This window comes from Loxodonta africana, chromosome 17, assembly GCF_030014295.1.
Source record: "Loxodonta africana isolate mLoxAfr1 chromosome 17, mLoxAfr1.hap2, whole genome shotgun sequence".
NCBI classification, from domain to species: Eukaryota; Metazoa; Chordata; class Mammalia; order Proboscidea; family Elephantidae; genus Loxodonta; species Loxodonta africana.
Genome location: NC_087358.1, coordinates 72,762,127 through 72,834,041, shown reverse-complemented (window position 1 = coordinate 72,834,041; position 71,915 = coordinate 72,762,127). Strand labels below are relative to the sequence as shown.

Genomic DNA, 71,915 nt, shown 5'->3' with positions numbered 1-71,915 from the left:
CAACTAATCATAGGGCCGGCACAGGACCAGGCAGCATTTTGTTCCATCGTACAGAAGTCGCCATGAGTCAGAGCTGACTTGACTGCAGCTAACAACAACAACACGGTTGATTACAATGTGATAATACATTATTGTCATGCCTCCTCTACATATGCTCCCCAGACCACCTGGTTTTCTTATTTGCAGCTTTTCCTTGAAATAATATGGAAGTCACAGTGGCTAAGAGCTCAGCTGCTTAACTAAAGTTTGGTAGTTGGAATCCACCAGCCACTCCTTGAAAACTCTATGGAGCAATTCCACTCTGTCCTATAGGGTAGCTGGGAGTCGGAATCACGTCGATGGCGATGAGGGTTTTTTTAATATATATATATAGATTAGATTAAGGAGCCCTGGTGCTGCAAGCAGTTTTTAATCCACTATTAACCCAAAGGTTGGCAGTTCAAACCCACAGTGGCACTGCAGAAGAAAGGCCTGGCGACTTGCTCCTGTAAAGATTGTTGTTGTTGTGTGCCATCAAGCGGATTCTGACTCATAGCAACCCAATAGGACAGAGTAGAACTGTCCCATAGGGTTTCCTAGGCTGAAATCTTTATGGGTGCAGATCACCCGCTCTTTTCTCCCAAGGAGCTGCTAGTGGGTTCGGACCACTGATCTTCCAGTTGGCAGCTGAGTGCTTAACCATTGTGCCACCAGGAAAACCCTATGGGGAAGTTCTACTCTATAACACATGGGGTCGCCATGGGTAGCGGGCCACCTTAAAGGCAGCTAACAACAAGAACAACGTATTAGCGTAGATCAGAACATTGTTGGATGTGGTCTCAAATGAGCCTTTCACAGCAGCGTCTCAGCGTTGCTCGACTTCTTATCTCCAACCTTGCCTGTTTTCTGTATATAATGTATTATTCCCCTTCCAGTCCCTGGAGAGCACCCAAAGCTCCTTTTAGTCCGAGGGGAACGGCCACTCGGGGCAGATGAAGGACCTTTTTGTGGTTAATTTAAACCTAGGACGCCGGAACCAGAGGTTAGGACTCGGATCCAAGTCCACTCCTCTAAGCCACGTCCCACCACCAGGTCAGGATTTGCGGGCATTGAAATCCGCGTACGGTGGCCTCGCTTCTGGCGAAGGAATTAATTACACAGATGCCTGTTGCCATGTGGCGCTCTGGCCACACGGTGGCGCTTCATGCCTAACAATTCCTCTGTTCCTTTTTTCAGGTGTCAAGATTTGAAATTCAAACTTTAAGGGAAATGGCTGTGCCCTCTCTTTCTTCTCAGGCTGACACAGATACCCTGGCCAGCGAGCATGATGGGGCTGCCCAGGATGCTTGGTTCTTTTTGCTGGTTTCCTCAGTTTTAAGGAAAGGCTATGATTTGATTTCCGCAGCCAGAGCCCATTTTGCAGGGTTTTTCACGTCACACCCAATTCCGGGTGCAAAGCAAAATGACATCCACCAATGCGGGAGGCCACAGAACGCGGGCCCGCGTGTGTCAGAGTTCTGACTTTTCTGTAAAAGGGGACTTTTCTGAAGCTATCACCTGAATCCAATACAGGCTTCAGTTTCTTCCAGAAGAAAAAGGGGGTTAATATCAACCTTTTATTCTTTTCTTGCCACCTGTGAAATGAGTAAAGGTGAACTCTTTTTTGTCCCTTTTCCGCGTTGTCCAGGCCTCTTGCTGTCTCGTACAGAGCCAGCCTCTCAGAGAGCACTGCAGTCCACGGGCTGGTACTGAAGCTTATGTCTCAGACTCTCTGGTGCGCATTCATCAAAGCTCATCAGTCCTGTGTACCTCTCTGCAAGCCTAGTCAATGTTAGTTGGTTTGATTAGCCAGAAGGAGTAGATAGTATTTTCATTTTGTCAGTAGCTTTCAAAGCCTTAGTCCAAAGGAATGAGGCCCTCAGACCCTGGCAGGCCCACGTGTGGAGTACTTTTGAGCAGAAGGGTCTTTGGGAACCCAGCAGTTCGGCCATTTCTCGCTTTGTGGCCTTGGGGCCAGCCCAAGTCAGAGGCAATGCGGCACCTTCCTCTGCTGCTGTGGGCCCTGGCAGGAGGTCACTGGTGTGCAAATGGTTAAAGGTTAATGCGCTCAGCTGCTACCTGCAAGGCTGGAGGTTTGAGTCCACCCAGAGGCACCTTGAGTGGACTCGAAAACTCTATGGAGCACAGTTCTACACTTACATACAAGGGGATGCCATGAGTTGGAATCGACGCAAAGGCAACTGGTACGAAGTCATCGGCCAGCTCTGAAGCCAGGAAGCCTGAGGTAGATGGGAAGCGACCCAGTGACTCTACGAGGAAAAAAAAAAAAAAAAAAAGGAGCTCCCACCAAAACCCAGGCAGCTGCATTCCTAGAAATACAGAAACAAACACACAAAACCAGGGAATGTCTTCCCTGATACTCTTCTCTTGCGTTCTTTGTTTACTGTCATTATTATTATTTTGGTATTTTTGGTGAAAGTATACACACTCCCTTGCATCCTTGATCTCATTTCTTTCTGAAACTATAGAAATTTACTCTAGCAAAGTCCGTGTACGGTATCTCACCCTTCCCCTTGTCTGTGAAACATAGGCTCGTGTGTCTCAGTGCACACTATACGCAGACAACAGGAGAGTTGCTGTTCTCTGTGGTGTCATCACACATCACAGAACGCGCAGCGAACGAGGCTGTGTGTTTACTACAGATGTCTTGGGGAATGATGTCTGAACTCTTCAGTTCACTGAACGTGGGTTCAAAGTTAAGAAGGCAGACACAAAAAATAACATACAGTGTGATTCAGCCTCTACGAAGTTCAATCTATAGTGACAGTATTCAGAGCAGTGGTTGTTGGGGAGGTTGGCTGAAAGGGGCATGAGAGCTTTCTGTGGAGATGGAAATGCTCGACGTCTTTATTAGCCTCTGGGTTACACGGTGTTTACATCTGTCAAAACTCATGGAACTGTGCACTGAAGATCAAAAAAGCAGCAGTGAAAAATGCCTCTGACAACAACGGTCACAGTCTCGGCAGGAAGCCCGCTATGTAATGGATGAGGGAAGGGAATTTCCAAGTACCGAAAGTTCCTCACCAGGCGTCTATGCAATCGAAAAATATATAAAACGTCAGCCAATTTTCCAGACAGTTTTAAAATTCAGGGACTTTTTTTTCTTCACGCATGCACTGCCTATGTCTTTTCAAATGTTTACAGTGTATTTACAAAAAGTAGTCAGCGGGGTGGCGGCTGTAATTAGGAAAACTGGCAGTGAAAATTAACACATAGCATAGAAGAGGGGTAATTGCCCGCTGCCATATACAACATCATTATCAAATGGCACTCGCCAAGGAGCCCAATTGGTTCTCATGAGCTCAACATCGTTGTTATGGAAAAAAGCCCGCCTTCCTTGTTCTCCTGGGTATGAAGTTTCAGGAAGGATCCGCCATATGGTACTTAACACCAGACTCAAAATGAGCCTGTGTTTTTTGTATGAGATACTGAATTTTATTAGAAAATCAGAAAGCCTAATTTCCACCAAGTTCCAGAGACCTGCCATCTGCTGCATGAAAAAGAAAATGGAGTTTTTTTTTTTTTTTTTTTAACCATTTGCTTATTGTGAACTGTGAGGGCTGGTATCTGTGTTGAAGAAAGCAGGCCTGGAGGAGGGGTGGGCGGAAGAGCGCGCAGAGCAAGCCCACTTGGCAGGGAGACAGGAGGGTGTCAGCAGGATGGTCGCAAAGGCTTTGGAAGCATAATTATGGAAATCACCTCTTCCAGGGCCCTTTTTTTCCTCTTCCCAACCACATGTCCGTTCCACATGGGAATAGCATGTAGAGAATCCAGCTTTGGGGAATAAACCAAGTGCCCATTTCAGACAGAATAGCGGGCTTAAACAAGTGCTAGGTCTTTCCATGGAGGGGGTGGTGCAAATAAGGCAAAGCAGGAGCCGAGAATGGTTTAGTGAGGGGAGGGGCAAGAAAAGCTTTCTTAGGGGAGCTGCAAGTTGGGAGAGAGCTGAGTGGGGCCAGAGGGAAGAGTAACAAGGAGAAAGTCCCCCAACAAAGGATCTGGAATTTACTCCAGGCATTGGGAACGCAAAGGTGAAGACACTGAGATATTTTCAGGCGGGTTTGTTAGATATCTGCGAGTCCCTGGGCGGTGCAAATGGCTAAGCGCTCCACTACCAACCAAAGGGCTGTCAGTCTTACCCACCCAGAGGAACCTTGGAAGAAAGGCCTGGCCATCTGCTCCTGAAGGTCACAGCCTTGAAAACCCTGTGGAGCAGTTCTACTCTGCACACGTGAGGTCGCCAGGAGTCAGAATCTGCTCACTGGCAGCTGGTTTAGTTTGGCTGTTGTGGGACACCTAGCGTTGATTTCGGCGCCACGCCAGCCTCTGGCACGGTTAGCTTCAAGGGATGCTGCCTTACCCGGGAGTTACATCTATACAGGTCAGCTGCCCTGTACCTCTGCAGGGTGCAGCAGCCGGGACAACTTACCCAATCCTTTGATTTCATTGTATTGTACTTATTTTAGTGTTAAAAATGTCACTTTGAGGACTAAGGTGTGCCTGACTCAAGCTGTGGTATTTTCAACCACCTCATGTGCGTGCGAAAGCTGGACAATGAATAAGGAAGACCGAAGAAGAATTGACACCATTGAATTATAGTGTTGACAAACAATATTGAATATACCATGGACTTCCAGAAGAACCAAAAAATTTGTCTTGGAAGAAGTACAGCCAGACTGCTCCTTAGAAGCAAGGATGGGGAGACTTCATCTCATGTACTTTGGACATGTCATCAGGAGGGACCAGTCCCTGAAGGACATCATGCTTTGTAAAGCAGAGGGCCACTGAAAGAGAGGAAGACCCTCAGTGAGATCGACTGACACAGCGGCTGCAACAATGGGCTCAAACATGGCAACAGTTGTGAGGATGGTGCAGGACCAAGCAGTGTTTCATTCTATTGTACACAGGGTCGCTGCTGTGACTCAACGGCACCTAACGATAATAATTCACTTTTACTTTTTCTTTAAAACACACACACACACACAAAAACCCTCTTTTCTCTTTTCTTTTGTTTTTACTCTTTTATTGTGTTTATTTATGTTTACTCCAAAACTAGCATGACTTCTGGAACTGCTGTAGGCAGCTTTCTTTGGGCCTGGCCAGTGGCTGGATTTCTCGCCCCTGACCACAAGCAATATTCAGGAAATAAACAGACCTGTGAGAAGCAGACTAACAGAGCCTGAAATGCAGCGGTGATGGGGATGAGGGCTTTATGGCCCCAGGGAACTTCACATTATAACTTGATAGGGTCAAATTCCAGTCACACGGACCATTCTTGGACCACATTCAAGGAGGTTTAATTAGAGAACTAAAAAGACCTCTCAATAGGTGATCTCATCTACAAAGCTCTCTTCCCGCAGAAGCCTAGGGACGTGCCCCAAGTCAAGTTCAGGGCTCTGGGAATGCCCTGGGGCCAAGAGCTCTCTAACCTGGTGACCTGGTGGGACCATGCCCCAGCCTCTGCCTTCCCCACAGGCCCATCAAGGGGACGCCACATGCGCTAGGTGGCCAATAGCAATCTGTGGAATGAAAGAATGAAGGGGTGTGCAAAGCCTGTCAGGTTCCAGGAAGCCTGGCCAGCAATTGAAACCAGTCTAGGAGAGAATGCTTCCCAGAGAATCAGATTCCAACATCTCTGATGAAGTATTGAGTGGGAGAGGGAACTTCTGAATTTGTAGCCAGATAAAGTGGGAATAAAGACATTACCAAAGAGAGACTATAAGCCCCAGGGTCCAGCACGACCAGGAAGTGATCCTGGTGCTTAATGAGGAAAGGCTGGTGTTGTGTTAGGGCAGCTCAACCCTGAGGTGGCAACGCAACAGCTCCGCCATCCCCCCCAGCCAGACTCCCCCTGGTGGCTGGAGCCCCCAGAGACCATCAAAGCACCGGTTGGCGGAGGGGGTAAGAGGAGGGGTCGCCTAGCTGGGGCGGTGATGCTGCTGTTGTGTAGCCACCTCAAGAGGAGAAACCTCAGGTTCGGGCTGAACTGAGAGTTTAGGGTCCCAGATGTGCACCCCTGGGCACCAGGTGGCAGGTCCCCTGCGCTCACCGGCACAGGCAGCCTTACTTTCACTCCCTGGGTGACTAACAGTTTGCTGCTTGCTTGGAGTCCACGCTCAGTCCCTAATTTCCCTGTGGAGTGCACAGGCCTCTAAAAGACTGGCTCCTGGAGATGCTGCAGATTCTCCTGGGTGCCTGGGGGCTGACGGGAGGGTCGGAAGCACAGGAGATCCAAGGCCGAGGCAGACTGCTCCGGATCGAGGACCAGCCTCAGCGGCAACATGGTAAGCACCCTCAATATCCTCGGCCCTGACTTCTCAGCTTCCATGTATTGAGCGCCTATTTCTCTAAATGCATGTTATCTAAGACGCCTATCGTTTCCTGAGCACTTACTATGTACCAAGTGGCACATGGTGCCTATTGGGGAATACCTATGATCTCATTTAATCTCTACCGTGAGCCTATGAGGGAGGGGTCATTCTTTTCCCCATTTTCCAGATGAGGCAACTGAAGATGCATGAGGTTTGGTGAGTGGCCAGGGTCACACAGCTAGGAAGACCTGAGGCCAGAGTCAACCCAGGCCGTCTGACTCTAGAACCATTACTCCAAAACCCCAACAACAGTCCTTCAGAGTCAGCACTGGGATTTTCAGTTTAACTCATGAGCAGATTGGGCTCAGAGAAGTTAGGTAACTTACCCAAAGCAGCACAGCTATAAGGCACAGAGACAGAAACGTGTCAGCTCCAAAGGCCAAGCTCTTTCCTCTACACCAAAACCCCTGTCTGGACCCATCGATGCTGTATTCCACAATAGAGTCTCATTCCTCAGGCAAGAGATAGCCCGCACAGCGAATAGGATTGCTGTGGAATGAGGACAGCTGTTCTTTTTAGGAGAAAGATTTAGCTACACTTTGAAATATTCGAACTAAAAAAAATAAATACAAACTGTTTCTCAGGGGTGCCTTCTGGATGGTGTTAATCACATCCACTGCCCAAGTGGCCCCTGAAAGAGTTGGGATCACCAGTCCCCTGAGAGTCCCCACCTGCTTGGTGACTGAACTAGTTGAACAGTGACAGTTGCAGAGTATTAGAGAATTGAGTGCTGGTTTGTAATTCTCACCATTTCAATGTACAAGGAGTGTGTCTCTTACTGAAAACGCCTTGTGACCTGGTATGTGAGAAGCAAACACAATAGGCCTCCAGCATAAGCTGGACAAATTCTGTGGGGCCAGCCTGTACTTTTGCCTCTTTGTGCTCCCTCCAGAGGCAGAGAAAATCCCCTGCTTTGAGACGCAGAAGAAGGGCTACAGGAGGGCTAAGGTGCATTACAGTCAGTAGAGGTAGGAGGCCTTTCTCTGACCTATGCACTCGGGGCCCCCAAACGTATTAGCTGTGCCACCAGTTTTAGGGATCCTTGATGCTCAAGACCAAGTGCTGGACTGTGTGTCTCATTGGCCCTAAATTCATCAAACTGGGGTACATTAGCCCAGTGTGTTATATCCCAGAAAGGGAGACCAGCAAACTGTGAGGTGCCCCTATGCCTCAGTTTCTTCTGCCACAAACTAGGAGGGTGTCGTCGTGCGGCCTTTCCAAAGTGGATGTGAGGCTCCATTGGAGCCGGCGCTGTTTTGCCAAGATTACTTGGATAAACAATTGATATCTTTGTTAACATCGGACTGAATATTAAATACCTGGTGGTTTTTAAAGATTTTCTTGAGTTCAGACTTCAGGCTTCAATTCAGTACTTATTTATTCAAAAAGTGTTTGTTAAATACCTACTATGTACCAGGCATTGTCTTAAAACTTTAGCTAATATATAGATAAATTATACCTCCTTCCTGACACAGAGGAGCTTGTAATTTAGCAAAAGCAAGGGAAATCTATAAGGACAAGTATATTCATATGTATGGATACATATGTGTATATGCACAGACTCACAACCATACGTGTGCGCATGTGTGTGTATAGATAGGAAGATAGATGGTTGTTAATTGCGATGAGTAGATTCTAACTCATAGCAACCCCATGTGTGCAGACGGGAACTGCTCCCAGGGGTTTTCAAGACTGTGACCTTACAGAAGCAGATTACCAGGCCTGTCTTCTGAGGCAGGCACCTCTGGGTGAGTTCCAACCGCAGACCTTCAGCTAGTATTCGAGGGCTTAACTGTGTCCCCCAGAAACCCCGGAAAGATAGATAAAATATACATGTGTGCATGCAATATTTTTTAAAAAGCATCCCTGTGGTGGTGAGGGCCCAGAAGTCTACGAGTTCTGGGACATAAGGGAATACCAGCTGGCTCCTGGTTCAGGGGAGTGGAGGCAGTTCCACAAGCAAGGCAGCATTGAGCTGAGACTCGCTGTAGGCTAACTGGGTGGAATGGGAGGAAACGCTGTGGGAGAATAGGTCTGCGTCTGGGAAAGGTGGGCAGGCACTTTTAGTGAACATAAGGAAGTAAGAACAGGAAACAAATGTTTCCATGATGGAAACATCAATGAATACAATTCTAGAGGGTGCTTTGAGGACAGTTCCAGTCAGCCTAGGGCGCAGCCATAGAAACGGGTTACACAGTGGTAGAGAGGAAGGTAGCTAGGTAAAGATGGAGAAAGGAGAGAGGGCTGTGTGGGCAGAGCCGGAAGTGCAGCCATACATCCGGTTCCCAGGAAGGACCTGCCAGGATTTAGGCCAGTCAGCTTCCTCTCAGCGCTGGTGTCTGCCCGTTTAAGAAATCCTCGTAAATAAAGTGCAAACATGTAAGATGAACCTTGGGCCTGACATTTGCGGGACAGAAGGATTATTCACTCTATGAAGAAATTTCTTTTAAAACCGAGGTTCCTTTGCTTTCAAATAAACTTCAGTCACCTGCAAGCCCCTAGGAAGGAGCCCAGAGGTTGTGGAAAGTGGGGTGGCCTGCGTGGACGTACCCAATGATCAGGGAGCAGCGGCGTTTATGGGCTTCTCTTTTTCGTTTATTTCTTTTTTGATGGAGGAAGGAAGATCACAGATATGCAACAAACCCAGTAGAAAATTCTTTCTACTAGCCCGATGCTGTCTTTCTTTATTGTTGTTTTTTCCCCCCTTCCCCCCCCCATTCTTCCTGTCCTCCACCCACACACACCCAGACCTAGATTCATATTCACAAAGGGAAAAAGTTTGCCCTTTCGCTGCATTTCTGGAATTGACATGAGGTGGTGCCCTTCCGCACCCCCACCTCTAAACACCCGCCTTTGCTACTGTTGTGTTTTTGAACTTTTTGCTCTAACCAAGCCAATTTTGTTTCTGAGAAAATCACGATGAACACTAAACTTTTTCTTTAGCCACCTTTTATTATAATCTGATGTCAAATTTAGTTTACGTGTGTTCTCTATGGAAACAACACGAGTGGTGGGCTGCAAGGTTGGCAGACGCCAGGAAGGTGTGCAGCATTAAACGCATGGACTCATTGGAAACAAGGAAAAGGTGTACTTTGTCTCCCCAAGTCGGTGGCATCGCGCTTTTCCTAAAAGTGACCGTGAAGATGTCCTTGCGGGGATTCCGCACCCGATTATGCACAGTTTTCCTCTGTTTTGTGTTCTAATACGGATTCATCAATGCCTGTCTGCAGTCTCTTGTGATAGAGAAGTTTGGTGAAGAGATCTGGGAAAAACTGAAGTAAGTATATTAAAAGAAAAATGAAGCATCCCTGGTGCAACTGGTAAGCCTCCAGTTTTTTAGAGGTAACTGGTTTTCATTGACTGACCTTTTGCTTAAAGCAGTTAATTGAATGTTGTTAGCTGCAGACTCCTGGGGACACCATACAGTGGAATCAGACCATGGTGATCTGCAGGATTTTCACTGGCTGATTTTTGAAAATAAATCACCAGGCCTTTCTTCCTAGCCTGTCTTAGTCTGGAAGCTTCGCTGAAACCTGGCCAGCATTATAGCAACACACAAGCGTCCACTGACAGATGGGTGGTGGCTGTGCATGAGGGGTGCTGGCAAGGAACCCAACCCAGAATTCTACGCTGAACCACCAGTGCCCCTCTGTGAGCTGAATAGACCCATTATTGTATTGCGCTGGTATTCAAAGAGATTCAGTTACTAGGGAGATCAATTCAAGTGCCTTAAATATACCAACTAGATGCAGAAAAACCCTGTATTCCATCTCTGTAAGGAAGCTATCAGTCTCAGCTCCTAAAACCAGCTCTAAAGCAGGGTTCACCGTGTGTACCAATATGATCATACTTTTCATCCCATGAACATATTTGCATTTGCTCCTTTAATTGCAGAAGAGAAAGTAACTGAATTATTTTCATGGCACAAAGACGGAGCTGCTGGAATCCTACAGAAAAGGAGCCATCCCTTTTAAGTTTGGTCAGAATCACTCTTAGAGATACAATCTATTCTGGAGCCCTGGTGGTGCAGTGATTAAGAGCTCGGCTGCTAACTAAAACGTCAGCAGTTCGAATCTACCAGCTGCTCTTTGGAAACTTTATGGGGCAGTTCCACTTTGTCCTGTAGGGTCGCTATGAGTTGGAATCGACTCGACAGCAATGGGTTTTATATATGTTTATGTAGGAGCCCTAGTGGCACAATGGTTCAGCGCTCAGCTACCAACTGAAAGGTCAGCAGTTTGAACCTACCGAGCAGCTCCTCAGAAAAAAAGACCTGTCGAAAAGAATGTGCATCATCTCCCTGACACTTGGTGTGGCCCTGTCTAGCCCTGCCTTGAGGTAAGCATGAACACTAGTGACCAGCCCGTGAGAGGGAGGGGTTGATATTTGTTGATTGATTTTGTCTCATGAACCTCGTACCATCTGAACTCCTGGTAGGGCCTTCTCGTCAGCTCAGCTGGTGGCTCAAAAGATTCTGTTTCGCCTAGGAGAGAGGCCAGGGCTCTGGAAATAACCAGAAATAACCGGAGCACCCAGACATGAGTGGCAGTAAAACACCTGTCCTCCTGCACTATGACAGGCAGCTGAGATGTACAATTTAAAGAAGGCCTCTTGCCCTCCCATAAACTCCTGAGCAAATGTGCACCCAGCTACCTGCACCCTGAATGGATGCGGTAGTCAATACAGTTTTGCAAATCCAGGGAAAACCAGCTTTCCATGTCTGAGTAGACAGAAGAGGCCTGGTAGCTTTTGGATCGTGGCCGCGACCTCTCTGAAAGGGACGGCCTGCCTCCTCTTCCTTCCCATTCCTGGCAGCATTCCTGAGCAAGCAAGGGCCTTGGGAGCCACATGAGCCCCATGGTGACTGCGATAAGGACAAGTGACTGAGGGGTGGACACGAGGCGAGGGAGTCAGCATCTATGTCCAGGTGTAGAACCAAGGGGTCCATGTCCTGTCTGCGTCAGTGGGTTTTCTCTCTTTAATCTTGAAGCGCCAGTTCCCTGCTTACTTTAGTCTCAAAGGATACGTTCGTATCTGGAGCAGTAGATACCATGCCACTGCAGTGGTAATGCACCTTTAACCAAAGGCAAAGCTATCTAACAAGCCCAGCCAGCTGTGAAAATTGCATCACGCCGGAGCTCGTTAAAAAAAAAAAAAAAAGAGTGCAGAAAACTCAACTTATAATACTCACATTAAGGCAAGATTATTTGCTGTGCAAAAGGATTTGCTTCAGACTACATTTAAATAGCAGTTCCCGGGTGCTTTTAAAATAGAATTCTAGCTGAAAAAGAAAAATCTATCGGTCCCTACACAAATTTTAAGAAGAAACTATTAGGCAAAATGAAGTATGTCTCTGTACTTTAGGATATAATTTTTTTTTATATGAAATAATCAGGACCAGATGTTTCTCCTCCTTTGCCTGCATTATTTTCTTCCCATAGAGCCTAGACTTAGAGATTCTCATTATGGACCGCTCTTTTATAGCCTCCCGGCTACAACCTTTATCAGAACTTAACGATGAGAACCAATACACTGGGAAGAGAACAAACAGCCTTTGAGTCAGATACATTTGCTTGGATGACACTCTAGCTATTTGACTTGGGCAAGATGATTCATTCGACAAATACAAATCAGCTCCTGGTGTGTGCCAAGCAGAGTTCCGGGCCCTGGGGGTAGTTGTGAAGGGAACAGACAAGGGCTGTGTTCCCTGTGAGTGTATATTCCAATGTGAAGGGGCAGACAATAGCAAGTAAATAAATAAATAAAAACCTTTCAGATGGTGAAAAGGGCTATAAATACCCAAGGTGCTTGATAGTGACTGGGGAGAGAAGATGGCGGTCTCGCCCAGGTCATCAGAAAAGGCCTCTCTGCGAAGGTGATATGGGAACTGAAAGGAAGGAAGAAGCCAGCCAGTCAGGCGAAATATGCTTCAGGCAACAAGAACAGCAAGTGCCAATGTCCTGGGATGGGACTGAGCTTGGTGAACTTGAGCCCGAGGGGAAAGCTCAGTGTGACTGAAGTGTCAAGAACGAGAAGTCTGGCAGGAGACGAAAGTGGAAATGCTGTTGTTACTGCTGTAAGCTGCCGTCACGCGGGCTCTGACTCGTGGCAACCTTACGTGTAACAGTGAAACGCTGCCTGGTACTTACAGACATGGGGAGAGGGGCCATCGTGTTCACCAGAATCCTCAAGAGGTCTAGGCCCTAAAAAGCTCAAGGACCCTGCCTATGCATTCTTTGGATTTTGGTTCTCAATAACTAGGATATGCTCCTAACATGCTGATATCTTGAGGAAATTCCTTCAAATATGTTGAACAACTATTTGATCCAGAAAAAAAAAAACAATCGGAATGGCTTCATTTATCCCCCTTTCTGCCCTCTCGGGGCCCTGATGGCTACGTGGTTAAGCGTTTGGCTGCTAACCAAAAGACTGCCAATTCAAATCCACCGGCCACTCCTTGGAAACCCTATGGGGCAGTACTACTCTGTCCTGTAGGGTTGCTATGAGTCAGAATTGAGTCGAGAGCAAAGGGGTTTTGTTTGTTTGTTTGTTTTGCTCCCTTATTTTTACCCACCGAGTAAATTTGAAAGCACTCACCATGTTTGATACCTTTCCCATAAGTAGAGTACCAGCAAATTCTAATTCAAAAGTAGCTGAAAGCAGAGTTTTTTTTTCCTTCCTTTCTGTTGCTGTTGAGTCAATAGCTACCCAAAGTGTTGCAAAGTAGAACTGTACTCCATAGGTTTTTCAAAGCTGTGACTTTTCAAAAGCAGATTGCCAGGCCTTTCTTCTGAGGTGCTTTCTGGGTAGACTCAAACCTCCAACCTTTTGGTTTGCAGCAAAGTGTGTTAACCATTTGGGTCACCCAGGGACTTACTGAAAGCAGAGAGCTTTTATATTTTAACTTTTATCCAAGAATGCTGTCTGTCTCCCCAGTCCCACCCTCTTCCTGTCTATGACGGGGTTTGCAAGGCTGCCTAAAACCACAGATCATTAGAACCAGGGCCCTTAGCATCAGTGTGGTCAGGGTATCTGAATTAGGGGATTGACCCCCTCAACAGTCATATTACAATATTCAAGGGTTTAATAAATCTAAAAAGTATACTTAATATCATAATACTTATAAAGTAGAAATTATGTCTCTAATAAAAACCATAGAAAGTAAAGCTTGAGGAATATTTTTGTCTAATGGGAGTATATGAAAGATAAACTTAGCAGGACTCAAACCAAATATTATGAGGCCTGAAGCTTATCTTAATTTGGAGAACCTTCTTTTAAAAAGAATATGAAACTACAAATAAAAAGTTAGCTACAAAAGTGAGTTTATTTAGAATGACAAAATTATAATAAATTACATATTTTAAAAAGCTGACAGATAACAAAAACATCAAAAATCCAGAAAATAACATTTTGTTGTGAATTAACTACTTGATACCTAACCCAACTTTATGATATTTTTCCCCAGATGTTTGGTTGTATTTGGTTTGCCTCTTCATCTGATAAATAATCATTTTATAATACCATTTTCTATAAAAAGGAGAGAATCAATATTCCTGTAGCATGATTGGTTGAAATTGTTTTTATTATATTTTATTTTTGTTGATAGCTTAGAAAAATCTCTTTCCCTGGATGGCACAAACAGTTGAGCACTCTAGGACTGTTGGAAGGTTAGCGGTTTGAACCCACTCAGAGGTGCCTCAGAAGAAGGGCCTAGTGAGCTGCTTCTAAAAGGTTCCAGCCTTGAAGCCCTGTGGAGCGGTCCTACTCCGCACACATGGGGACCTCAGGAGTCAGAAGGGACCTGGTGGCAACTAACCTCAACAACGGTAACAGCACAGCGTTTGGCGCAGCTTCTGCTGAGGTAACCACGCTTTCTGCTGAGTGTGCTTCTTTCCTGGTGACAAGCCCTAGGACAACTCCAGCTCTCCATCTCCCTACATGCCCCCCTCCTTCCTGCCTGTTTTAGGGCCCGTCCTCTGGGGAGAAGTGGTATCAATCAGGAAATGCGCAGCCTCTTGTCCAGGTGCCTTTTGGGGGGTCACGTTAGGGTCTGGATGCTTGCTGAGTCCACCAGGGGCAGGTGGGCCTGGAGGCCATTTATGGAGATGGTGTTAGAGGCCTGCAGCCCCACCTGCAGCACCCAGGACCACCACCGGGGCATACAGGTGGCCCCCAGGCTCAGGGTGACTCCACACTGGAGGAGGCTGGGCAGGGCTGCTTCCTCCAGGTGCCGGAAGCCTCCATTTCCTTAGCTCCAAAAGCAAATCTGACTCACCATCGGTTTGAGTGTGCAGTGCGGTTCTCAAAATTTTGGTCTTAGGAAACCTTGTACTCTTAACAATGAATGAGGACTCCAAAGAGCTTTGGTTTATGTATTTGCATTTACTGTGTTAGAGATAAAACTGAGAAATTAAAAAAATAGCTATATATTCATCTAAAAACAACAATAAACATACTACGTGATAAATAACATATTTTCATGAAAAAATAACCTTAGATTAAAATTAAAAAAATAAATAACCTTAGATTAAAATTAAAAAATAAAAAAATTAGCCAAGTAAAAATCATTACTGACAGGAGTGGTGGTGTTTTGCGTCTCCGCAGCTCTCTTGAATGTTTGACTTCACAGTTCTAGCCCCTGCGTGCTCTGTCTGCTGTGATATATGGTTCGGGTTGAAATGTACGAAAAAAATCTGACCTTACATAGACATGTACATGTAGAAGGAAGAAGTGCTTTAATGCTCTTTAGATGATTGTGGACATTCTTCTTTTAAAGCTCACCAGACCTCACAAATGGTGGTTTCTTGAAGAGCACTTACCACCTTGAACAGGAAGCCCTACCGATGCCCCTTGTCATGTTCTGCTCCGTTAGTTAGAATCACTTGGTCTGTCTCACACATTGAAGTGAATCTTTTGCCATCGTTTTGTCCTGTCACGCGTCAGTCATGTGGACGGCATTCCCCCCGGAGGTAGGCGGCTCTCCCAGATGTTGACAGGTTTCACTGCACTGGATTGGAGCCTTGTTTGTCAGTATCCCTACAACCTCAGAAAAGCCTCTAAATATGGCAAAGTGAATGAGCTCATGGTGGCAGATGCAAGCTTCCCCCAATTCTAATTTTCGCTTTTAAGTTTGAATTTGATCACTGGCAACAAAGCCTGTCGTTATTTTCCTTGAAACGGCAGGCTCGCTTTGTTCCTTTTTAAAGAAAATGCCTGCTAGATACCCAAGTCTGAGGAACCATAGTCGGTCTGTCCGTGGCTCTTTTAAGTAGAAATGACGTTCCATGAGAAAAGGATTCAGCTCACAACTCAGACAGCCGCACGATGGATCGATGACCTTTGTGCCCTGCACAAGTGCCTTCCGCAGCTTCCTGTCTCATCACACAGAACATTCAAAGGCGAGCAGTGGGGTGGAGATTAGTAAAGCTGACCATTTTCACTGCTCGTTGAGGGTAATCTGAGGTGAAACTGGCATTTCTTTCTTGTAACTGCAAGCGTGTGACTGTGAAGAATGCAGCGGCTGCTAATAGTGCTGACGTAGCACTGATGGCACCCACCGTTGCTTTTGTATCATTAGCAAAATGTCAGCCAGCGGAAGTGGGAAATAACATCTCGGTTATTATTATTGACTTCTTGAACTCCTGCAGGTGTCTCAGGGACCCCTGGGGTTTATCACACTCAGAGGTGCTGGTTAAGTGCCCCAGGCATTCTCAGTGGATCAGAGGACCTGAATGGAAACATTGTTGGTGGCTTGGGGAGAGGAAGGGAGGGTGCCACATCAAAATCTCCATGGAAACATTGACCTAATCCAATGCTATCATTGTAAAAATAAAGAAACAGAGGCACAGTGAGATTGGTCCCGAGTCATGCAGCTAGACTGTGGTGGAGGCAGAATTGACTTCCAGGGCCTCTAACCCACATGCAGGATGTAAGCCTCTGCCAAGCTTCTTCCAGTTGCTGTCGAGTTAGTTCCGACTCCTGGCAACCCCATGTGTATCAGAGTGGAACTGGGCTCTTTTTTTTTTTTTTAATAAGATTTCATTGTGTTTTCAGTGAAGGTTTACACAGCAATTTAGGTTCCCATTCAACAATTTCTATGCACATTGTTCAGTGACGTTGGTTACATTCTTCACAATGTGTGAACATTCTCATTTTTTCCGTTCTGGTCATTCCATTTCCATTCATCTAGCTTCCCTGCCCCCTTACATTCTCATCTTTGTTTTAAAGTAATTGTTGACTGTTTGGTCTCATACAGGTGATTTTTTAAAGCAGCACAGCACTCCCAGGCTATATTCATTATTTTGTGAGTGAAATCCTTATTTAGCTACGAGGTGATCTCAGGGGTTAGTTTCTGTTCAAAGTGTAAAGAGTATCTCAGGGCTATAGTCTTGGGGAGTCCTCCAGCCTCAACCAGTTATGCAGGTCTGGTTTTTGCTTTCTTTTTAGGAATTTGAAGTTCTGTTCTACATTTTCTCCCTTTCTATCAGGGTCCATCAGTTGTGGCCCTGATTAGAATCTTCGGTAGTGATAGCCAAGTCCATGGGGTTTTCAGTGGCTGATTTTTCAGAAGTAGATCACCAGGCCTTTCTTCTGAGGTGCCTCTGGCTGGACTTGAGCCGCCAGCCTTTCAGTTAGCAACAGAGTGCATTAACTGTTTGCGCCACCTGGGGACTCCCTGTCTAGCTAGATATCTCATTTTTTCCTAAGTTCGTCTATACATATTTCAGGCTCTTGTTATGTGTGTAGGGGGTAAGAGCCTGGCTGCTAACCAAAAGGTTAGCAGTTTGAATCCACCAGCTGCTCCTTGGAAACCCTGTGGGGTTCTACTCTGTCCTACGGGGTCACTCTGAGTTGACGGCAATGGGTTTTGTCATGTGTAAGATATAAAATAAAATAATTTCCCTGCTGTTTGGGACTTTGTAGCCTGGGAAGCATGCAGACAAAGACACCTCCAGTGCTAGTGCTAAGAAATGGTAAGCTCTCACCTCAGGAGCTCAGAGGAAGGACAGCTGAATGTGAATGTGGCTCAGAAAGAACAGAGTCTGTGATTCCTAATCCGAGTGGGAAGGAGGGGTTAGCAGATGGGAGGAGCAAGGGCTTTCTGAGTGAGGGATCGCCCTTGGGAAGCTTGGAGGACTGGGATGGCGTGGCCCATTCCAGAACTAGAAGTAGCCAGAGGCTTGGGTAGAGGTAAGAGTGGGAGGTACAGGGGCCAGGTCGTGAAATTGTTGGCATGTCAACCCAAGAACTCTGGGCATTATCAGCAGTGGGGCCTCGGAGGACTCACTAGAATGGCAGGCAGGCTGCTTTTCTCAATTAGCAGATGGTCATGACCCTAGGAAAGCTCTTCAACTCTCTGGACCTCACTTTGCTCACTGTAACGAGAATCACCAGGTTGATGCGGGCTTGTGAGGTGAATTTCCAGCCTTCAGTAAGGGAGGTCTTGACTTCCCCTGGCTTAGAACTGATCCCATTTCTTGGCCTGAAACTTGCTACAAAAGTGCTATTTATTTTTCCTGGGGACTTTATGGCTTGCTCTGGGTTCTGAGGAACCATTACCTCAATTCAGTCGTGTTGAACGATGTAAGATCTATAATTTGTAATCTGTTGCCCTGCCAAATTGAATCCTAGAAAGTGTTTCTGAGCAGTGGTTTCCCAACCTGGAGCGTCATCTGAGACAAGTGGTTAAAAATAGAGAGTGCCAGACAGCGTGCGAGGGCCCAGAGTCTGCACGCTAATTTTACTCCCCAGGTTATTCCGGTACAGGCAGCCTGGCACTGGTCTCTTGCCCAGATATTTTGGCCATCCCTGGTTAGAACTAAGAGTCTCTGGGTGGTGCAGGCAGTTAAGTGCTCAGCTACTAACCAGAAGGTTGGGGCTTCGACTCTACCCAGAGGCACCTTGGAAAAATTTACTTCTGAAAAATCAGTCATTGAAAATTGTGTGGAGCACAGCTATAATCTGACACACATGGGGTCATCTTGAGTCAGAGTCGACTTGATGACAGCTGGTTAGCCGGAACCTGGCTGCTCCATTTAGGTTCCTGCACAGGTGCACATGTGACCATCTTGCGTGGTTGGCATTTTTTGTGTCCACGAAATGCACCCCTTACCGTATGAGCTGGAAGCAGCGAACGCTTACTGCAATGGCCACATTTGTTCCTTTCCCAAACCCCAATCTCTTCCAGACGTTTTCTAATAGCCATTTTTCTTTCCTCCTTCTTCTTGGCAGTTGTGCCGCCTCGTTAGAAAATATCACATTTATTTTTATTCTTGGTGAACATACGGTTTCACAGAGTGGTTTGAATGACTCTGGGGGAATAAAGAGTGCGCTGGCTCTGTGGGAAGTGTCACACGCACCAGCACAGGAACCAATAAACAAGGCCAAAAATCTGTGCAACCTGTCCAGACTGAGCGCGTCTGGCGTCATCTGTACAGACCCACATAAATCTCCTACACCAAAGTGTTATCAGTTCAGCCTCCAGAGAAGAAAAGTCTGCCAGGCCCAGACGGGAATGAACGGGTGGTCCCACCAGAGGACTGGGCTGCAGATGTTACATTCCCAGCTATCCTGGAGATGCGGTCTTCAGAACAAATTATGACCCCAGGTCAAGTTTAAGTATGGGGCTTGTCCATAAGGTTTCTGTTTTGCTCATAGGCACAGAAAAAGGGCACAGGTTTTCACACCGCCTGTGGGCCCGGGGCAGGCAGGTGGAGAGCAGATGGGAACATGGCAGAGAATAGCCCAGCACAGGGAGCGTGGTGGCCCCACATCCGGCTTCTCTGAACAGCTGCCTCCACCATACTGAAGCCACAGTACAGATGGTACAGATGCGGAGCAAGACGGGGGTTCTCACAGGTGGCAGGCAACTAGACAGCTTGTGGGCCAGAGATCCTCAACGGGGCAAAGGCTGCTGGGGCTGTTTGAGCATCCCAGTGCATGCGTGTGTGGGAGGGGCATGGGTTTTTCAAAAGACTGAGGAACACTGATCTTGGTGTCGTTAGCTGCCGATGAGTCAGCTCCAACTCACGGCTACTCTGTGCACAACAGGACAAAATATTCCTGGTCCTGTGCCATCATCACAGCTTTTGGTGTGCTGGAGCCCACTGTTGTAGCCACTGTGCATTTTGAGTGCCTTCCCACCAAGGGGATCATTTTCTAGCACTAACTATATTGGACAATGTTCTACTGTGATCTGTAGGGTTTTCGCTGACAGATTTTCAGAAGTAGATTGCCAGGCCTTTCTTCCTAATCTGTTTTAGTCTGGAAACTCCATTGAAACATGTCCACCACGGTTGACCCTGCTGGTATTTGAAATACCAGTGGCAAAGCATCCAAAACCATAGCCGCATGTAAGCCACCACAGTACGACAAACTGACAGGTGGTCCCTTGTCATTCACGTAAGAAAATGGAGGCCTGGAGAGGGGAAGTGATTTTCCCTCAGAGCAAATTTGTGTCAGGAAAAGGTCTGGAAGCAGGTCTCCTAACTCCTCAGCTCAGGTCCCCTGCCAGCACACAGTGCTGCCTCTGTCGTCATGATCACTGCAGCATCTCCTCAGATCTGTGTGGTGGTGGTGGTTTTCCCCAAGCTTGCTCCCTTCTGTGATCCTATTTTATCCAGTCAACATTCCTGTAAGGGGTGACAGATGTTATTACTCCATTGTACAACGAGAAAGAATGAATTCTAGAAAGATAAAAGGGTGTTTAGCCCAGAAAAATACAGATTTAGGAAAGAATTGGTGGTTGTTAGCCGCTGTTGAGTTAGCTTTGATTCATGGTGAGCCCATGCACAACAGATCATCCCGTTGCTTGGTCTTCTGCCACCTTCCCCATCGTTGGTGTGCTGGAGTCCACTGTTGAGGCCACTGTGTATTCTGAGTGCCATTGAATCTAAGGGGCTCCTCTTCTAGCACTACATTGGACAATATTCTGTTGGGATCCATAGGTTTTTTTTTTTTTTAATAATTTTTTTGTGTGTGTTTTTGGTGAAGGTTTACACAGCAGGTAACAGTGCTATGTAGACATTCAACAATGTATACACAAATTGTTCAGTGACATTGGTTACATCCTTCACAATTTGTGAACCTTCTCAATATTTCTGTTCCAGTTGTTCCATTTCCATTAATCTAGTTTCCCTGCCCCCTTGCCTTCTCATTTTTGTTTTAAAGTAATTGTTGACTGTTTGGTCTCATACAGATAATTTTTTAAAGGAATATAGTACTCACTGGTGACAGTCTTTATTTTCTGAGCCCATCAGTTATTTAGCTAAAAAATGACCTCGGGGGAGAGTTTGGTTCAAGGTTTAAAGAGTGTTTCAGGGCAATTGTCTTGGTGAGTTCTCTAACTGGTCCAGTAAGTCTAGTGGAATCCATAGGGTTTTAACTGACTAATTTTTCAGAAGAAGGTAGCCAGGTCTTTCTAGAGAACTCCAAATGTGAGAGGTTTCCCATCTGGAAGAGGGACCAGCCCAGTTTGCATTTCCCCGGAGGGTGGAGCTAGGACCAATGAACGAAAGCAGCAAGGTGCAGGAGGTCTATGGGCTTCGGAGTTTGACAGGCTTGGGGTCAGAGCCCAGATCCTTCCCTTGCCAACTGGGTGATCCTGGCAATATACTTACTTAGCCTCTCTGAGCATCGGCATTCTCAATAGTAAAACAGATAATCAGAAATAATTTGTCATCTCTTTGGCTAAAAGTAGATATTCATCAAATAGAAGGTATTATAGGCATACCCACCCCAAACCAAACCCGCTGCCGTCGAGTCAATTCCGACTCATAGCAACCCTATAGGACTGAGTAGAACAGCCCCATAGAGTTTCCAAGGAGCACCTGGCAGATTCAAACTGCCGACCTCTTGGTTAGCAGCTGTAGCATTTCGCCGCTACACCACTAGGGTTTCCATTATAGGCATACCTTAGAGATATTGCGGGTTCGGTTCCAGACCACTGCCATAAAGTGAATACTGCAATAAAGCAAGTCACATGAATTTTTTAGTTTCCCAGTGCACATAAAAGTTATGTTTACGCTATACTGTAGTATTAAGTGTGCAATAGCGTTATATCTAAAAAAAAAAAAGTACATACCTTAATTAAAAAATTGGTCCCATCATGTACTGAGCAGAGGAGAATGAAGAAAACGAAAAACTCAAGGAAAATATTAGTCCAAAGGACTAACGGTCCACACGAACCACGACCTCTACCTCCTGGGCCTGGATTCCATTACCTACCGCTCTGACAGGGATCATAATGTCAGAATGGGAGAAAAATATAGAACAAAATTCAAATTCACACACACAAAAAAGGCAAGACTTACTGGTCTGACAGAGAATGGAGAAATCCCCAGACTATGGTCCCTGGACACCCTGCTAACTCAGAACTGAAGCCACCCCCAAAGCCCACCTTTCAGCCAAAGATTAGACAGGCCTATAAAACAAACAGTAACACACGTGAGGGAAAATGCTTCTTAGTTCAACCAAATATACGAGATCAAATGGACAATACTTGCGTCAAGGCAAAGATGAGAAGGCAGGAAGGGACAGGAAAACTGGAGGAATGGACACAGGGAACCCAGGGTGGAAAAGGAAAGGGGCAGTGCTGACATATTGTGGGGATTGCAACCAATGTCACAAAACAATCTGTGTATAATTTTTTGAATGAGAAACCAATTTGCCCTGTAAACTTTTCACCTGCAGCACACACAGGAACATACACAAATAACACTATGACAATTGTAGGGTAATACTATTCAGCTGTATGCATCCCCTCCTAATAGAATCAGCTTTGCTCTTCCCCGAAGCATGCTGGGGATGAATTCGGGATGGACTTGGGCTAAGGTACGAGGCCGGGAGGGGCATGACTGGGCCAGCGACCAAGGCCAAGGAAGGCCTTAGCAACAAGAAGGAAAACATCTGGGCCTGGACCTGAAGTCCCTGGGGACACTGACTGCCCAAGGTCGTGGGAGAAAAACAATGAGCCTTGGTCCCAGCTGGAATGGTATATAAGCTTGTGTCCCTTGCTAGGTGGTTACGGAGCGCTATACTGGTCCAGCCGCCACCCTGGGCCACAGTCCTGTAAGTAAGCTTCCCAAAGAAACCATACATATGTCATGATCACTGGTTCTGGAGTCTTTCTTTGGTCTCTTGGAGATGGGGCTGACCTTGGGTTCAGGTGCCGCTGTGTTGTTACCCAACAACCATCTTCACGTGTAAGGCTTTACGGTTCAGCATTTGGGAACATGGTCTCTGGTGCCTGGCTGGCTGGGTTTGAATCTCCATTCTGCCCTCTGCCAGCTAAATAAGCTTGGGCAAGTCCCTTACCCGCTGTGCGCTGTGATTTCTTGGTCCGTGGAATAGGGATAACTATACTGCCTCCCTGAGCTAAGGTAAATGTTACATGAATTAAGGTTACTGTCTGGTAAATGATAAATACCACTTAAATATTTTTTAAAAATACTTCATTGCTAAAAAATGCTAGCCATCATCTGAACCTTCAGTGAGTTGTAATCGTTTTGCTGATGGAGGGTCTTGCCTTGATGTTGATGGCTGCTGACTGATCAGGGCGGTGATTGCTCAAAGTCGGAGTGGCTGTGGCAATAAGACAACAATGAAGTCTGCTGCATCAACTGACTCTTCCTTTCACAAAAGATTCCTCTGTAGCTTGTGATGCTGTTTGATAGCATTTTACCCACAGTAGAACTTCTTTCAGAATTGGAGTCAGTCTTCTCAAACCCTGCTGCTGCTTTATCAGCTAAGTTTATGTAACACTTTGCTGTCATTTCAGCAATGTTCACAGCATCTTCACCGGGAGTAGATTCCATTTCAACAAACCACTTTCTTTGCTCATTCATAAGAAGGAACTCCTCATCCATTAAAGTGTCATCATGAGATTGCAGCAATTCAGTCACATCTCGGGCTCCACTTCCAATTCTAGTTCTCTTGCTATTTCTACCACATCTGCAGTTAGTTCCTCCACTGAAGTCTTGAGCTCCTTAAAGGTATCCATGAAGGTTGGAGTCAATTTCTTCCAAACTCTCGAATGTTGATATTTTGACCCCCTCCCATGAATCATGAATGTTCTTAATAGCATCTAGAATTATAAATCCTTTGCTGAAGATTTTCAATTGACTTTGCCCATTACTATCTATGGGAGCTATAGCCTTACAAAATATGTTTCTTAAATACTAAGACTTGACAGTTGAAATTTCTCCTTGATCCATGGGCTACAGATCGCATGTTGGCTTAGTAGGCATGAAAACATTAATCTCCTTGTACATCAGAGCTCTTGGATGACCAGGTGCAATGTCAATAAGCAGTAATATTTTGAAAGGAATCTTTTTTTTTTCTGAGCAGTAGGTCTGAACAGGGGGCTTAAAATAGTCAGTAAACCATGTTGTAAACAGATATGGTGTCATCTGGGCTTTGTTGTTCCATTTATAGAGCACAGGCAGAGTAGGTTTAGCATAATTCTTAAGATTTTAGGCCTTAGGATTTTGGGAATGGTAAATGAGCATTGGCTTCAACTTTAAGTCACCAGCTGGATTAGCCCCCAGCAAGAGAGTCAGCCTGTCCTTTGAGGCTTTGAAGTCAGGCACTGACTTCTCTCTAGCTGTGAAAGTCCTAGATGGTGTCTGCTTCCAATAAAAGGCTGCTTTGTCTACACTGAAACTCTGTTGTTTAGTGTAGCCACCATCATCCGTTACCTTAGCTGGATCTTCTGGGTAACTTGGGGCAGCTTCTACATCACCACCTGCTGCTTCCCCTTGCACTTTTACGTTACGGAGTCGGCTTCCTTCCTTAAACCTCATGTACCAACCTCTGCTAACTTCAGACTTTTCTTCTGCAGCTTCCTCACCTCTCTCAGCCTTCATAGAATTGAGAGTGAGGGTCTTGCTCTGGATTAGACCTTGGCTTAAGGGAATGTCGGGGTTGGTTTGATCTTCTGCGCATACCACTAAAACTTTCTTTGTAACAGCAATAAAGCTGTTTGGCTTTCTTATCCTCCATGTGTTCACTGGAGTACTGCTTTTAATTTCCTTCAAGAACTTTTCCTTTGCATTCACAACTTGGCTGTTTGGCACAAGAGGCCTAGTTTTAGGCCTGTCTCAGCTTTGGACGTGCCTTCCTTGCTAAGCTAAATCATATCTAGCTTTTGATTTAATGTGAGAGACGCTTGACTTTTCCTTTCACTGGAACACTTAGAGGCCATTGCAGGGTTATTAAATTGGCCTAATTTAAATATTGTCCTGTCTCAGGGTATAGGGAGGCCCAAGGAGAGGGACAGGAATGGCTGGTCAGTGGGGCAGTCAGAACACACACAACATTTATTAAGTTCATCGTCTTATATGGGCTCAGTTTGTGGCACCCCAAAACAATTACAATAGTAATATCAAAGATCACTGATCACGGATCACCATAACAGATACAGTAATAATGAAAAAGTTAAAAAATTTGCAAAAATTACCGAAATGTGACACAGAGATATGAAGTGAGCACATGTTGGAAAAATGGTGCTGATAGACATGCTCGATGTAGGTTTGCCAGAAACCTTCAATTTGTAAAAAATGCAGTACTGCGAAGTGCAAAAAACGAGGTATGCTGGTACTAGGGCCCAGAAGTAGGTTTTGGTTCCACATGAGAAAGCATTTTTTATCAAAGACAGCAGTCTGTATATGGCATGTGATGCCTTGCAAAGGAGTGAGCTTCTTGTCACTAGGAGCATTTGAGCAGAAACTGGAAGACCAGCAATCAGAGAGAGTATAGGGTGGGAAATTGAACAATTAAGCAATTTCATACCTCTCCCAGTTCCCAGATTCTGTGATATGTTCTGGGATAAATTTAAATGTCTTCAAACATACTCTCTGCAACCCCAGAGCCTTTCAATACACCATTTCCTCACCCTCCTCACTCTTCAGTTAAACACCCCTTTCTCAGGGAAGCATTCCCTGACCACCTGACTCCCATTGGTTGACTGAATTGCTGACTAGTGGCACAAGGCCTCTGATTCCCAGCTTAAGTGTCTTCTCACCAGCTTTGGCTAGCTGCTTGCTGCAGGACCATGTGAAATGCTCAATCAGGTGTTCTCCCTGCTTCAGAGAATGAGACTCCATCACCCCTCAGTTCCAAGTTCACGATCATGTATTAAGTTCTCACCTTGTGCTAAGCACAGTGCTACTTGCTGGGGTCACGCGTCACAGATCAAAAGCAGTCACCGTGCCCGCCCTCAAGGAGCCCAGGCAGGGGTGAGGCCAACAATCTTAATGTAAGTTAGGGAAATGCATAGGCTACTGTGGGAGCTTGGAGAAGGGAGCTCTTGGCACAAAAGGGTCCAGAGGAGGCTTCTTGGAGGAGTTGACACCAGAACACTCCAAGGTCTAACATTCCTTACAATCCGGAGTCTTTTTACTATATCTTGCTGAGTCTATGGCTGTGTCCCCAGGGCTAAGCTCACAGTTGATGGGTTTTCATTGCCCCTTGATTTATCTTTCAGAGCTTCTGCAGAAGTACAAGAAGCCTTCATGACTTACACAGTGTATGATGATATTATCACCATTAAGCTTATCCAAGAGGCCCAGAAGGTTCTGGGTAAGTGTGGAAAGGGCTCATGGGTGGTCCTTTCCCTTGGCATAAGTCTTAGGCTTCTCGTAGACAAAAGCTGCCATGGGTATCACTCTGAGTATCATCATCTGCACCATCACCATCACAGTTGGCATTAACGTTGGCTTTGACAGGTATTGTAATATATTCAGAATGGGCTACCATGATTAACTCTGAGTGTCAGGAGGATTAAGCAGTGAGAGTTCCCTAATGGCAGCCAGGGTCCTGTTTGTCTGGACGTGGATGGTGTGCTCGGCAGGGTGCTGAGCCTCTTCATCCCCATCTTTCCAGACTTTAAAATGCTATCAGTTCACTTGCTGTCGAGCCGACTCCAACTCATGGCGACCCCATGTGTGTCAGAGTAGAGCTGTGCTCCAAAGGGTTTTCAGTGACTGATTTTTCAGATGGCCAGGCCTATCTTCTGAGGTGCCTCTCTGGGTGGATTTGAACCACCAAACTTTTGGCGAACCACTTGCACTACCCAGGGGCTCCTAAAATGTTGTTTTCCAGTTGCGTCAAGTTGATTCCGACTCGTGGCAGCCCCATGTGAAAGCTTAGTTCAGATGATCCCACTGTAACGTACATGTACTCCTGGGCTGATTTCTCCCAGGGATGTGTCAGCAAGAGTGTTTTTATATTACCTGGCCCACCCCAGGCTCTGAGAGGAAGAGGTATGGGGCAAAGAAAATTTTAGCTCTGTCGCTTTCTAGTTTAATGACCCAGGACAAGTTATTTGAGGAGTTATAGTTGAAATATTCTATGGCTAAAATATTGAATGACACAGGGAACATCAAAAGAAAACAGAAGGATACACAGTCACTGTACCCAAAAGGATTGGTCAACATTCAGTCATTTCATGAGGTAGCGTATAATCAAGAACCGATGGTACTGAAGGAAGAAGTCCAAGATAAACTGAAGGCATTGACAGAAAACAAGGCTCCAGGAATTGATGGAGTACCAATTGAGATGTTTCAACAAACAGATGCAATGCTGGAAGCGCTTACTCATCTATGCCAAGAAATTTAGAAGACAGCTACCTGGCCAAATGACTGGAAGAGATCCGTATATACGCCCATTCCCAAGAAAGGTGATCCAACAGAGTGCAGAAGTTACAGAACAATATTATTAATATCACCCAACCCACCAACCAATAAAATTATGCTGAAGATAATTCAAAAGCAGCTGCAGCAGTACATTGACAAGGAACTGCCAGAAATTCAAGCCAGATTCAGAGGATGACGTGGAAGGTTGCTGATGTCAGACGGAGCTTGGCTGAAAACAGAGAATACCAGAAAGATGTTTACCTGTGTTTTATTGACTATGCAAAGGCATTTGACTGTGTGGATCATAACAAATTATGGGTAACATTGTGAAGAAGGGGAATTCCAGAACACTTAATTGTGCTCATGTGGAACCTGTACATAAACCAAGAGGCCATTGTTCAAACGGAACAAGGGGATACCACATGGTTTAAAGTCAGGAAACGTGTGCGTTAGGGTCGTATCCTTTCAACATACGTATTCAATCTGTATGCTGAGCAAATAATCCAAGAAGCTGGACTGTATGAAGAAGAATGTGGCGTGGGGATTGAAGGAAGATTCATTAACAACCTGCAATATGCAGATGACTCAACCTTGCTTGCTGAAAGTGAAAGGACTTGATAGCACTTACTGATGAAGATCAAAGACTTCAGCCTTCAGTGTGGATTATACCTCAACATAAAGAGAACAAAAATCCTCACAACTGGACCAATAAGCAACATCATTATAAATGGAGAAAAGACTGAAGTTGTCAAGGATTTCATTTTACCTGGATCCACAATCCACACCCATGCCAGCTGCGGTGAAGAAATCAAATGATACATTGCATTGGGCAAATCTGCTGCAAAAGTCCTCTTCAAAGAGTTAAAAAGCAAAGATGTCACCTTGAGGACTGACCTAAGCCATGATATTTTCAATAGCTTCATATGTATGCAAAAGGTAGAAGACCGAAGAAGAATTGATGCCTTCGAATTATGGTGTTGGTCAAGAATATTGAATAGACCACGGACTGCCAGAAGAACAAACAAGTCTGTCTTGGAAGAAGCACAGCCAGAATACTCTTTAGAACCGAGGATGATGTCAAGACTTTGTTTCACATACTTTGGACATGTTATCAGTAGGGACCAGTCCCTGGAGAAGGATATTATGCTTGATAAAGTAGAAGGTCAGCGAAAAAGAGGAAGGCCCTCAACGAAATGGAGTGGCATAGTAGCTGCAACAATGGGCGCAAACATAGCGACGATTGTAAGGATGGCGCAGGACTGGGAAGTGTTTCATTCTATTGTACATAGGTTCGCTATGAGTCGAACTGACTCAATGGCACCTAACAACAACAATTTTCTCATTGGCTAAATAAGAATACACCTACCCCTTACTTATCAACTATCTTGTTGTCTGACATTTCACATTTATGACAACAGTAAAAAATTTACTATCCAGCTATCTTGCACATTAACGACATTCATCTGACGATAATAAATGTTGAAGTATGAGGCCTCTGTAACGCTGGCTGTGGTGGTTAAAGTTATGTGTCAACTTGGGTGGACCATGATTCTCAGTGGTTTGGCATTTATGTAATGATGTAATTTGGCTATTATGTAATGACATAATTTGGCAGTTACGTTATGATGTAATTTCACAATTTTGTAATGATGTAGTCATCCTCTGTTTTGTGACCTGATGTGGTCATCCTCCATTTTTGTATAATGCTGATTTTCACATAACAACCTGGTCTTTGGAAACTAACCATGTTTTGAGTGAGGAACAAGTTTAATAGTAATAAGATCTACCCTTCAGAGTTGGTTTGAAAATTCAACAAGATAATGTGTGTCAAAATTTCAAATGTGGTTTCCAGCATACAGTAAGCTCTTAAAAAGTATATTCTTTCCTCCTCCCTTCTCACCAGCTTTGAGCACACAGTGAGCTGGGGGTGGGGCTGCAGGGAGGGTGGGGATGGCAGCCTCCACTGCCCCGGGCTCTACGGAGATGAGTCAGGAAGCAGAGGAGGCCCCTGCACACTTCCAGGCTCTCCACACCCATGTCCCTGTTTCCGTCCCACTGAAACTCCTTCACCTCTTCCTCACAGGCAATGCAGCCTTTGGGTCCCTGCGCGATTTGAGATGGCACTTAGAGATTATCGTGGGTGGACACTGCACCAGCATCTGCCCTGCAGCTCAGACCTTAGAGCAGGATTGCTGAAGTGTTAGCCCAGAGCTCAGGGCCAGTCAAGGGTTGGGCAGCAGGGCCCCTGGTCTCCAGCTGGTTTTCACGGTGCCTCTGGGGGCCCAGCAGAAGAAAGGACTGGCATCATTCTGAAAAATCAGCCAGTGAAGGCCCTGTGGATCACAATGGTCTGAACCTCTTGTGAATGGCGCCACCGGGAGTCGGTGGCTGACTTGACAGCAGCTGATGACACGTGAGAACCCCACAGATGAGTCTGCTGTCCTCGGGAGTTCCATGCGAGGTGGTTGTAGATCTGAGCCAGGTCCAGACACCACAATACGGAACAGCAGGTGCTCCTGAGAACATACCGGATCAGCTAGCTAACCCGAAGCCTGCAGGGACAGGTGGCTTCTCTAGTACCAAGTAGTAATGTGTTAACGTGCCTGTGTTGGGAAGGTTCCGAGCTGATTTCCCTTTTCTCTGAATGTCAAACAAATTTTTTGATTAAGAAATAGCTCCAGTTTTAACCCCTTGCACCTGGGCTGATAGAAAAGGAGGCGCTTCCCTTTATTGTTATGTGGCAGCTTGACTGGCACTTGTGTCTTTTCTCCTGTTCCTGGTCTTCTCCTGGATGCAGAGAACCTCCTAGAAATCTGCATCTTGCAGAGTCCTAGAGCCAGGATGGGGAGGCTGCTGCGTCTCTCTCGGAGCTGAGCCTGTGTAAGGATCAGATTTCTCTGCAGTCAGGATAGTCACCCGCCCCCTGCCAACTCCGGGCAGCTGCTGCCCCAGGCTCCTGAGGCCACCCTGGTCTGTTCTGGAGCCTCAGAGCCATGCAGGGGCCACGAGGTCTGGCAGGAAGATGGCGTTAGAACTAGGCAGAGTCCAGGGCACCCACTGGTCATTGCAATAGCTTCCAACCGGATGTGTGTTCACGCCTGGTACCTTGGCACCTGCACCTTCCTATTAGAGCTAAGACTGGAAATAAAACCCAGGAAGCGTGGATTCAGGTCCAAGAGCACCAGCACCCCCTGGACCTTTGAAAACCCATGAAAGCCCCCTCCGTGGTGCAGTGGCCCACAACTGCCTCTAATCCTGGCTCATTAACATTGTAGAGGTAGAATTTACAACACATAGGAAAATTACATCAGATGGCAAAATGATGGACAACCACACAACGCCTAGTTGAGTTGACACATATTTTGTGGGGACACAATTCAATCCATGACACTTAAGAATCCCAGTAAGTTTTTAGATCTTATTCTGTATGTCCCCTGCCACTCCCAGTTCTGTTTTTGTAAATGTGTGTGATCATGAACGTTGCATGCTGTGGGTGAGGCTGTACATGTAACGTATGTCTTCACTCACCTGCCCTCATGCATTCTCATTTCCAAACCAACCAATACAGTTAGAGGCAGCAACAAGCTCAGAGACCAGGTGTGGACCGACCACATCACCTATCCACCAAGAGCCAAAGAGTATCACTGTGGTTTCTCTCTGTCCAGCTTTGAGAGGCAGAAACTTTTTTCTTCTTGTTGTTTGTCTCAGTAATATCTTTGGCCTATACCCAAAAGGGTATAGAAGTATGATGAGTGCATTTTTCAAATAAAAAATAAAAATATAAAATCAAGTAAGCTCACGCATGTGATTTGGAATGAGGACTTTTCTGGAAAACCTGGGCCATGTGTATGTACAATTCTCATGAGTCAGGGAGAGTGAGGCCTGCTACAGGAAGGCTATGGGAAGGATTTTACTGTTCAAAGAAGTGTACTAGTCAACTGAGACTTTCCTTACTTGGAAAAGGGGAAAACACGTTCAGCTACCACTAGGCAGTGTTTTGCCTTCCAAGTGGGCTCCAGAATGCAATTCCCCTACCTTCAAGCCACTGTTGGGACTTTTCCAGGCCATTCTGCCACTGCATAGCTCTGTGCTTTCTGATTAGCATAATTCAGGATGGGACCAGATGGCAGGTCGAGCACTGTATAACGAATTGGTCTGTATAAGGATAAGTGCCTACTTAGCATGTAAGTGGGTTATTAGTGATCTGAAGTGACAAAATTAAAAACAACACACAACAGCCATTTGGCACAGCTATGTCAGCACAGACTTTGCTCACTGAGAAACCAGTAGTAAAACACGTTTCAACAGTTAGCTGTGAGCAAATGCCAGAAGAGACACAGAGATATACACACTGGGGAAAGACAGATGTCAAGAAACACCAGGGAACACCAAGGAGTGCCAAATATCGCTGATAGATAGCAGAAACTAGCAGAGGGGCTCACAGAGGGAATTGACAGGGCCAAGGCCCTGATTTGGATTTTTAGCCTCCAGAATGGTGAGAAAATAACAATCGAGCCACATATTTTGTAGCATTTCCATTAAGGCAGCAATAGGTAACTAGGGCAGTACTCAGCAAAGTAGTCCCTTCCCCAGGCCCCCTTCTCTCTACCCCACCTAATAGACCTCCACCCTTCTGCTCTGGTCCCTGGTTGGGAAGGCTTCTCTTCCCAAGGTTTGATGGGAAGTGGGCAGCTTCTTATCAATCGAGCTTGAGCAGAGCAACTTAATCCCTGCGAAGGACCCCCCAGCTTGGCTGCCTTATTCTATTGCTCACTTCTTTTTTCTCTGTCGTTGTGTGCAGTTCCGACTCATGATGACCCTGTATGAGTCTTTTTTCTCTACACCCTAGTAAACATTGCTACATCTGAAAGCCAACCCTCCCAATATACAGTCAGCTCCCTTCTTGCAGCCTACGGTATCCGCATGGGTAACTGCTTTCCTCCTTTTCTTAAACTCCTTCTTCTACTCAAAATATCCCTCCATACATTATTTCATGCCTGACTGCATATCGTGCCTGACTTCAGTAATATCATGCCAGACTTCAGCGATATCATGTCTGACTTCAATGATATCATGCCTGACTTAAGGGATGTCATACCTGACTTAAGGAATGTCACACCTGACTTAAATGGTGTCACGCCTGACTTAAGTGATATCACACCTGACTTAAATGGCATCACGCCTGACTTAAGTGATATCATGCCTGACTTAAATGATATCATGTCTGACTTAAGTGATATCATGCCTGACTTAAATGATATCATGCCTGACTTAAATGATATCATGTCTGACTTAAGTGATATCATGCCTGACTTAAGTGAGAGAACTTTTAGATGAATGACTCCAGATACCTGAAATTCATTCTTTTGGGTAACAAAGCTGTGGGAAAAAAAAAGTATCCAGTGTCAACAAGAAACTTTCTAAAATAGATAGCACATCCTTCCCTGTCTTTTGGAAGAGCATTGCCTCCTCCATCACTTGGTCACTCTGAGGAACAGCTCTCATTGTTGGACCTTGCATGATGAGAGCTGGGAGGCGGCCTTGGGAAGCCCAGCCCTGGTCTGGCACTTTTCCCAGGAAGCCCGGCTGTGGCAGCTTGTGACTCGGCTGTGTTCCTCTGCCTGCCAGCCCTCATTCAGGACTGTGGCCGGCTTTAGAGGTGTGCTCTCTCCCTCTGCCCTGACAGCCTGCTTCTCCTCTTTCCAGTCTTTTCTCTGGTAAGCCAGCAAGAAGTAAACATTTCCTGGAGATGCAGAAAAGTGTTAGTCGGAAAGTTAAGTCAGAAAGTTTGAGTTCATCCATCATTCCAATTTCAGAGCTTGTTGGGGGTACCACAAGGCTCCTGGGATGCCAGGTTCAGACACTTTATTACAGCTATCTTCCTGGCAAAGAAGATGTCTTTTATTTAAACAACAAAACAAAACCTTTTAATAGAGCTTTTCACACATGCAAAAAGTAGAGAATTGTATACTGAAGCCCACGTACCCCTCACCTGGCTTCACTAATCGCCTGTATTTTGCCAATCTTGTTCTGTTTGCTCTCTCTGCCCTTTTTCTGTTTCTGTTTTCACTGGAATGTCTTAAAGCAAGTCTCGGGCTTCCTGTAACTTCACCATAAATATTTCAGTACGAGTCTCTAAGAAGACAAAGACATTTTAAATCATCCTCACAGTGCCCTGATTACACCTAACAAAATCCAGAGCAGCCCAGAGGCCCCTGCTACTACAGCTGACCATGGAGAAGTGTGGCATTTGTGGTCTCCTTATAGTAGATTTCCTAAGGTCTTTTCAGGGCTATCAGCAAAAGCTTTTTTTAAACTTTTTACTTTGACATAATCTCAAACTCACAGGAAGTTTGCAAGCGTTGTAACAAGAAGCCCTGTGTAGTCCTTGTCCAGAGTCCCCACGTGTTAACACTTGTCATCGTTGCTCTGGCCTTCATTCTATAGCTGTACTTTTTATGAATTGTTAGTAAGTTGTCAACATGATGCCTTTCCTTTTTACCCCTAAAAATTCTCTTATGGAACCACAATACAATCATCAAACTCAGAAAATGGTATATTGATAACTATAATTAATATGGAGCCCTGGTGGTGCAGTGGCTAAGAGCTCAGCTGCTAACCAAAAGGCTGACAGTTCGAATCCACCAGCTGCTCCTTGGAAACCCTATGGGGGCAGTTCTGCTCTGTTCTATAGGGTCACTATGAGTTGGAATCAACTTGATGGCAATGGGGCTTTTTTTTTTTTATAAACAGTGTTAATATAGTTATTGTTGTTATTGTTCATTGCCGTCGAGTCAGCTCTGACTCGTGTACAACAGAATGAAACATGACCTGGTCCTGTACCATCTTACAATCATTGATATGCTCGAGTCCACTGTTAAGGCCACTGTATATTTTGAGTGCCTTCCATCCTAGAGGGCTTATCTTCCAGCACTATGCCAGACAATATTTGGTTATGATCCAAGAGTTTTCACTGGCTACATTTTGGAAGTAGATAGCCAAGACTTTCTTCTTCATCTCAGTCTGGAAGCTCAGTTGAAACCTGTCCACCATGGGTGACATTGCTGGTATTCAAAATATCAGTGGCATAGCTACCAGCATCAAAGCAACACGCAAGCCACCACAGTACAACAGACTGACAGATGGGTAGTGGATTGATGTACTTACTACTATCTAATCTACAGACCTTATTGAGGTTTTTCCACTTGCCCCAATAATGTCCCCTTTAGAACAAAAGAGTCCTGAATCATCTCAGTTGTCATTTCTCTTCCGCCTTCCTTCACCTGGAACAGTTCCTGAGTCTCTCCTTGTGTCTTATAACATTGTTGTTTTAGAAAGTACCGGCCACTTCTTTCGTAGACTGTCCATCAAGTCAGGATTTTTCTTTCTTCTTCATGATCAGACTCAGGTCATGCTTTTTTGGGAGGAGCACCACAGAAACGATGATGTGTTTTTCTTAATAAATCATTCCAGGAGGCATACCAGGTCAGCTTATCCCATTAACGGTGATGTCAATGCTGATCACTTGGTCCAGGTGGTGCCTGCCAGGTTTCTCCACTGTCAAGTTCCAAATTAGGCCTTGTAAATACCCTGTTGCTTCTCAAATCCCTCCATACCCTAACTTTAGTGAGCACTGGTAATTCCGGCCTGAGTCAATAATCATGATGATGGTCAAATGGTGATGTTTTCAATCTGTCATTCCTTTCATGTCTATTAGTTGGATTCATATTATAAAGAAAAATTTCCCTGTCCCCCTTTTATTTATTTATATCAGTGTGGACTCTTGATTCTTATTTATTTATGGGTTGTAATCTGTTACTTTGGCCATTTATTTTGATGCTCAGATTCTCCCAGATTCGTTCAGTGGGAACATCTCCAAGCTGGCCCTGTGTCCTTTTGACATGCTCCCATCATTCTTGGATCGCTTCTTTACTTCCTGGAGTGACAAGGTGATACAGGCTCATCTTATCGTCTCCTTGTCCCAGCCCTAGAGTCTGCCACTTCTCTAAAGAATTCTGGTTCTTTTTAGTTGAGAGTGCCATTTAAAAACCAAGACCTCATTGCTACTTAAGTGTCACTGCTTCTAGGCCCTCTCACTAGCTAGATCTGGAAAGTAGATGTCTATATACACACATGTTGTTGTTAGGTGCCCTCTAGTCAGTTCTGATTCATAGTGGCCCTATGTACAACAGAACAAAATGCTGCCCAGTCCTGTGCCGTCCAATAATCATTGCTATGTTTGAGCCCATCGTTGGAGCCACTGTGTCAGTCCACTTCATTGAGGGTCTTTCTTTCTTTCCCTGAGCCTCTACTTTACCAGTGGCAAAGTGGTTAAGAGCTCAGGCTGCTAACCAAACAGTCAGCAATTCAAATTCACCACCCACTCCTTGGAAACCCTATGGGACAGTTCTACCCTGTCCTATAGGATTGCTATGAGTCGGAATCGACTCAACAGCACACAACAACAACAACTACTTTACCAAGCATGATGTCCTTCTCCAGAGACTGGTCTTTCCTGATAACATTTCCAAAGTATGTGAGACAAAGTCTTGCCATCCTTACTTCTAAAGAGCATTCTGGTTGTACTTCTTCCAAGACAGATTTGTTCGTTCTTCTGGCAATCCATGGTATATTCAATATTCTTCTCCAACACCATAATTCAAAGGCATCAATTCGCCTTTGGTCTTCCTTATTCATTGTCCAGCTTTCATGTGCATTTGAGGCGATTGAAAAATACCATAGCTTGGGTCAGGAGTACCTCAGTCCTCAAAATGACATGTTTGCTTCTTAACTCTTTAAAGAGGTCTTTTGCAGCAGATTTGCCCAGTGCAATGCATCTTTTGAATTATTGACTGTTGCTTCCATAGGTGTTGATTGTGGATCCAGGTAAAATGAAATCCTTGACAACTTCAGTCTTTTCTCCGTTTATCATTTTGCTTATTGGTCTAGTTGTGAGGATTTTTGTTTTTGTTATGTTGAGGTGCAATCCATACTGAAGGCTGTGGTCTTTGATCTTCAACAGTAAGTGCTTCAAGCCCTCTTCACTTTCAGCAAGCAAGGTTGTGTCATCGGCATATTGCAGCTTGTTAACGCGTCTTCCTCCAATTCTGATGCCTCTTTATTCTTCTTATAGGCCAGCTTCTCAGATTATTTGCTCAGCAAATAGATTGAATAAGTATGTTGAAAGGATACAACCCTGACACACACCTTCCCTGGTTTTAAACCATTCAGTATCCCCTTGTCCTGTTTGAATGGCTGCCTCTTGGTGTATGTACTGGTTCTCCATGAGCACAATTAAGAGTTCTGGAATTCCGATTCTGTGCAATATTATTCATATACACATATACACACATATATATCCACATACACACATCTCTCTCGCTCTGCCACGATGTTATCTATGTATGTCATGGTAGCTGCCATTGAGTTAGCCCCCAGTTTGTGGCAACCCCATGCACAATGGAACAAACACTGCCTGGTCCGGCACCATCGCCATGATCAGTTGAGGATCAGACTGTTATGATCCATAGAGTTTTCTTGGAATTAGATCACCATGCCTTTTTTCCTAGTCCATCTTAGTCTGGAAACTATTTTGCAACCTGTTCAGCATTTTAGCAACATGCAAGCCTCTACTGACAGGCGGGTGGTACCTGTGGGAATTGAACCTGAATCTCCCACACGGAAGGCGAGAATTCTACCACTGAACCACCACAGCCCCCTCTATGCCGTGAGTCCATACTAATAGCTGTAATTCCAGCCCAACACCAAGGGTTTGTTCTACTTTTACTCTTCCCACAACTGCAACTTCGTTCTCAGGCAGTGAGAAGCCTGGCTCCCATTATCCACAATATGTTTACTTATTTGCTCAGTTGTAGACTGTTCAGAAAGTAGTTTCAGAATTGCTAACCTCAGCCTCTGTGAAAAAGAAGCTTACTAACTAGAGTTCAATACTTGTTTAAGGTTACTTCTGTCTAGGACTGAGGACAAATAATAATAAAAAAAATGAAACCCATTGCCATTGAGTCAATTCTGACTCATAGCGAACCTACAGGACAGAGTGGAACTGCCCGATGGAACTTCCAAGGAGCACCTGGTGGATTCAAACTGCCGACCTTTTGGTTGGCCGCCAAGCACTAAACCACTACACCCTGTGTAACTATGTTACTCATTTGAGATACCTTTTTGCTTGTTTCTGTTTGTATTCTATCTTTCCTTATTGATATTAATTTTACCTCTTTTGTACATATGTGAAACATTATCATAGTTCCAAAAAGTAGAACTGTTCAAAAAGCGATGCTCAGAAAAGTGCCATTCCCTCCCTTGCACACCTATACTTTCCACCCCGTTCTTACCAATTCCCTGTAGCTAACCAACCTCAGATGTTCCTGGTTTATCCTTTTTTATTTAATTTTGCACAAATAAGCAGATATACAAATATTTCCTTCTTTCTTACATAAAAGGTAGAATACTAAGTATACTATAGATTCTCCTTTGTGCTATTAAAAAAACATTTTAAAGCACATAAGATTTGTGTTTAGTTCTCCCTTGCATCTTCTTACAATTTCCTGTAAATTCCTGTCCCCCTGTGGCTTAAAGCGTTCTAGGAAACCTAAATTCACTGAGCTGAAGTTGTATACCAAAATAAAATTCGTGTTGCTTTTAAATAATGGTCTTCATCCTTTGTTAGACAAGCATTCTCAACCAAAGATTCTGGAAGAAGCTGCAAACCCAGCACAGATGGAGACCCCCACGTCTGTATCCAAGATCCTAGTGGAAGGAAGAATTACTTATATTTTTATACCCAAATAATGCTCATGTTCTATGTTCATTTGCCAACAGTGGCATCCACACCACCCCCCGCACCCAGGTATTTTCAAAAGTGCGCTATGCTTGTTTTTTTTTTTCGGCAATGATAGTGAAGATGACATAGGAGGTGACTTACAGCAACTAACAACAATGACAGGGCTCAGGTGGCCACTGTCACAGACGTTCAGCCAGGGACCCACAAGCAAAGAACTCATATCAAGTGGTTAACGCAGGCTTCAACCACCTCCTGCGCTTCCATCCCAAGCCTTGTCCAGATTTAGAAGACCAGGCTAATAAATCTTTGGGAAGTATGTATAACTCACCTCTGACAAGACCAGAGCCACTCAGTGGGGCCTCTATCCTGCTTATACTCCAGAACAATTTTTCGCCCGACAATCTGGCTGTCGGCAATGAGCTATAGGGCTTCTGCTGCTCAGAGCATCCTAGGAAGTAAGCAGAGGCTAGAAGGTGCCCAGACCTCCCGGGAGCCCCACTACCCTGTAGCAATTGGTCCTGAAGAGCTCGAGAGCCTAGAAAGCCCCTGGCTGTGAATTCTAGGCTGTCTTAGTCTCTTAGGGCTACCACAACAGGAATACCAAAGTGAGGGGCTTAAAGAACAGAAATGTATTTTCTCACAGTTCTGGAGGCTAAAATCCTCTGTGGGCCTATCTCGTAGTTTCTGGTGTCTGCCATGATCCTTGGGGTTTCTTGGAATCTGTCTGCCCCTAAGTGTGTGTGTGTGTCTTCATTTTGGTCTTTTTATAACTAAGAAGTGATTAGGTTTAGCACCCACCCTACAGGAATGGCCTCATTAACATAACAAAAGAAAACTCCTATTTCCAAACAGGGTCGTATTGACAGGCACAGGGGTTAGGATTTCAGCACATATATCTTTGGAGGACACGATTCAAACTACAACACAGACCCAGGGAAGCATACAGCCAAGGTGTAACTGTCTCCCCCTTCAAAGACCCAGCTAAGGAGGGGCTTTGGCTGGTGGTTGTGAATCCTGCAGGTCTCACATAAACCAGGGCAGCCCCACCCCCCAGGACTTAGCTTGAGTCGCAGCACCAGTGTAGATAAGCCCATTCTCTCCCAGAAGCTCCAGGCCACCAGCATCCGTGGATGCCTGTCTTCTGTGCCAACAATGAGAACCAATGGGCAGCTCTGCCCTGGGGAGCCTGCTAGTTTCTCTGGCTGCAGGGTATGGTAGAAGAACACAGAATGTAGAGGGACAGCCTGTCCTGCAAGTCTGGCCTCTGCCACTCTGTGCGACTTGGGGCAATTCACAAAGATGATGCTCAGGTCACTGCTCAACAGGGAGATGATCATAAGATTATCTACCTTTCAAGGATTTGGCACCCTAGGGAGCACAGTTCTACTCTGACGCAAATGGGGTCACCACAAGTCACTGACTCGACCGCAACTGGTTAACTGGTTAGGCTTTGGGTTCCCCAGGTGTCTCCGTGGAAGCCATTCTGAAACTCTTTGGCGAATACTTCTTTAAATTCTGTAAGATGTCTGGCTATGACAGGATGCTGCGGACACTGGGAGGGAATCTTGTGGAGTTTATTGAAAATCTGGATGCCCTCCACAGTTACCTCGCGCTGTCTTATCAGGTAAGGGCATCTGGGGCTGGTCTTCAGGGAGTATTTGCAGGAAGCAAATGCCTGCAGTGAGAGCAGTCCTGGCTCCGTGGTAGAATCCTTGCCTTCCGTGCGAGAGGTCCGGGTTCAATTCCCAGCCAGTGTATATCATGCGTAGCCAGCACCCGTCTGTCAGTGGAGGCTTGCATGTTGCTATGATGCTGAACAGGTTTCAGCAGAGCTTGCGGACTAAGATGGGCTAGGGAGGAAGGCCTAGTGATCTACTTCTGAATATCAGCCAATAAAAACCCTGTGGGTCACAATGGTCTGGTCCTGTTGTGCTTGGAGTCACCGTTAATTGGAGGCCAACTTGACTAACAACAGCAAATGCCTGCAGAAGTCCTGGGCATCAGCCATTCTCCCCAACAGGGTTTCAGCTGCAAAGGACATGGCTCCCATCAGCTGCCCAGTCACTGGCAAATGGTGCCAGTGGACTGGGTATTTCTTTTGGGAAAGGAATGGAAAATAAATGCTTGTTGGTCACTTTAATAAACTACACAACAAAAATCAAAGAAGGGCAAGCTGGAGAGGCCCAGTTTTATGATGGGCGAGGGCCTATTCTAATTGGGGCTAGTTTGGGTATGGAACGAAATTTCAGGACTGATCCCAATGGAAACAAAGGCTGGAATACGGTCATATTTCTGTGGATTTGGAAATTCTCTCTTAAGGTTTCCTGATCTGGATGGAGCAGCCAGATTCATGTTATTCGTGTATCAGAAGGAAAGGCTTGACAGGGCCAAGAGCTGGAACTGGAACCCAGCCAACTCTGATTAACCCACGGGGTGACTGACTGAGGTGTTAAGAAACTAATTTCCCCGTTGGGATATGTCCTTCTGGAGTTCACTCCTTGGTTATCTTGTTTTTAGAGATCATCAGAAATTCACGTGCCTTTTTAGAAAAGAAAATGCTTTATTGAAAAGGCAAAGCAGCATTTACCCAGATCACAATAGTAGTTTTGTTTAGGGCACTTTGTCGTTTACCGAGCTCTTTTTTTAACACCGTTTCTGTATTTCATACTCACAACCACCCTTCCGGGGTGGTCATGAGGATAAAATGGAATGATAATTGTGGTGAAAATCATCATTTTCTCCACTTTTCAGATACAGAATCGAGGCTCGGCAATCTGAATTGACTTCAAGTAGAATGAGTTGCTGGATGTGTTGTTATCTAATGAACTGTTCAAGGATAGATTGAGTGGACAGAGCCCTGGCTACACATCAGATGGGCCTACAGCTCTGCCTGATCAGTTCTGAACTTATTAGCTGTGTGACCTTAGGCAAGTTACTTGCCCCCTCTGAACCTCAATTTTTAAATTTATGCATTTAATAAATATTTATTGAGTGCCTACTAAGTGCCAAACACATTTTAGTCATCAGAGACACACAGAGACAAAAACAATAAATAGAAAAAAAAAAAACCTACCTCACAACAATGTGTGGATTACAACAGATAACAAGTGAAAATCCTTAGCATGGTAAATGGCCCAGAGAACATATTCCAGAAGCAATACCTCCCTCCCTTTCCTTCCCTTTTCTTTCTGTTCAGTATGGCGAGTTGTAAAATTACGGTCATTCACATGGCAACTTCCTTTCAAATTTCTCAGCAAAAGCACTGCAATTAGGATATAAAGAACTATAGTTAGGTCTCTTCAACAGTCTTTCATCTAACAATTTGGTTAGTATTTTACGTCCCAGTTACAGAAAAGGAACTGATATTCTTCCATTCATTCATTAAATCCACAAACACTTATGTAATATCTTTCATGTTCCAAACATTGTTCTCACCATGTTACTATATCCTTATGAAATAAAAGTGAAAGGAATTTAGGTTCTGAAGTCCCAGGTTCTTTGTTTTTATACCCTACCCAGCTGCCCTTCCTCTGATAGTCACCCTCATGTGCCAGACCAATGCCAGAAAAGCAAGAGAAGTTCTCTGGGGGCGTGGAAGGAGGGAAGAGGACATTTTGCATATGATGAGATAAATAAGTAAATGCTATAATACGCAAGTTGAAATAAAATACGTGCGATGACACTTGACAGCTGTATAGTACTTTATACTGAGAAAATATTGTAGATTGTCTCCTCAGGCAAAATAAAGTAAAACAACACTGTTTTTTTAAAATGCTTATTTATAGTAATTTGGCAGTACCTTCATGCATATATTTCTGGGCATAATTGTGCCCTTAATCTTGTTTTTTTTTTTTTTTTTTTTTTGCCTAAATTATTGAGTACAAATGATGAGGCAGATGCTGATAAGTCACCTTATTGACTTACCTTCTTAACTCTCCTGAGAATAGGTACTCTTATTTTTTCTCAGTATACAGATGAGAAAACTGAAGTCTAGAAAGATCAAGTAATGTCCTTAATTCCCCAGGTTATGGTGGCTGAGCTAGGACCCAAACCAAGATGTGCCTGTCTTCAAAAACCATGCTCCGGTCTGCCTCTCGTTTTTTCCCTTTGCCCTGATTCTTCATTTTTTTAAAAAAAAGTCTATTTTAATCAAAAAATAAAAGTATAAAGATATTATTTAGAAACTTGGTGATGCTGACAAAAAGAACCAAAAGCACAATTTTTGGAAGTGTCTCTGGGCAGTGGGCTGGGTGGGGGTGGGTGTGGAAAATATCAAATCCCACTTTTCTAACACCATTTCTCACACCAAACTGTGAGGATCAGTCAATTCAGTTCTGTTCCACTTCTGTTCTGACCTGAGCTGCCCATTCAGCACTTCCTCTTAGCCACTTGGAGCTACAGCAGACCTCACAGGTTATAGGACACAGTCTTCCAGACTGCCATGTCTGCCGAGACCTCAGACACCAGCCACAAGCTTGGGGGTCCCCACAACGCCTTCACTTCTGGCCTCCTGACTACAGATTTGGGGGTTCCCTCTACTCCCTCTGGATGCCAGCTGCAAGCACGGGAGTACCCATCTCCCTCACTTCTGGTCTACTGGCTCCCACTAGTCCCTTAGGTTCAATAATTTGATAGAATGACGCACAGAACTCATGGAAAGTGCTATATTTTTGATTACAGTTTTATTAAGAAGGGGGAAAAAAACATAAAAATGAAGAAATGCATGGGGCAAGGTCTGGGAAGGTTCCCAACATGGAGCTTCCCATGTCCCCAAAACGGATGCACTGTCCTCCCACATGCACTGATTTTTTCACCAACCAGAAAGCCCATGTAACTTCCATGCCCAGAGCCTCTTCTGAGGTTGGCTGATACCGCACCATGCAGTGGTCTTTCTGGCCTGGCCTGCCCCTACCTGAGTCACCTTATTACCATAATATCTCAGGTGTGTTTTGAAGCCTACAGATAACCAAACCAAACCTGTTGCCATTGAGTCGATTCCGACTCATAGCGACCCTATAGATGACAAAGGCACCTCAATAACTGGGGAAATTCCAAGGTTTTAGTGGTTAATTCTCTGGAACAAAGGACAAAAACCACATTCTCTGGGTAAAGTTAACCCTTTTACCCCACAGGATGGCAGCAGGAGCATGTGGATTGTCGTTTAAGCCCTTCTGTACTCACTGACTGGGGTTTTTTGTTTTTTTGTACTCACTGATTCTATTTTCACTTTGTAGAATTTTGATATCATCTTTAAAAACAACTTTTAGAATTCTATTTTATCTTATGCTTTTTATAGGTACTTCTCAAATACTCTAGTTTCAGTCAAGATGTACACACGCACATACAAACACACATACTTTCTCGACATATGCTTTTGGAAACATAAAATAAGTATTTGAACTAAAAGAAGCCCATTTTAACTAGCAGCCCCACACTATGGAAAAGGGCAACAATTCTGGAAGGAGCCTACCTTCTTAATCTCTTCCCTCACTCAGACCAAAAGCTGCGTGCCCAGAGTGCTGAGTCACCTACACAGGGGAGGAAATTGTTTCTCTCCGAAAGTATCTCAGACAAGGTCTTTATCCTTGTTTCCTAACATAGACAGTGCAAACTTGAAAATCAGCATTTTTCCTGGAGAAGCTGTATCCTTGAAGGCTTTTGTCTTAGTCGGGTATCTCTAGGGAAAGAGAATCTTTATATCTATCTGTATGTATAGGGTCGCTATGAGTCGGAATCGACTTGACAGCAAGGGGTGTATCTATATTTATCTCTAGGAGCCTTGGTGGCATAGTGGTTAAAGCTATCGACTGCTAATCAAAAGGTTGGTGGTTCGAAACCACCAGCAGCTCTGTGGGAGAAAAATGTGGCCGTCTGTTTCCATTAAGATTTACAGCCTTAGAAACCCTACAGGTTGCTATGAGTTGGAATTGACTTGAGGGCAGTTGGTTTGGTTTCTTTTGGGAGGGGAGTGTATCTATCTCTATCTATCTATCTACCTAAAGAGGGAGAGAGATTTATTTCATGGAATTGCCTGACAAAATTGTCGGGGGCTGTAAAGTCCAAAATAGGTACGGTAGCAGGCTGGAGACTCCTGCAGGCTGTGTCCCAGATTCATAGGTCAGGTTATGGGAAGAGTGCAGAGTGGAGAGACAGAGTGAAGTCTGCCAAAATACCTATTTATAGACTGAAGGCAGAACACACCATAAGGAAACTCCCTTTTCAACTGACTGATTGATTATATCATATTACAGCACATTATGGAACTGCAGCTGGACTAATGTTTGGCCAAACCACTGAGAGCCATAAAGTTAACCATCCTAGTTCTTTTTCCAAATGTGTAACTTTACAGCATGGATTCTTACAGAACAAGAAATTAACTCTTTTCTACTTGCAAACCCCTCGGAGCCTCTGATCTTTCTGAGAGTGAATATGCCCATGGTCATTTGGTCATAGACCAAACAGTTAGAAACCTCACTAAGGCTTCCTGGTACCAATTAGCCAGCCACCCCCTGGAGTATGGGCAGAAGTTGCATGGTACGGTAGAAAGTTTCATTTGCTGTTCTATCATTAATTTGAACCTTAACTTCTCTGAGCCTCAGCTTTCTCCTCTTTAAGATAGAGATAATACCTGCCATATAGAGTTGTTTGGGGATTAGGGATAACATAACGTTCCTAACATAGAAGGTGAGACACTGGTGGTTCAGTGGTAGAATTCTCACTGAGTTCAGTTCCCAGCTGATGCACCTCAGTGAGCTACCACTCATCTATCAGTGAGGCTTGAATGTTGCTATGATGCTGAACAGGTTTCAGTGGATCCACTTCCAAAAATCAGCTAATGAAAAACATATGAATCAAAATGGTCTGATCCACAACCAATCATGGGGATGGAACAGGACTAGACAGCATTTCCTGCCATTGTGCATGGGGTTGCCATGAGTTGGGGCTGACTTGATGGCAGCCAACAACAACAAAAAAATAGAGTAGCCAAAACCATGGTAGTGTTGATCTTTATGTGATTGGAAGGGGAGGCTGGGATAGAGTCCTGTGTGATATAATGGGTAAGTACTATTGCTTTACAGAGCCTCTAAGCAGAATTTAAACAACTTGCATTCATTGGGAAAACATGTTTTGTTTTTAATTAGGAGATGAATGCGCCATCGTTTCGTGTGGAGAAAGGAGCAGACGGGAAAATGCTTCTTCATTACTACTCTGATAGAAGTGGTCTGTGTCACATTGTACCAGGTATGGGAATGGCTGAACCAGACTCAGAGCCATGTGGCCTTTAGGGTGAGGAAAGCATTCCTATATTCTCTAGGGTGGCCAGTAGCCGGCTGGGAGAAGGGACTTAAAACTCTATCTCTTATGAAGTCTGACTCACTGCCATCTTGACCATTATTCTCAAAGTCTTTGAGCCTTTAGAATAAGTTTCCAAAGTGCCAACAGAAAGAATAGTTTTTGTTTCTCTCCCAACATTTTTAGTGTTATGCTGGTTTTTACGTAATCCTGCCCACCATCTGTCTGTCAGTTGGTCGTACTGGGGTGCCTTGAGGGTTGCTACAATGCTGGAAGCTATGCCACCAGTATTTCAAACAGCATCGTGATCACCCATGGTTTCAGCAGAGTTTCCAAATGAAGACAGACTAGGAAGAAAAGCCTGGAGATCAACTCAGAAAATTAGCCAGTGGAAACCTTATGTACCACAACAGAATAGTGTCCCACGTAGTGCTTGAAGATGAGCCCCTAGACTGGAATGCAGTACATACTAGCTGCAACAATGGACTCAAACATACCAACAATCATGAAGATGGCGCAGGACCAGCCAGCATTTTGTTCTGTTGTACAGAGTGTCACCATGAGTCAGAGCTGACTCGACAGCAACAACAACAAAGCAATAATTCAGCATATATTATTTAATATCAACTGTTTTTGTATTCAGTGTTATAGAAAAGGTGTCTTTCCATTTTTCACAGAGCCTCACACCACCACCTTAAATGGCTGAATGATATTCCGTATTGTAATTATCCTAACTAGTCCTCTATCGTACAACTTTTAGTTGGCGGTAATCTTTTGCTATCACTAAACAATGCTGGCATGAACATCTTCATGCATGCTTTCCCCATGCTTTAGATTATAGCCCTGGGATAGATTCCCAGATGAACACTTTTTAACGCTTTTATAACGAAATTTGCTTACAAAACCATGAGTTTGTTCATTTGTTTGTTCAATGAGTTAACTGCCTTCCTAAAATAAACAAGCAAATGAACAGGTGCTAAATAAGAGATTAGAGCAGCAGGGATATTTTTGGCACCCAGACATATATAACTTAAATCTCTACATATTTTCATTTTATTGACCTGTCTGTCATATGCTGCCTGTCTTGAGGCAGGGCCCTGGCTTGATAAACTGTGTAATGCTTGTCAGAAGTTGTATAACTTGATCATCTTATGATTTTTGCCATCACTCACCAATAGGTGTCCTTCTGCTGCAGGTATCATTAAGGCTGTGGCCCAGGACTTCTTTGACATTGATGTAAACATGGAAATACTTGACATAAATGAAGAGGAGGAGAGGACAGGGAAAAAGGAGCACATTGTGTTTCTGGTTGTGCAGAAGACATACAGACAGATGAGAAGAGCAAATCCAGGCAGGTCACAAGAAGGCCAGGACGTCCAGAGAGACCAAGAGGTACTGCGTTTGCTGTTGTTCAGAAAGCACTGTTCTCCCTAAGTGGAGCCAGCAGTCTTAGAACAATCTATGCAAAGAACAGAGTCAATGGACTTTCCAATAACAGGGTTAAGGAAGAGGTTCTAAACCTCAGCACCAGTGACATTTTGGACCAGGTAATTTTTTGTTGTGGAAAACTGTCCTTTGCATTGTAGCATATTTAGCAGCATCCCTGGCCTCTACCCACTAGATGCCAGTAGCACTTTCCCTCACCCCTGCTGTCTTCAAGCATTACCAAATATCCCCCTAGGAAGGGGGAAAAATCACCTTTGGTTAACAACTACTGGGTTAAGGTGATTTGCTGTATCAGTCAGTTTTCTCCAGGGAAACAAACCCAATAGGATAGATAGATAAACCGAGAAAACCAAACCTGTTGCTGTGGAGTCAATTCTGACTCATAGTGACCCTATAGGACAGAGTAGAACTGCCCCACAGGGGTTCCAAGGAGCAGCTGGAGGATTCGAACTGGTGACCTTTTGGTTAGTAGCTGAATTCTTAACCACTGTGCCACCAGGGCTTCCAGATAGAGAGAAAGATAGATAGATACACAGAGAGAGAGACACACAGATTGACTGAAGGAATTGGCTTACATTATTGTGGGATCTGAAAATCTGTGGGCAGACCAGCAGACTGAAAACTGAAGTAAGAGTTGATGTTGCAGTCTTGAGTCCAAAATCCACAGGACAGACTGATGGGCTAGATACTCAGGCAGGATTTCTATGTTACAGTGTTGTGACAGAATTCCTTCTTCTCTGGGAATCAAACCTCAGTTTTTGTTCTTAAGGCCTTCAGCTGATTGCATGAGGCCCCCCCACATTATCAAGGGGAATCTCTTTTACTTAAAGTCAACCGATGGTAAATGCTAAACACATCTAGAAAATACCTTCCCAGCAACATTTGGGTTAGTGTTTGGCCAAACAACTGGACACCATAGGCCAGCCAACTTGACATGTAAAATTAATCTTCACACCTGGATACACACTGAGAGACTTTCTGGGATGTACCTTAGCCGGAAAGGTTTTCACCTACAAAAATACCAGTATAAAAGGTTTGAAATTTGGGCCTCGTGGCTTATTTCGCAATTCCTCTAAAATAAATCGGGCTTTCAAGTCCTCAGAGCCCACTTTCACAGCTGGGGCGAGTCAGGGCTCTGGAGTCAATGCGAGATCCTGTGCTTGTCCGCCTCCACCTCAACTCTAAGGGTGAATGTTAGTATCCGTTTTAAAACCAGCCACTTGCCATCTGGTTGATTCCGACTCATGGTGACCCCATATGTGTCAGAGTAGAACTGTGCTCTACTGAGTTTTCATCGGCTCAGTTTTTAGATCATCAGGACTTTCTTCTGAAGTGCTTCTGGGTAGACTCAAACCTCTAGCCTTTCAGTTAGCAGCTGAGCATTTTTACCGTTTGTACTACCCAGGGACTGTACTACCTGTTTAGGGGCCACATAGGTTAGGTGAGCAACTCTTTGTGCCCACAAAACATGCGCAAATGTCCAGATAAGTCTGTGATTCCTGGAGCACAGGGTGTTTGTATCTCAGAGCATTCAAAGTTTATCTCAGAGTCTGTTCACAGGCAGAATCTTCAACCAAGGAAGAGATGTCATGTGCGATTATCCTGCCAGATATCATCCGAGCTCTCGAGATTTTGATGAAGTTCTTGCTGCCTTTGGCGGATGACCAGCATGAGAATTAATTAAAGTCTGAGGGCTTCTGAAGTCTTGGTAGAATTGACCTCACAAGCCCTCACCTGTTTCTCTGCCACCGGTCCAAGGACAAAGTGTTTCCCCATTAAGCTGGGCCCGAAACAGGAAACGTGGGGCTTACACACCTCCTTCTCCTCTGCCCTCTGCAGGCCCTTGAGACAGCTTTTCTTAGAATGAAGGAGAAGTATCTGAGCGTATGTCTTTGTCCCATGAAGAAATCTCGCTGGGATATTGTGAGAAGCATAGTCATGTTTGGAAAAGGTGACTGGGCTCTTCTCCCACCCTTAGCTTCTAGTTTGGAATGGTTGCTGTTGTTCCACTGGCCAGAGGGATGGCGTGGTTCTTGGGGGGTGGCAGCAGTGCTCACACATGGGGCAGGATCCTCTAGGAGCGTGCAGTCTCTCAGTTCCGTGGATCTTGGACCTGGTGGGCATGGTTTTTAACTTTAACCATTTTATGGTTTGTGGAACATACAGTATCTCATCCACTTTTTATGCCTCTGGAGTTCTTCAGAAGGATACTTTTCCTGCTAAAAGTATTTGCTTCCCTCCAGTGGGGACTTGTGTAACGGTGAAAGGCAAAACAAACGTTCGTTGAAGCAAAATAGCTGGGGTATTAGGAAAAACCAGAGGTGCCCCATATACTCAAATGGAAGGCACCCCAAAGACTGGTGGGCCAGGTGGGCTCCCACAATGATTATTTTCACATGATATTTCTCAAAATCTATACCACCAACGAAAATTTTAAACACACTCAATAACTCAATATGCATTCCATTACTGAAAACAAAAGGCATCAACAAAAACTTCAAAGCAGAAAATAACTGGGTTTTGAAAGGGTTAAAACACTCTGTCCCTGAACCAGTGGCAGCAAAACAGGGTGAGGGTCTTGCCCCCTTTATTCAAGTGAGTGACCTAGAGACACTGCCCCCTATAATCAGGGAAAGTGAGATCAGTCCCAGTTGGTGACTGTGTTGAAGAGAAGGTTGATTACTGAAGTATTATCCAGAACAATGAATTTTCCCCAGCTCCTTCTAGATTTAGGCCTTCTTGAATGGGAAGCACTTCTGGCCTGGAAGTCTGTGGTAGTAACTGTGGTCAACCAGTACACAAACGACACTGGCCTAAGAGCCAGGAAAGCAGATTTCTCAAGCTGTGTGACTTTACAGAAGACACCACAGTCGCTTGTCCTCCATCTTCCCATCTGCAAAATGAAGGCAGTAGGCTCTGGGAAACATATGGCCTTGTTACATTTTCCTCCTCTAGAGGCCTATTGGCAGACGTTTGAGCCACTTTAGTACATTTTGGCATTGTGGCAGATACTGGTGTAGCAGCCTAAAACACAAGGACATTGGTCTGCGCCACATTTGAGTGTTGACAGCCATTCGTGTGAGGGGATGCTTCCCAGAGGAATGATTGTGTGAAATTTTGTGTCTTTTGGCTTCTGTGAAGCAAGATAAGGCTTGCAAGTATGTTTACTATTTCCTTTGTGTTATTGGAAAGGTACAGTTACAGCATTCGAAAGTATTCAAATAAATGAGTTATTTTTGAGGTGAGAACAGTTCGTGATGCACTTCCTGGGTGACGGTACGGATATGTACCACGTGTGTGATGTACTTCTTGGGACGTGGTACCGATGCGGCCCGCTCTAAATCAAACCGATAACAATTATATGCAGCAAGTGTGATGTTTATTTAGTATTCCGTGTGTATTTTTGAAAAGTTGAATAAGACAGTTTATGGCTCAAGTGTCACCAGGAAGTGGGTTGCACTTCTTGGGCGGTGGTACCGACACGTGCTGTGATTGTGATGTGCTTCATGGAATATGGTGGCTCTAGGGTCTGCTTGCAATTGGCACCCCGTTTTTTCAAATAATAAAAGACTACCAACAAACAATGATTCTGCATCCATCCCATTAGTGAAAACTCATGGCATCACCAAAAAAAATTAAAAAAAAAAATTCACCCATGAAAGGGTTAAGGACCCCAGAAGCGCAGAGCACTCTGCCTCCTGATGAGCACCAAAAGCCTGAGTTAGCATAAGGGCCCTGGTCCTCTGGGAAAAGGGGGGCTGGCAGGGCTGGCTCCTCCTAGTGCCCTGATGGGTCTTGATGACTTGCATCTGGGAGAAGGTCTGCAGGGCTCAGAGGCTGCATTTGGAGTCTTCAAGCCAAGTCAAACATGCAATTGACATCCTTTGTCTAGGAGATTTTCATATCAAAAAGGCTCCATTTCGAATCTCTCCCCCTGCCAAATAGGGCTGTTGGTTAAATTTTCATGTGCCACCCAAAACTGTCAGTCTCAAATGCTCCATGGCAAATGTCCCTGACGCGGGGCTGGGGGCACACGCTTCGCTCTGCTCACTCATTGTCTGGCTGTCAAGGTTTCAATGCTGCCTCTGTTTTCCTGGAGAGGCATACTCAATTGGCCCAGAAGCTCTTCAGCGCTGGGCAGAAACTTGGCAGGGGGCAGGAGGGCTTCTCAACCTGGTAGCAAGTTTTCTGTTTGTTTTAATTTGGAAGAAGAATTGCTGTGGCCATCTGGAGACGCGGAGGGAGCCTGTGCTAAAGGGAGTGTATTACACTTTGCCCGTGAAACACAAATAATATCCCGAGCTTTGCTTTGTGTTAGGGTGGAGCAGTTGCCTCTCATCAGAACGTTCCTTTTTTCTACATCCAGGGCATCTCATGAACACCTTTGAGATGGTTTATCCTGAGAGACTCTGGATTGAAGAGAAAACATTCTGCAATGCCTTTCCTTTCCACATTGTGTTTGATGAGTCGGTAAGCTTGAGGTTGGGGATAGGCTCGTGAACGGAGAATGTTCCCTAGTCTTTTGTGGCGAGTGGGGAAGCTCAAGTGTCTCAAAGTTCCCAGGGCTTGAGAGATGAGACTTTAGCCTGGCAGGACCACTAACTTCTTTTCATTGTAGCATCCTCCAGAAACCAGAGTGCAGGATCTTCTTGGTAAGTGGAATCCCCAGGTGGTGCAAACAGCTTACACAGTGGGCTACTGACAGAAAGGTTGGTAGTTCAAGTCCACCAGGAGGTGTCTAAAAAGAGAGGCCTGGGGATCTACTTCTTAAAAATCAGCCCCTGAAAACCCTGTGGAACACAGTTCTACTCTGACACACATGGGATCGCCATGAATCAGAATCGACTTGATGGCAACTGGTTTCTTCTCTGTAAGTATAAAAGGGAGGAACACCAAGGGGTTCAAACCATCACAAAGTTTGCCATTAGGGGAAAAGGAAATGCCACTGAAATTTACTTCAGAAAGAGACAACAAAATGCTAGTAGTAAGAGTAGGGTGGAATTCTAAACCTGACCCCCTGTCATCATTGTGGCCACTGTGGAATGTCCCAGTTCCACACTTTTGCATGATTTGCATGGTGAAGGTGGGGAAGAGGTCTGTGCCACCTCATGTCCCTATTCTGGGGGATCAGAGAATGCCCATTTAAGTTTGATCTTCATGAATGTACTTGGATGAAATATATGCCAACTGAGCTGATGTTTAAATCATTTAAAGGTTAGTTAGGCAAAAGAAGTTTGGTCAAAAACATCCATTAAAGTGCCTGCAGCATTGTGATTTTCTTTGACATCGATTTGAACCCATAGATATATTAAATCACACCTACCGGTGACTGCTGGGTAGAGCGTCTATGAAAGGTACTCTTTTGAGGGTAGTCTCTGCGCACCAAGAGTTTATGATTTAACTGAGGAAAACAAACGCTGCCCACATGAAACAAGTAGGGAATTATAAAGCAGTGCACCTTGACTTTTCCTCAGCTCCACAGGCGTTCTTATCCTTGCTACTATTAGTATTTTTAATTCTGGACCATTTTTTAAAAAATCTCTTTTTAAGTTGTAGGCACAGAATGACAGAAAATGTAACGATACTTATTCCAAACGGTTAGGTTGATTTCTATAGTGTAGCAGGAGTCCCCATGGTGAGTGAAGTTGCGGGTTCCTGGACAACTGCACCAGCATCAGGCACTTTACGTAAAGGACGCACATTACTAATATTTCTTTCTCCTTTCCGCTCCCTGGAGGTATCAGTGAAAGGGGTCTCCCTGCCTCCAAGATGGGGTCCTTTACTCACGCCTGGGTGGTAGTTCCAACGCTCCAGAACCTGCTAGTCTGTGTTACTAGGTAACTGTACAGGGAGAGAGAGTTCTGTTTCATAGAGCCCAGGGAAGGCTATTAGCCCAATCGAGAGTGTTAGCCTCGTTTCTTGTTAGTCAGAAATATGCTTCTGGGTATTCCCATACTCTTCTTTTCTCTTTCAGAGATTAGCTGCAGGTTTGATTTTTTAAAATATTTGTTACTTCCATAGCATTTATTCCATTACCACCCCCCCGCCCACCTCCACTCCACCCCATGTCCAGAATGTTGTTTCTCAGGGAAAGTCTCTGGTGTAGGTTGCCTTCTAATCCCCAGTCTTGCATCTGTCCTCTGTGGATAGCTGAGGGTCAAGCAAGCCGGAGTGAACATCCAGAAGTATGTCCCAGGACTCCTAACCCAGAAGATTCGAGTAGACGAGCATTTCTGCATCGTTCATCCCCAAGTTACCTTCAACATCTTCAGCATCTGCAAGTTTAGCAACAGTCAATTTGTCTTGAAAACACGACGAAAAATGATGCCTGAAGTGTGGAAAACAAAGCCCATGCTCAAACTCCGAGGTGCTAAATCACCCCTTTCCCATGGTTCTCTGCCTGTGTGGGAAATTGGCCAGCAAGGGGAGAGACAGTTTTCCAATTTCCTTTAAAAAATTACATAAAATGCAGGGAAGGGACTATATTGAGAACAGTCGCTTTTTTTCCAACATTTCCATTCGGCCCAATCTGCAAACAGTATATGTTACTTCCTCAGCCATTTCTGGTTTATGTATAAACGTGCTGAGTTATGTAATTCTGGTCTCTGTTTCAAAAATTTCCAGAATGCGTGTGTTACTATTGGTGTTGACTTAATGTCTGTCCTTTACATAGCAACATACATGGCATACCCGGCCGACTGGTCACATGACACATGTTTGCGCTGTCCTTCCATTAGACTGATGGTTGGGTGTTCCAGGCAAAGCTGTGGGAGACATCTGGGAGGAGGAAAATGACAAGCTCTGGGAACCCCAAGTCAGTGGCAGACGGGAGTGATGACGGGAGACGAAGTTGCAAGATAAAGAGCTTGAACTCTGTCTGGAGTTGGAGGCACGCTTAAGTGCCCTTCATGGTCAGATTTGAATGATCACTCAGGAGGCATGTGGGCAGTCCCTGGTGGCACAGATGGTTAAGCACTCAGCTACTAACCCAAAAGTTGGAGGCTCAAATCTACCCAGAGGTGCCTCGGAAAAAAAGCCTGGAGATCTACTTCCAAAAAGCCACAGCTCTCGAGGGCACTGGGTTTTTTTTATTGAGAACCCTATGGAGCACAGTTTTACTCTGACATCCGCAAGGTCACCATGAACTGGAGTCAACTCAATGGCTACTGGCTTTGGTTTTTGGTTTAGTCTGCCCCTGGCACCGTGTTCTTGACAGTTTTGCTATGCTGCCTCCTTAGGGAGACACAGCAGCACATTTGCTGGCAATGTGATCAGCACATCTATCCTCCTTGCTCCTCTTGGCCTCCTACACATCCTTTCACTCCCTAAAGATCCTGAAATAGTTACTATATCTTGCTTGGTAGTTATTTCCCCAGATTAATCTGTAAAGGAGTTTGCCTTTGGCCATGGTAACTTGTCAGCTATCTAGAGATTGCTTATCTCAACTGAGCAACAACAACAAAACCAAACTTCTTGCCTGTTGAGTCGATTCCAATTCATAGCAACCCCATGTGTTACAGACTAGAGCTGCTCCGTAGGGTTTTCTCAGCTGTAATCTTTACGGAAGCAATTAGAGGGAAAAAGAAATGACACTAAAATTCCCTTCATAAAGAGACAAGAGAATAGAGTTGTTGCCTTTCTTCTGAGGAACCTCTAGGTGGGTTCCAGCTGCCGACCTTTAGCTTGGCAGCCACTCAGGGACTTTGTGAAACCAAGTACGCACTAAGGCTCACGCGCTTTATTCCGGGTAGACTTCTTCAAGCCTGCCCTCAGAATCTATCTATTTTCATTTAAACCAAATGTTTTTGAATAAAGACAAACCTGTTTATCTGGTTCTCAAGCCCACGGCTGACTCGCTGGAGTAGGTCTGGAGGGTGGATAAAGGACAGCAGTCCATCTACTGACACGTCCACACAGGAAGATCACCAAGAGCCTGTCAGATGGGAAGAGTTAGAAAAATTAAACAAACACAAAACAAAAATCTCGTAAAAACAAAAATACGCCCTAAATATTCCCCTGGCTTTATTATACATAACACAACAGAGGGACAGATACTGAGTATCTTGATGTTGAGTCATTGATAAAAGTTTAAATATGTTAAGCATATGTACTGTGTTTAAGAATGCAAGAAAAGCATATGTTTTAGATAATTCTCGAAAAAAAGTGGTTAAAACTCTAACCAAAACCAAACCAAATCCATTGGCACTGAATAGATTCTGACTCATGGCAACCCCAGGTGTATCAGAGTAGAAATGTGCTCCACAGGGTTTTTAGTGGCTGACTTCTTGGAAGCAGAGCGCCAGGCCTTTCTTCCATGGCACTACTGGGTGGGTTGGAACCATCAACCTTTTGATTAGTATCCAAGGGCAAACCATGTGTGCCACCCAGGGACCTTAATATGCTAACACTTGTTGCGTAGAGTTCCCTGGTGAAGTTCCTTCTTGGTGACCTACTCTCTTGTGGCTTTTCCCTCCTGATGGAAAGGCCAGATGATCTGGATGGAGTCCATGCGGTGCATGGTATACATGTGCTCACCGAAGCTGCGCAGCCTGCAGGAGCTGGAGGAGCGCAAGATGCACCTTTCTGACATCGCACCCCACGACGCCACCAGGGATCTCATCCTCCTGAACCAGCAGCGGCTGGCTGAGATCGAGCTGTCCAACCAGCTAGAGAGGAAGAAGGAGGAGCTGCGGGTCCTCTCCAAGCACCTGGCCTTAGAAAAGAAGAAAACGGAGACCTTGCTGTACGCCATGCTGCCTGAACACGTGGCCAACCAGCTGAAGGAGGGCAAAAAGGTCGCTGCAGGTATGGCAGGCCTTCCCTTCCCGGGGGCCCCGGAGCAGGGCACAGTGTGCTTTAGTGGTTAGGGACACAGGCTTTGAAGCCAGCCAGCTCTGAGTTTGAATTCTGGCTCTGTTACTTGTAGCTACATGACCTTTGGCTAAGTACCCGACCTGCATGTCTTCAGTTTTCCTCTCTCTAAACTGAGAATAATAAAAATAATACAGGAGTGACATATGGATTAAATTAAAATGTATATCAACTGCAGACACATATATTAGGTTCTCTAAGGATTTTAAGGAGCTTTTTTTTTTTTTTTTTAGTGGCACAGTCATCACTATGAGTTGGAATCGACTTGACAGCAGTGGGTTTGATATGGCTTTTTTTTGGTGGCATTCAGCTGCTAACTGAAAGGTTGGCAGTTCAAACCCACCAGCCACTCTGTGGAAGAAAAGACCTGGCGATCTGCTGCCCGTAAAGATTGTTGTTGTTGTTAGGTCCTGTGGAGTTGGTTCTGACTCACAGCGACCCTATGCACAACAGAACATAACACTGCCTGGCTGTGCGCCATCCTCACAATGGTTGTTATCTTTGAGCCCATTTTTACACATTACAGCCTTGGAAACCCTACAAGGCAGTTCTATTTTGTCCTGTAGGGTTGCTATGAGTCAGAATCAACTCAATGGCTCACAACAACAACAACAAAGGATTTAAAGGTGTGTCCTGAGGCTTGTCTCATTGCCCAGTGACCATGAGAAGGGCTCTTAGCTATGGCAGTTGACATACAGGGCGGCTCTGAGGGCCATTCTGGGAGAGCAGCTACTTCTGGAGGGCGAGAGGCCATGCTCGCTCGGAACTGGCCGTTTGTCGTGGGCTTGTGTTTGTCAGCAGACCTGCCTGTATGAGGAGCGCAGCACCTGAGCTGGGACTTGAGGCTGACTTTCAGCAAGCGAAGAAGGGCAAGGCTTTCCAGGCGAAGGGGATAGCAAGAGCAAAGGGCAAGTCCGTGTGAAAATACACATGGCAGTGTCCTAGGACACAGGGTGCGTGGAAAAGTGGTATCTGATGAGCTGGGTAGATAGGTGAAGCTCAGGGAATATAGGGATGCATCTCAACTGTCATGGAGAAAGGAAACTGTCTTTTATTTTGTACAGTGGGGATTCATTGAAGTCTCTTTTCCTCTTAAAGTAGAAGTGAGAAGATTAGTTTTATAAATAAGATTCTGGCTACAGTGTAGGGAACACGGTAGAATGAGGCAAACAGAAAGCCCCTCACGAGTCCAGCGGAGTGACAGTGGAGTCCGCACTAAGGGGCCTGAGCAGGGATCAGCAGGAGCCATAACTGATAAGATGGGAACTGAGAAGCGAGGACTCTGAAGGTTTCAGCATGGAAAGATGTGACGCTTTATCCTAAGACAGAACCAGAAGGAGGAGCAGACTTGCGGGGAGGATGATAAGGTCGGGTTAGTGCAGTCGCACCTGAGATGCCTGTGGGGACCACTGAGGAGGCTGGTATGCTGCAGGAGAGTGAGGGAGAGGAAGAGTGTCAGGACAGAGGTCAAGGGACAGTGGGGCCACATCCCATAGGCCCTGTAGGCCACAGTAAGGGGTTTGTATTTTATTCTAAGTGTGACAGAAGCTCTGGAGGGCTTCAGATAGAGGAGTGGGGGGAGGGAGAGGCTGACTTACAGAGATCTGGCTGCGATATGGAAATTGTGAGGTGATGGCGGCGGTTCAGCGGCAGAATTCCTCCCTTACTGTGGTAGACTCGAGCTCAGTTCCCAGCCAATCCACCTCCTGTGCAGCTACCACCTGTCAGCGGGGGCTTGTGTGTTGCTGAGATGCTGAACAGGTTTCAGGGGAACTTCCAGACTAAGACAGACTAGGAAGAAAGGCCTGGCAATCTATTTTTGAAACTCAAGTGGTGAAAACCCTGTGGATCACAATGGTCCGATCCCCAACCAATCCTGGGGACTTGGCAGTGTTTTGCTTCATTTTGCATGAGGTTCCATGAGCTGGGGGCCAACTCCACAGCAGCTAACAAAAACAACAAAAGTGGAAGCAGGGGGACTAGTTAGAAGGACGTGTTAGACTTGAGGCCATGCTAGCCTCCCAGCCACGCAAAGATAGGGGACCTCTACCACATCACGGTGACTCTGCAGCTCCTGCAGCTCAGCTTCTGCCTTGGCCCTCCTGCCAGGGGCTTCCTTCGAGCCAGTGCCCGTGCCACCCCACTTGTGTCATATGGTGCTGGGGTTGTTTGCCTACCCTTCTGGCTCCTTCACTAAGCTAACTCCCCTACTCCTTCAGGGGCCCTGTCTATTGATGTATGTGGCTCTCCCAGCCTGAGAACTAGGTCAGAGCGGGCACTCAGTAAATGCCGTTCAGTGAGCAGAGAGCAGCATCCAGCCCCTTTCCCCAGTGCCCAGGAGGGCATGCTTCCCAAAGGGCAGTTGAATTCAGAATTTGTAGAATTAGTTATCTATGTCCTTGGCTGTCGCTGATACCTGGCTTCTGTTACAGGAGAATTTAAAACCTGCACAATTCTTTTCAGTGATGTGGTGACCTTCACTAGCATCTGTGCTGCCTGCGAACCTATTCAAATAGTGACTATGCTGAACTCCATGTACTCCAGGTTTGACAGGTTAACCAGCATCCACGGTGTCTACAAAGTAAGCGTTCTGTGCTGTGTGGGGCACTTCAGTGTGTGCAGGCAGGACAGGTACTTGAATGAAGTCTTCCTTTGCCTCTGTCTTTGCTGGTCCGGAGTTTGGTGTGTATATTTGCCAGGGTTCTCCAGAGAAACAGAACCCATATACATATATATAGGAGCCCTGGTGGCTCATGGTTAAGAGCTTGGCTATGAATCAAAAGGTGGGCAGTTCGAATCCACTTGCCACTCCTAGGAAACCCTATAGGGCAGTTCTACTCTGTCCCACAGGGTCACTGCGAGTTGGAATTGACTTGAGGGTTTTTTTTTTTTTTAAATATATGTGTGTGTGTGTGTGTATATATGTATATATATATATATACCCTGTGAGAAAGAGAGAACAGAGTCTTTGGGTGGTGCAGACAATTAATGCACTTGGCTGCTAACCAAAAGGTTAGAGATTTGAATTCACCCAGAGGCTCCTTGGAAGAATCCCCTAATGACCTGCTTCCCCCAAACTGGCTGTTGAAAACCATGTGGGGCACAGTTCTACTCTGACACACATGGGGTTGCCATGAGTCAGAGTCCACTGGATGACAATAGGTATGTATCTATATAACAGATATATATACATACATACACACATACATACACACACATATATATGTACACAGAGAAGGAGAGAGATTTTAAGGAATTGCTTCATGCAGTTGTGGGGCTGGCAAATCCAAAAGTCTGTAGGCCTGGCAGCAGGTGTCAAACTCTGGCAGGATTTCTATGCTCCAGTCTTGAGACAGGAAACCTCGGGTTCTCCAGGAAACTTCCATTTTTGCTCTGAAGGCCTTGAACCACTTAGATGAAGCCCATCCACATTATTAAGGCTCATATCCTTTACTTAGAATCAACTGGCTGTCAGTGTTAACCACATCAACAGAATACCTTCACAGCAAAATGTGGACCATTGTGGACCAAACCACTGAGCACCGCACCCTTGCCCAGTGACATGTAAAATTAACCATCACAGTGTGGGTGGGAGTGGGGTGAGGAGGAAAGGCTGAGAGGGGATTGGAGGTAGTTTAGGAATTTTGGGTTTGGGGAATCCTTATAAAGTATCCAGTGTTAAGATAGTGCTCTGCAGCCTTTGAATAGAAAACACTGTTTTCCCAGAAAATAGTTCTCCTACTCCTTCAGTTCAGCAGAAAGCTTAATCCAAGTGATATATTATTTCATATATAACATCATATGGCTACCCCGGGAGTTTCATCTTCTCTGGGTTTGTTTCCACCAAAAGCTGAAAGGCCTGTTGGCTCTCCATGGTTGCTTCCAGGGCCATTTTCCTTCCCACCGCCTCCCCCACCCCCAACCCTCATGCCCTAGCAAATAATCACAAATATTAATATGGTCTTTTTGTCAATATGGGAAATGACCAAAATATTTAGTGAAATGTTTAGCGCAATAAGGAAGGAAACCCCCCGGCTACCCGTTTTTCCTTACAGGTGGAAACCATAGGAGATGCTTATATGGTGGTTGGGGGCGTACCAGTGCCTGTTGGAAACCATGCTCAAAGAGTGGCTAATTTTGCATTGGGGATGAGAATTTCTGCAAGAGAGGTGGTGAATCCTGTTACCGGAGAGCCCATCCAGGTAGAGAGCGACTGGGTACTTTGCCGAATACCAAACATCTCACATAAAAAAGGATAATTCTGTTTATTACTCTGCTCAAATGGTTCAATGTTACAGTAATTAAAGTAGGCATTTTGTCCCAACTCTTATCTTACGTATGTTCCTAAGTAACAGAGATATTGCACTAAAGGTTAGAGATTCAAGTCCACCCAGAGGCACCTTAGAAGAAAAACCTGGTGATCTACTTCCAAAAATATCGGCCACTGGAAATCCTCCGGAGTACAGGTCCCCTCTGACACACACGGGATTGCCGTTCTGGAGCACAGGTCCCCTCTGACACACATGGGGTTGCCGTTCTGGAGCACAGGTCCCCTCTGACACACACGGGGTTGCCGTGTGTCAGACCAATTTGACGACAACTGGTTGAACAGAGGTATCAGTAAGGATAGCACTTCCTAAACGTCTCTTAGATTTCAGCAGAGGCGTGCGGAGGTCCTGATTTTCATGGGATTTGCTGCCAGCTTCCTTTGTCCATCGCTCAGGACAGTGCTGAGTCCCTCTCCGCGTTTACTTTGTACGGCTCAACTCTTTTGGGGAGCCAGATCATTTATAATCCCTGCTATGGTTCAAGCATTTCAACAAGTGGCTCAAATTTACTGAATAGCCAACTTTTCCCACTTAGTGCAATTGGGCATCCACCCGCTGTCTGACAGGTTCAGAACTCAGGCTGAGCTGTGAAACTGCCCGCAGCCAGCAGGGAGACACGGGGTGCCATAAGATATTCAGAATAGCCTTCCTCCCACCATGGGCCATTAGCTCAGACATCTGCTGCCTTTCTCACAGGAAGCTTCTCTTCCAAGTATAGAAGGCTGTTCACACTACAAAAGTTAGACAGTCTGGAGATGAAAAGCAGGTGTCCTTTTCTGGAACCCTGCTTAGCAGAAACCAAGCACCCTGAGGTGGAAGAGAGCAGTGTCTCTCTGCCTTTGACATCTAGACCCCCTCCCCTGCACACGCCAGTCAAAAATTCAAAATAATTAGCTGACTACACATAAATAAAGCCAATTCTAAGATGGAATATGATCTTTCCAAAGCATAGCTCCTTTCTGGGGGATTCTGAATATGTATTCATCTCACCCTCACCACAGTGGTTGAGAAGCTGAGAAACAGTGCAGATCCTAGCTACAGCGCCTACTGCAATATTCTAAGTCAGAGCTGGCTTCAGGTAAGCAAAATAACAAAGTGTCCACAAAGTTTGATAAACCAACGGCAGGATGAGGCAGTGGGGGTTCAGCGGCAGACTTCTGACCTTCCATGCGGGAGACCCAGGTTCGTTCCTGGCCAATGTACCTTAAGCAGGGCCACAATGTGTCTTTTAGCAGGGGCTTGCGTGTTGCTAAGGTGCTAAACAGGTTTCAGCAGGGCTTCCAGAATAAGACGGACTAGAAAGAAAGGCCTGATGATCTACTTTGGAAAAGCAGCCAATGGGGGCGGGTAGAATCAGAATGGGAAGTAATGAGGTAGTAGAAATGAGAAGGTCAGACAAGAGGTGAACATTTCCGTTAAAAGACTCTAATCTAAACCACCAAAGAAAAACTAATTGAAAATATATGGTTATGTAAATTTGCCCATTGCATTGGGTCAATCTGCTGTAAAAGACCTCTTTAGAGTGTTGCAAAGCAAAGGTGTCACCTGGAAGACTAAGGTGCTACTGACCCAAGCCATGGTGTTTTCAGTTGCCTCGTATGCATGCAAAAGCTGGACAATGAATAAGGAAGACCCAAGAAGAACTGATGCCTTTGAATTGTGGTGTTGGCAAAAAATATTGAAAATACCATGGATTGCCAAAAGAACAAATCTGCCTTGGAAGAAGTACAACCGGAATGCTCCTTGGAAGCAAGATAATGCCAAGACTATGTCTCATGTGCTTTGGACGTGTTATCAGGAGGGATCAGGCCCTGGGGAAGGACATCATGCTTGGTAAAGAATAGGGTCAGCGAAAAAGAGGAAGACCCTGAGTGATATGGATTGACACGGTGGCTCCAACAATGGGCTCAACCATAATGATTGTGAGAATGGCGCAGGACCAGGCAGCGTTTTGTTCTGTTGTACAAATGGTCTGTATGAGTTGGAACCAACTCGACAGCACCTAACAACAACAAATAGAAACAATACATATATGTGTGTTTATATTATATTTATATCTACATATTTGTATCTACATCTATACATATGAAATCTCTCCAGGTAAGAGGAGTAAGACTGAAACCAACCCACTGAAGAAGACTCAGTAAAAAAGAGTAGGGAAAGGGGCATGGCAACAAAGATCAAAATCATGCTACACTGCTAAGATTGAAAGCAAACAATGAATCCCTGGCTACTGTCATGGCAGATTTACCACGAACAAAGTAGGGACGGTAAGCACATGAAAAGATCTCGATGGTGCAATGGTTAAAGCATTCGCCTGCTGACCAAAAGGTCAGTGGTTTAAACCCACCAGCTACTTCGAGGGAGAAGATGTGCAGTCTGCTTCCGTAAAGAATTACAGCCTTAGAAACCCTGTGGGGCAGTTCTGTTCTGCCCTATAGGGTCCCGTGAGTTGGAATCGACTCAACAGCAAAGGGTTTGGTTTTGTTTTTAAGCACTTGAAAGTGTGTTTAACATCAATAGTCATCAGGGATAAGCAAATTAAAACCACAGTGAGTTATCATTTCGAATCTACCAGAAGAGGAATGCTGATGAGAATGTGGGACAACTGGAAGCTTCATATTGCTAATAGAAATGTAAAATGGCACACCTTTAGAAAATTAGTGGGCAGTTATTTATTTTTTGTGACGTTAAATATACATCTACCTTGTGACCCAGGAATTCCACTTCTGATAGTTACTTAAGAGAAATGAAAACATGTCCACAAAATGATCTGTACAGGGATGTTCACAGCAGCCTTGTTTATAACAGCCCAAACTGGAGCTAACCTAAATGTCCATGAAGAAGGGAATGGCTGAATAGATTGTGGTGTAGCCTTACAATGGAATACTGTTCAGCAACAAAAGAATGAACTACTGATACATGCGACAGTGTGAATGAACCTCAAAAACATTACGTCGAGTAAGTAAAGCCAGACACAAAACGGCATATACTATATATTCTCTTTATGTGACGCTCTAGAATAGGCAAATGAATCTTTTGTGAAAGAAACACGAAAGCAGTTTCCTCTCAGGCGAGGGACGGAGCTTAATTGCAAGGAGCACATGATAATTTCCTGAGGTCATGGAATTATTCTGTACTTTATTTTGGATGCTGGTTACAGGGATATATGAACTTGTTAGAACTCATGAAGCTAAACACCTAAAGACCTGTGTTTTAATTTCATGTAAATTATATCTCAATTTAAACATAAAAACCAAGAGTATTAGGTGGTCTATTCAGTGAGGTTCTCTCTTACAAATCAGAGTGGGGATCCACACTGGACCTGTCTTAGCAGGCGTCGTGGGGGACAAAATGCCCCGGTACTGCTTGTTTGGTGACACTGTGAACACAGCATCTAGGATGCAAAGTCATGGACTTCCCGACAAAGTGCACATCAGCCCCACGGCCTACAGGTAGCCTGCACTTAGGCTTGCTTCCCTATGTCGCTGGCTCCCTCCCTCCCTCCAGAACCTATGGAGTGCCTGCTCAGACAACAGCAGCCATGACCCGAGGGTAGGGGAGGAAACCCATGTGCGTTTCCTCCACTCCACCCTATACCCTGTGCTTTCCCTCCACTCCATGCTGTACGCAGACATTGTGTCTATCACTTAGCCTCTACTCTACCCTCATTTTGCTCTCAAGGAGCACACAGGCTAGTTCAGGAACTGGGAAATTATAACCCACAGGCCGAACCCAGCGTGATGCTTGCGTTCGTAAATAAAGTTTTATTGGTACACAGCCATACCTTTTTGTTTACAGATTGTCTATGTCCGATTTCGTGATACAACAGTAGTGTTGAGTAATGGTGAAAGAGACCATATCACCCTCAAAGCCTAAAATATTTACTATCTGGCTTTTCAGAAAAAGCTTACTGGCCCTTGGTTTAGTGGAAGAAGAAATATTCATAGATAATTATTTTAAAAGTGTGATAAGTACAATGATAGAGATGTGCATAAAACAATTCTTACTTGAGCACTCACTATAGACCACATTCTGTTCTGAATTTGTACGTTGTTAATTTGTTTATTGTTACAACAACTCTATGAAGGTGGAGCCTGGTGGCTCAGTGTTTAAGAGCTCAGATGCTAATCAAAAGGATGGCAGTTCAAATCTACCGGCTGCTCCTTGGAAACTCTATGAGGCAGTTCTACTCTGTACTGTAGGGTTGATATGAGTCGGAATTGACTCGACAGCAATGGGTTTGGTTTTCAGTTTGGTTTCTATGAAGGTAGATTCCATTATTACCCCTATTTACAGATGAGAGTCCCTTATAATTTTATGTAATTATGCCTTAATTTAGACATAAAAGCAAGAGTATTAGATGATCTCTAACATAAGAGTAGGATTTAGCCAAGATTGGGGGTGCTGCAAACAGTCAAGGTACTTGGCTGTTAATTGAAAGGTTGGTGCTTCAAGTCCACCCAGAGGTGCCTCAGAAGAAAGGCCTAGAGATCTACTTATGGAAGTTCAGCCACTGAAAACCCTATAGAGCGCAGTTCTACTCTGGCACACGTGGAGTCGCCATGAGTCGGAGTAGACCTGAAGGCAGCTGTTTTTTTTTCCCCCCATGGGAGCTCAGGGGACATGTGCCTAACCCAGTTAAGAAGGGCTTTGTGGAGAAGGAGATTCCTGAGCTGAATCTTCAACGGTGAGGAGTTCAAGAGTTGGATTCAGCCAAGAAGGGGATTTAGCCAAAAACAAGCAGCACAGATGGGCATAGAATATGTGGCGAGAACTACAAGCAATTTAGCTCTGTTGGAGCGAAAAACCTGAGGCAGAACGTGGTGAGAGAGTCGTGTGTGCTACACTGAAGGGCAGGGATTTACACCCAGGTGAGGAAAAGCCCCCAGGAACGTTAGACTGGAGACAAAGACGTGGTCAGAGTCCTGTTTTACACTAATCACTCCAAAGACACTGAGAAGGACAGATTTGAGGGCAAGGAATTAGAAAGGAAGACCTGTTAGGAGTTTAGTCTGACCCAGTACGTTGGTGGTGGGAATATAGGGGAGAGGTAATCAGCTAATCTTAGTAATCGTTAGAAATGAGGGTGAGAAAGAGGGAGGAGCCTCAGGTGTCCCCAGGTCTCCATCCTGGGTGACTGGGTGCCTGACTGATGGTATCTCTGAGATTGGACACAAAGAGGAATAGCCTGTTCACAGGGGCAGAGTTCACTTCTGGACATGCTGAATTCGAAGGAGCTCCAGAGCATCTAGGTAGAGGCACCATTAGATGGATGGATGACCTGTGGAGGGGAGTTGTAGAGTGGAGATACAGACTAAGAGTGAGCAATATAGAACCAGAACCAGTTACCATCGAGTCGGCTCTGATTCACGGTGAGTCCATGTGTGTCAGAGTAGAACTGTGCTCCACAGGGTTTTCATAGACTGATTTTTTGGGAAGTAAATCTCCAGGCCTTTCTTCTGAGGTGCCTCTGGATGGTCTCAAACCACCAACCTTTAGTTTAGCAGCTAAGTACATTAACCATTTGCACCGCTCAGAGACTCCGAGCAACATACAGGTGGTAATTAAAACCCTGAGCGTTGATGAGATCAGTGTGGGAAGAACAGAGGAAGTGAGTCTTGGAGTCTTGGGAGGGACCCAGATTTTGTGGCAGGTGGAGGAAGAGGAGCCCATGTAAGAGGCAGAGGAAGAAACAAAAGAACTGGGAGAGTTCAGGGTGAGAAGCCCCCTGTGGATGATGTTAACGAGGAGGAAATGAACAAAAATCTCAAACATGATAGCAAGGACTGAAAACATATTCAGGTTTTGGGGACATTACCAAAAGTGGTTACAGTAGGATGGTGGGAATAGACGCTGGAAAGGAAGAGTGAGCTTATATGGAATTGAAGCAGGAGGTAGTCAAGTGAGAATTATTTGCTTCTCTTTAGGGTGGAAGGACTTGAGCTTGCTAGCAGGCTGAGGGGAAGACACAAATGGAAAGAAGCTGACGATAAGAGAGGGAGGGGTGGCTAATGGAGCAAGGCCCAGAGGAGGAGGGAGGGGTGGGTCAGGAGCATGAGTGGGCACCCTGGAACAGAAGAAGGACACTTTATTCTCTGAGGTTGGGGGAAAGGGTGAATAAAACGTTGCAGGATCAAGTCTATGATTGCAATTTTATAGGTGAATGGGGTCACGAAGTAGAAGGCATGGCCAGCAGCTGGAGAGTCAGGGAGCAGATATCAAATGGAGGGGGAGGTGGGTGGTGGGAAGAGTGGAAAGTTGGCCAAAGACGAACGAAGGCTTGATGGAGTTCCAAGGCCCAGCTGAGGCAGGTGACCTTGAATGTGAGACATCACTAATGGTATGGTTCTGTGATATATCACCAACATCACTCAGCTGTCAGTATGGTAGATACACAAATAAACTATCCCACTGCTTGGTTGCTTTTCATGGCACCTTCCCTATGCTCTTCAGTGCCTTGGTAGCCGAAAATCATGGCAGAGAAAGCTGAGGTAGGTAGAGTGAGCAGGATGACAACTGCAGGGTACACTGGGTGTTTGGTGGAAGATGGAAAGAAGGGTGAAGATACCCAAGAAGCCTTCTGTTTTGGAACCATGTGGTCAGGTGCGCACAGGGCGCTGACAGCGCAGTGTGTGGAGATGTAAATGTGGCCTGTATGGGGATGTGTTGGAAGGAGGAAAGCTGGTGGTAGGGGTACAGGGTTGGATTGGGCCTGTTGTATTTCCCCCTGCCTTCAGCATCCCATTCACACCATGTGATGTTCATGCCTCTCTCCTCTCTCCCTGAGCCTCTTTGCCCTCAGCATGCCCTGGGTGGCGAAGTCCTCTCTTCTCCCCTGTGGTGTGTCTGCATCCCAGACTTCTCTTCCAACACCCTTTGCCTTGTTGCCAAATCTCTGATACCTAGTGCATTTCTTTCTCTGTGCAGAGCCCTGGAAAATCAAGGGTTTGAAATAATTGAGAGGGGCGAAATTGAAGTGAAAGGTAAAGGAAAAATGACCACATACTTTTTGATCCAGAACTTGAAGGCCACAGAGGATGACATCATGGGGAAGCCTAAAATCCGTCTGGATCACAAGGGTAAGCAAAAGAATGGGGTATTCTTTCTGTTAACAACATCAGGCGTGTTAACTGCCAGGCAGCTACTTGCCCTTTGGTTAAAAAACAACAGCAACCAGTTGCCAGTGAGTCAACTCTAACTCGTGGTGATCCCATGTGTGTTAGAGCAGAACTGCCCTCCACAAGGTTTTCAATGAATGATTTTTCAAAAGTAAATTACCAGCCAGGCCTTTCTTCTGAGGTGCCTCTGAGTGAACTCGAACCTCCAACCTTTTAGTTAGGAGCTGAGTGCATTAGCTGTTTGTACCACCCAGTGGCTCTACATCTGGATAAGCTACTGAGAAGTGGTTCAACCATTTTGCCCCGAACACTCGTCTTTGTATACTGAATACTACGATGTCCCAGATTTTTAGATAGGGTCGCTATGAGTCGGAATCAACTTGATGGCAGTGGGTTTGGGGTTTTTTTGGTTAAATTGTGCTGATGGACCCAGACTAAAGGGTACCTGATGGGTTAGCTTTTGAGGCTGTTCTCTGGTCAAGAAAGGATCTTTCTCCATCAACTCTACTGCCTCAGGGGATGATTTCAGAATGCTCCCTCTGCTCCTCAGCCTCAGAGAAGGCTCCAGAACAGGTTTTCCTCACACGCTGGACCTTCCATGTGGGAAACGATTTGCCGTGGCGTCAACTCTCACTCATGGCGCCCCCTGTGTCAGAGTAGAATTGCCCCCCCATAGGGTTTTCAACGACTGCTTTTTCAGAAACCCAAAAGAACAAAATTCTTAACACATTTGGTTCCAGTAATGATTAGAGGGTGGGAGTTTAGGGTAAAATGACCCAGTGCTTAGCTGGCCCACGGTGTTCAAAACAAGAAGCTGGAATCCACACCAGAGCCCCCATCAGCTGCAAGGCCGATCCATCCACATGCTCAGGGCCCCTGGTCAAGAGGGTAATAACTGACCTGAAGGGGAAGCCCTGTACCAGGAGACAAACCTTTCTGAACCCTCATGCACACTCGAGAAGGAGAGCCATTCCTTCTGACAAGAGCTAATCTTTAGCCACTCCCGGAGCCCCCGGAGGAAAGTCTGGAAGTCCAGAGGCCCCTCATTTGCATAGCACATACGTGCAGGAAGTCTCTGTGGAGCACATGTGTTTTAGTTACTATTTTAAAAGTGGCGCGACACTGCACACAGACGTAGGTGTTTGAAGAAACCTTTTAAAGTCATTCACAATGCCCTTGTCTCAAGAATGTCTTTCCCTAGTATCCCTGTGAGCTATGACTGATTTGGCTACATTTTACTGATGGAGACACTGAGATAGAAAGATATAAATAAAAGCTAGAAATAAAGCTGACAAATAAACACCAGGAGCCACCCTCGTTAGAGTTTTAACCGTTGATGAATTTCTAGAGCAGTCTCTGGGCACCCCACCTACCAACACCGTCCCTCCCTTCCCAACATGCACCACACATCCTACAGCCGGGTTGCTAGTTTTCTCAGAAGAGAGGAGTAACCAAACATTTTTCTTTTCTTTGTTGTCAGAAATGGACAAAGTAAAGGGAGGAGGGGGTTGTTGTGCCACGTGGTCAAGGAAGAGAGGAAGGCAGGGCTGGAGACATTGGCGCGATGACAGGGCAGAGTCGTGCTCAGAAGACGTGCCTAACACAAGTCCGGGACTGCTTTCTACCGTTCACCCTGCAGGTGGTTCCTAAACTTTCCAGTTTGAGAAGCACTATTCTAGAACGTGGCCGGGGCACGTTCAGTTCTGAGCTGGGAGAGAAGAACACAAATGTAGTATAGGTTAAGTTAGAGTGCCTCCATTTCCCCAAGACCCTAAACAGTGCTCCTGTGCAAACTAAGGGAAAGGTGATCTGTGGGGAGCAGGTAGCCCCCAGCGCAGCTGATCGACTTATAATAGAGGAAACGCATCCCTTACTTTGGGCTGATGCAGCCCCCAGCCGACCCTTACCAGGTGCCTCTGTGCAGTGGAACCTCACAACCCTACGTGCGGCCCCAAGGAGGGAGGGTTCCAGGCTCCTTTTCTGCATAAGAGAGCCTTGTTTCCCACTTCTACACATTTCCCGCACCCCATTCCCCATCAGGCTGTGGATTCCCAGTTGTGAGCCTCAGCTCTCAGGATCTGGAGTTTTGGTGTCATTGCGCCTGCCTCTCAGAGACCTGCCCTTCCCATCTCCCCTGGAGCTCAGGGCTGGGGACTCCAGCAGGCTGGGGAAGGCCAGGGACTCTCAGGGAGCCCCAAGTCCTCAAACGGCTTCCCAAGTGCCGTGAGAACGTGAGCCCATCACCTGGGCCAGCCCTCGACGCCATTAACCTGGAGCCACGGAATTTTCCCAGGGACCATTGCTGTCTCCCACACAGCCAAACTGCACTTCTCAAAGCCAGTGACAGAGGAGGAGAGATACGGAAACACTATTATGTATGTGGGAGTCCCTGAGCAGCATAAATGCGTAAGTGCTCAACCACTAACCGAGCGGCTGGCGATTGGAACCCACCTAGAGGTACCTCAGAAGAAAGTTCGGACAGTCTGCTTCCAGAAGGGCACGGCCTTGAAAACCCTTCGGAGCACATTCCTACTTTGCGACACATGGGGTTGCTGTGAGTCAGAAGTGATTTGAGAACAAGTGAGTTTTTAATTTTTTCCTTGGTGTCATGTATATTAATATTGTTGTTGTTGGTAGCTGCCTTGGCATTGGCTCCCGACTCATGGTGACCCCAAGAACAATGGAACAAAACACTGCCCGCGCCTACACCATCCCAATGATCAGTTGTGAACTGAACCATTGTGATCACGGAGCTTTCATTGGCTGATTTTTGGAAGGAGTTCACCAGGCCTTTGTTCCTAGTCCATCTTAGTCTGGAAGCTCGGCTGAAACCTGCTCAGCAAATTCTCTTCCCAGTTTTGCTTCTTTCCTCCCACAGAATACACATGCTGGCTTTTTGAATGATTTGTGGGGAGGGGTGTGAGGGAAAGCCAGAAGATGAACTTGGAGTGATTCTAATGTACAGCCAGAGGGAAGAATTGTGTCTCAGACCCAAGCAGGAGCAGGAGCAGTAGCAGGAGACTCCCCACCTGCCTCCTGCTTGAAGATGCCCAGAAGGGAACAGGAAAACCAAAGGATGGCGTCTAGGCCAGCTCTTCTTTAGCCCCTCCTTTTCTCCCCTGGGTGGTGCAAACTCGCTTGGCCGCTAACTGAAAGGTTGGAGGTTCGAGTCCACCTAGAGGTGCCTTGGAAGAAAGGCCTGGAGACCTATTTCCAAAAAATCAGCCATCGAAAACCCTGTGGAGCACAGTTCTACTCTGGCCCACATGGGGTGTGTCAGAATTCACTAGACAGCAGCTGGTTTTTAGATTCTTCAAAGCCAGTGTGTTTGCTCACTCCTCTTCTGGGTGTTGAATATGTTAAGGGTATTAAATGTCCCTCACCATCCCGGCAGTGACATTTAACAGCCAGAGCACTTTTCCAGTCCTTCACTTGACAGGCATCCAAAGGAAATATCAAAGCAGCTGCTGAGGCTCAGAGGCATCCAAGAAGGCCCTCCCACCTTGTGTCTGTTGGGAGGCCCGTTTGTAAGTCCCATTTTATTTTTCCTACCCCTCTTGCTCTCTTGCAGAAGCAAGTTCTCACGGACACCAAGACAACAAAACCGTTGGTGTAATGAGGTACACTGACAGTCAGCAGCCATCTCCCAACAGGGAGGCTGAGGGTAAGTCCACCAAGGGCTTGTTTCACAATGCTCCCAGCTCCCAGCACTGTGTTGCCCTTACAGAGGATCAGCTGATTCTGGGGGACAGCTCGTAGGGGCAGAGAGTTGGGGTGAGAGTCGAGGAAACTGGCTGGCTGTGGGGCAGGACTCATCTGACTCATTGCTTGCTATATTTTGTACAATCTTTAGCCCTTAGCACCACATACCCTCCCACCTCCCCACCCCGAAGGACCCAGGGAGCTCCTCATTCTGGAAGGGCTCTACAATCCCCTCCAAAAGGGTCTAGAATACTTAGTGTCTTAGTTATCTACTGCTGCTGTAACAAAAATACCACAAATGGGTGGCTGAAAGAACAGAAATTTATTTTCTCCCAAATTCCGGGCTAAAAGTCCAAATCAGGATCTTGGCTGTGTCGATTCCTTCTGCGAGCTTCTCTTCTAGTTTCTGGGGTCTGCCGGTGATCCTCGGCATTCCTTTGCTTGTGGGTGATCCTCACATGCCACTTGTCTTCCCCAGTGTGTACATGCCTGTGTTATGAACGGCTCATTTTATAACTCAGGAGTGATGAGGTTTAGGTCCCACCCTATACTGACACGGCTTCATTAACATAACAAAAAGGCCCCTAGGTGTTGCAAAGGATTTGTGCTCAACTGCTAACTTAAAGGTTGGTGGTTCAAACCTACCCAGCAGTATTACATAAGAAAAGTCCTGGCGATCGGCTTCCACAAAGATTACAGTCAACAAAACCTGATGGAGTGCAGTTCTACTTTGTAACTCATGGGGTCGCCATGAGTCAGAACTGACTCAACAACAACTAACAAAACAACAACATAGCAAACAAAACCCTATTTCCAAACAGGATCACAGCCACAGGTACAGGGGTTAGGATTCCAGCACATATTTTGGGGAACACAATTCAATCCATAACACTCAGAGAAACTTTTTAGTCCCCACATACCCACAAAATGAAGTTTCTCTTGACATTGTGGCCCTCAGGAATGCACCTAATCTTATTAAGGAGACATACTCACTGTTCCCCATCACATGATTTCCAGCAATCCCTGGTGTTCCTTGACATTCCTTGGCTTGCAGCTGTATCACTCCAATCTCTGCCTCCATTTCACATAGCCGTCTATGCTCTGTGTCTCTGCCTCCATCTTCATGTGGCCATCTATGCTCTGTGTCTCTGTCTCCATCTTCACGTGGCCACCTATGCCCTGTGTCTCTGCCCCACCTTCACGTGGCCATCTATACTCCATGTCTCTGTCACCATCTTCAGGTGGCCATCTATGTCTCTGTGTCTTCTCTTTCTATAAGGACACCACTCAGATTGGATTAGGACCCACCC

The 71,915-nt window shown here is 45.5% G+C and overlaps 1 protein-coding gene across 1 annotated transcript; it reads left to right on the top strand.

Annotated features, from left to right (window-relative positions):
• The first annotated feature begins 25,906 nt into the window (after positions 1 to 25,906).
• LOC100676051 (guanylate cyclase soluble subunit beta-2-like) lies at positions 25,907 to 69,138 on the top strand. The gene is made up of 13 exons (XM_023551228.1): positions 25,907 to 25,988; positions 39,308 to 39,468; positions 44,987 to 45,086; positions 46,333 to 46,529; positions 48,423 to 48,534; positions 50,950 to 51,053; positions 52,734 to 52,950; positions 55,068 to 55,388; positions 57,887 to 58,035; positions 59,510 to 59,663; positions 63,090 to 63,237; positions 66,713 to 66,881; positions 69,016 to 69,138. The coding sequence occupies exons 1-13, from the start codon at positions 25,922 to 25,924 to the stop codon at positions 69,136 to 69,138; spliced, it is 2,022 nt and encodes a 673-aa protein (XP_023406996.1). The 5' UTR covers positions 25,907 to 25,921.
• Positions 69,139 to 71,915: the final 2,777 nt, after the last annotated feature.

Excerpts from the sequence above, each read along its gene's own strand:
- LOC100676051 (XM_023551228.1), top strand. The coding sequence starts at position 25,922 with ATGACTTACACAGTGTATGATGATATTATCACCATTAAGCTTATCCAA. Across the intron at positions 59,664-63,089 it reads AGAGCCCATCCAGGTAGAGA|TGGGGATCCACACTGGACCT; the intron begins GCGACTGGGTAC and ends TACAAATCAGAG. Across the intron at positions 63,238-66,712 it reads ATCAGCCCCACGGCCTACAG|AGCCCTGGAAAATCAAGGGT; the intron begins GTAGCCTGCACT and ends TTCTCTGTGCAG.